Below are 72089 nucleotides of genomic sequence, written 5' to 3'. Positions count from 1 at the left end.
GGGACTTTGGCAATTCTGAAACTTTGTCTTCAAAATGTTTTCCCCAAAAGGGAGATTTAGCGTAACTGACCCTTTTCTGCAAACAGTTTTAGTTTTGATGCATCCAGATTTTCAGAAGAAAAAACATTTTGTTTGAGAATTCCCAGCCAGCTCTAATTGTAACACGCAATTCCCCTTAATAGGGGAGAAAAGAAAAAAAAAAATCAGTAATTTACCCGGCTGCCACAAGAGGTCAGACCACATGCAATCAGCACAAATACAGGAAAAAAAGTTCTATTAGATCCTCTTGTAGGATCATATATTCAAATATACCAAGCAAGAGGATCCTAAATGTGATATATGTCAAGTTTCAAATCATAAGTATGCTCTTGGAATTTTCTGCATCATGTTAAGGACAGAACAAATATAACAAGTGCCAATATTATATCAAATCTAAACAAATGCTTGTCAAACAAAGGCTCTGTGGAACTGGGTGCAGGGATTCTGTCAAGTCTGGTCACAGTTTACAGAACACCTGCAAATTTATGAAACTGTTTCTGAAGTTTTGGTCCTTAATACAGGAATAAGCATTTCTGAAATTTCTAATCTCTGATGAATTTTAAGTTGAAGTTTGAAAACATATGGAGCAGACAACAATTTGTAAGTAACCATAATACAATATTTTCCTGAAAGACATTTGGTCAGAGTGATATTGTATCATTTCTCCCTCCAAACTGGAGAGAATACTCTACTAAATAAGCAGAAGCTATTAAGTCTTCCCCTGGTCAGTTGCCATTTTAGAGTCCACTTCTCCATGTGGCCTTTTGGTCTGTACAAATATTGTAGCGCGCTCAGGGCTAGATAAGTTTCAGATTGTACACTCCATTCAGTAGAGAGGCTTTCTGGGTACAAAAACGCTGCACCGAGACCAGTGGTCCAACTAGCCCAGTATCCTGTCTTCTGACAGTGGCCGATGCCAGATGCTTCAAAGGGAATGAACAGAACAGAGCAATCATCAAGTCATCCATCCCCTGTCATCCAGTTCCAGCATCTGGCAGTCAAAGGCCTAAGGACACACAGACCATAGTGTTGCATCTCTGACCATCTTGGCTAATAGCCATTGACAGGTCTATCCTCCATGAACTTATCTAATTCTTTTTTGAACCCTGTTATAGTTTTGGCCTTCACAACAACCCCTGGCAAGAAGTTCCACAGGTTGACTGTGCACTGCATTAAGCAGTACTTGAGAAAGCCCAAGAGTTAACACTGAAAGAAGAGTTTCATGAAAACGGTGGCTCAGAATTTCCAAACATAGGACTATTATATTGCAAATGGCCATTCATAACAGACTCCAGGAATTCTGGGAGCTACTGAACCATTTTCTACTCAGAAACTCTAGAAATGGTATCTTTTCCAGTACAATCCTGCCCTAGCTTCACCAATGAAAATGCTCACATACACAGTTTTATAGTAGACGAAGAGCATTTGTGTAGTGGCACATAGATCATAATTAACCCATCATTTATAAGGAGCAATACTGAAATGAAAAATCAAGTGTATTTCTGTTGGAAGGAATAGGAATTGGCAGGGATAATTTTCCTCTTGGGAATTTATACGTGGGGCGTTAGCAGGTTTCCTTGCAAAATCTTTTAAATTGGGAAGCAATCTAAATTGAGATTTCAAGTAATGTCAAGCTATGTACATTCCTGCTTGCCTAAAATGCCAGAGGTGAAATCCTGGTCCCACTGAAGTCAACAGGAGTTTTGTCATTAACTTCACTGAGGCCAAGATTTTGCCCAGAGCTATCATCTATAGCTCTTTCAACAGGAACACATTCATCCTCTTCTCATCTAGAATCAAAATTGTATGCAATGTTACTTGGATTATTTTATCCTACTCTGTGCATTTCAGTTTCTCAGCAAGAAACAGGAATGCAAGTGTACATATGCATTTATACACACATGTACTTTTATGAGAAAAAGTGTATTGGACTACAGTACAAAGGTCTATTAGTGAGTTCAGATATGTTCTTTCAGTTTAGACTCCTATGCACTTGTTCAAATGCGCCTACTAGACAATAACATTAGGATAGTTTGATCCATTATTTGACAGTCCCCTGTTAGAAGAAGCTTTTGATTCCAGTAAATAAAGCCATACCAGCTCTGATATGTGGTCTACTTATGACAGTCCAGTATTCTCTCCCCAAGAGTGGCAAAACCCAGATGCTTCAGGGGAAGGTGCAAGAAGCTTCACAATAGACAGTTCTGTATTAACCTGTCCATTGGAGAAATTTCTTCCTAGCCCCAGGAAGTTAGCTGTTCCTGACACATAAAGGTATATGTCCTATTAATTTGTTTTTATCCTCTTATGTAATCATAGAGTTCTGTGGAAGTGTCTATCCCTTTTTAAAATCCTGCCTACTCTTTACCTCAATAATATATTAAGACAGCAAATTCCACAGGTTAACTATACATTGTATAAAAACTAGAGCTCCTGTCATTAGGTTTATTTAAGTGAATGTTCCCTTGTTCTTGTGTTATGAGAAAGGGTCAGCTGGGTGTGCTTATTTAATCTCTCAATGCCATTCATTATTTTACATAGCTTATATCCTCTCTGAACCAGGGGTGGGCAAACTTTTTGGCTCGAGGGCCACATCTGGATATGGAAATTGTATGGCAGGCCATGAATGCTCACAAAATTGGGGATTGGGGTGTGGGAGGGGGTGAGGGCTCCAGCTGGGGTGCAGGTTTGTGCAGGAGGTGGCTCTGGGCTGGGGCAGGGGATTGAAGTGCAGGTGGAGGGTGAGGGATCTGGCTGGGTGCACGGTCTGGGGTGGGCTGGGGATTACTGGTTGGGGGTGCAGGAGGGTCCTCCGGGCTGCAATTGAGGGGTTTGGAGGGGGATCAAGGCTGGGGCAGGGGCTCAGGAGGGGGGGCAGGGGTGCAGGCTCTGGGCAGTACTTACCTCAAGCAGCTCCCAGAAGCAGCGGTAGTCCCCCCTCCAGTTCCTATGCAGAGGGGCAGTCAAGTGGCTCTGCACACTGTCCCATCGATAGGCACCACCTCTGCAGCTCCCATTGGCTGCAGTTTGAGGCTAATGGGAGCTGCGGGGGCGGCACTTGGGGCAAGGGCAGTATGCAGAGCCCCCTGGCTGCCCCATGTGTAGGAGCTGGAGGGGGGACATACCGCTCCTTCCAGGAGCCGTGCAGAGCTATGGCACATGCAGAGTGGGGCAAGCCCCATCACCACTCCCCAGCTGGAGCAGGGCAAGCCTCAGACTCTGTTCCTCAGTGGGAGCTCAAGGGCTGGATTAAAATGTCTGAAGCGCTGGATGTGGCCCCCAAGCCATAGTTTGCCCACTCCTGTTCTAAACAGTCCTAATCTTTACATGGTCTCCTCACAAGAAAGCCTGTTTATTCCTCAATCATTTTCACTGCCTGCGTGTGGACTTTTGTAGAAGTGGTATGGAATCATACATTGTCTCCTGACTCCAAACAATATGAGCAACTCAATGTTTTCATGGAATGTCACTGCCTTTTAAAGAAGTGGGTTGGCAAGTGCACTTGGTTGTGCAAGGAGACCGATTCTTAGAAGGTGAAAAAGCTGTCGTGGCCCACAAAAAGAAAGGTATGTTGACCCAACAGAAATTATTTGCTATGTGCAATTCATTTATAAGTAGACATGACAAAATTGAATAGTTGCCTGTGACATGGGAAGATTTTCTTTCTTATAGAAAGGAACACACACAAGCCACTAGTACGCAGTCCAAGGTATTTCTTGAGAGATGCTGGGTAGCATTTTTGCATTTTGTTTTTCCAGGCCCCAATTCAGGAAACCACTTCAGCTTAAGTTCATTCCAATTCAGCAAAGCAGTTAAACTCATATTTAAGTCTTTTCCTGAACTGAGATGCTTTCCTGAACTGGGGCCCTACAAGACAGATCATGTGCATGCACGTTGTTGATTGTTCCCTAATTTGCTGTTATGTATACAATTTCAGTTTTTAAATCAATAAGGCATTTTAATCTTTGAAAACTTATGCATGAGAATACATGACAAAAGCATATTTGGCATTGTTTCTTTCCCCTGTTCCTAGTCACGCTGTCTTGAGTGGTCTTCACTCAGTAATTAGGTTAAGTAGCTCTTGCAAAATGAGCTAAAGATGAGATGCAGAGCTGGAACACTGAGACACCTGAGGTCAGTTAAGGTTATTAGACTCCTACTGCAATGCTATAAGAGGAATTCCCCTCCCCCCACTTCCTCTTTTAGCAAAGCCTCATGGGGAACATCTTCCCTTTAAAGACAGCAGGTTTTGCATTGGGGAGTGGGGGTGAGAAAGCTGCTGTCAGCATAAGCATGCTGTGCTGCTTATTCAAATAAGATATTGATGTTGCCCTGTAGATCCCTGCTCTGCTTTCCCGTATAATATAGAGCTATTGGTTTCCTTTATGTGCTGATAAACATGCTTTATTCTCTTTGTTTAAAAATAAAAAACTTTCTCTGTGTCTGCGTATCTGATTGCACAGTGCTGTGTCTACATGTGCTGAGGACTGGAAGCAGCAGAGCTCCAAATGAGAAATGGCGCTCTCTCTCGCAAGGACTTTTTGGTAAGGAAACTTGAGCAAATAGCTCCATTAGAAATTTAGTTCTCAGGGGAGAATCAGAATGTTGTAATGGTAGAAAGTGATGTTATGAGGCATTCCTGAAATGTTTCCAGTGCAGATGCCTTTGGCATCAGTTGGTAAGTGATTACTTGATGCTATTTCATAACTTAAAATGGCACCCAGGCACAGTTTACATGCTCTGGGGGTGGGGGAGCCTTCAAAAGAAGGAGTTGGAGAATCTGACATACATTGGAATTATATTTTTAGCCATGCACAGTACAGCAGTATTTTCAGAAATCAGAGCAAAAAGGGCAATTTGTTTTGGTTAATTGCATATTGTGTAAATTAAAGCTGGTCAAAGAATTTTTAAAACAAATCTTTGTGAAAAACCTTCATTGAAAACGTTGAATAATCTCTCGCAGATACTTTAGCATAAGAGTCAGAGCACAGCAGTTATGAACAAATGCATCAAGGGGCCCACAGCTATACTTTCTTTCTTATACAATTGTTGCTTGAATTATATGTATTGTATCAGGTACAGTGAATTTATGCCAACAGTTGGGGGAGTACTTTTGAAATATATCATTATTTTTAGTACACTAATTTCAATTATATTGGCATCAGGAAAATATATATGACAAATTCTAGTAGCCATCGTGTGTTTGTCAATCACCTAACTTTCTGGTAATAGGATTATGTGGCAAGGGCATGCATTAAAGTGAACTCCAAGTAGCTAATATACCTGTATTATGATATATACTTATGACTGTCCCTGTAATCTCTTTTGTCCATCTTAGATTTAGGGCTCCACAACATTAGTAATGGCATCTTTCTAGTTTATTCCTAGGGTAGTGTCTATTGTCCACAGGCATTATTAGTTTATAATGCACTGATAGTGTGGGAATTGCCTTAATTTGGGGCTAACATGTGGAAGGGCAGTAGGCTTCCTCAGCTAGCAAACTATTTGTTCTTTCCTAAGGGAGCCATCAAATTGTGCAGATATCTGGCCTATGTAAGAGTGTTAACTTATTACTGCTGCCTTCATTCCTGTTCCCCTGTTGCCCTCCTATTTTTTTTGTCACTCCTCATTTGTCATATCTCTAAACTAAATTGGGACCTTTTTGGGTTAGGGGCCATATCATCTCATCCCTGACACACTGGGGACTTGGGCTCGAATAGGGTCTTTGGGTGCTACCATGATACAAATACAGTCTATTAATGGTCCTTATTATTCTTTCAGGCTCTGGCTTTAGTAATGCCTCAGTCAACATGTTAGAAAGTTCACTGGCACTGGGGTTGTTTTGAGCATGTGGCTGCCATATACTGTTGCTGCCTGCTGGAAGTAGGTGCTCATTGGCTTCCTGGGCTGAAGGGCATAGGTGGACAAGGAGAATTGGATTGTGGGGACGGGGATGAAGGACAGGGAAGGAAGCAGGCTCAGGAACTCCAACTAAGAGACAGATATTTCTAGAGTCCAGAGTCAGCTCTGGGATGGCTAGTGTGGAATGGAATCCTGAATTGCCAGCATGGACATTGCCCAACTGTCTGCAGTTGATTGTCATGAATTGTTAGCCCAGCCTCCAAAAAAAAAAAAGCAGCAGTTTTGATGTCTGCAATACAAGAGAATAGCTGCACAGTGAAGAACTGCCTGTGAGAGTTCTAGGGGATTCCAATACAAGAGGAACAAGTGATATACAATGTGAAGGTCTTTGTCTACTTCCATTCCTAACACACAGAGCTATACACACCACCACTGTGCCTGCTGGGTCCTTGCCATCTTTCATGGATGCCAGTTTCATTGCTACCGGAACACAGCCTTCATGGTCTGCTTTTGTAGGTGTGATTTGTATGCTAATGCCATCAAACCAAAAGCCACTGATGCCATGACAACTTACATAGCCAAGGGAGGAGGCTGAGCCAGTTTCATGCCACCTTTATCAGTTAGCACAGGTTGTTGAAATTGAAGGACATCAGCTAAAATCAGAATGACCCCGCGCTAAAGGGCACAGAGAGATCTAGCTGATTAGGATTAAGTAATTTTCAGATATATCATAGTGGATTAAATACAATGGCATAGGAAAGCCAGGCTAGATGGCAGTATGAACAAAATAGCCTTTCAAAAAACTGAGTTGTACATGTAGCAGGACAGAAGTGATTTGCCTTTTTTACCATACATACTTTGTAGTAGTTTATATGCTAAAAAAAAAATTGCCCTAGCTGGAAATTTCAGTGAAAGCGCTTAGCCAAAAATTGGCTTTATACATTTTTTTTTCTTTCCAATTTTTAAAAAAGTATTGAAACCACAAAAGTGTCCAACCTCAGTAACTTAATCCCCCCTTGTCTCCCTGGTGAAGTGGGGAAAAATATTTTTTAAACACAGAAAGTGACACTCATTTTGAAAGTATTACTTTTCACTAGTTAATTGTAACACTCACTTCAGTATTTCACTTAAAAAAGGTGGTACTTTGTTATAGTTTTTCCAACTGGGAAAAAGCTGAGAGTCCAAGTGAGGATAAGAAGGTTGTTTAAAAAAAAAGGGGGGGGGGGAGGGAACACATTTCCCATTTTCTGCTCTGTGGATTCTCCCCTCTTAATTTCCTTAATAGCTTTCCAAATTTAATGTTTGTAGCAACAGTTTTCTACTGTTAGCACAAGGGTTCCTTCCTTTGTAGGCCTATAGGCTGTAGAAGGGATCTTGAGAGAGAGCAATACCAAGAAAATTACCTAACCATAGGAAGAGATCAGTCTGTTCTTGGTTCTACATTCAACTTGGGAATTATCACAAAGGCCCACAGCATGCAGTAGCAGCTTTGTTTTTGTGGAGTGGGACTGCCTTTCCGGGAAGCCGGAGTATTAACGTGGTTTCCAGCCAGAATGAGTCAGCCTATTGTGAATTTTTTGGCATTCAGTTCCACTCAGATGCTAGTAACCATAGTAAAAGGACCAGATAGTAAGAGTCACTGAGGAGATCCAATCTCAAGTTTTACACTGACCAAGTGCATATTGGGATAGGACTTCAGGAGGTTACTGAGAACTAAGTGTACACTCATGCAATTCTAAAATGTGATTAAAAAACTCAGTAGTGTACTTCAATAGTGAAACTTACTGCTTTGTTTCTAGGAGGTCACAGTAACATGGGACAGCAGTGGGGAAGAGAGTGGCAAAGTTACACTACAGAAATGACTGAGATGAGAACATGCAGTGGGGGATAATAGTTTAAAGTTCAAATAAAGCTATAAGACAACTGTTGGTTCCTAGCTCGCTCCATCTGAAGGAGTTTCACTGAACTCTAGTAGGCTCCTTCTGGGTTGTAGAGCAGGAGGTCAACTGACTTGCCCAATACCCAGAACCATGTGGGAGCCATAGCCAAACATATTCAGGAGCGGCGCCAGGGTTTCTGGCACCCTAGGCAGAATTCGGGGGGTCGACATTTTGTGCGCTCCCTACGGGGTACGTGGGAGCTTCTGGTTCCACTCCCATCGCGCCGCTGAAGAAGGAACCTCAGCCGAAATGTCGTAGGAGACAGCGGCAGTCATTGAGTTGCTCAATTGCCTGCCGCTGTTTTCCGTGACACGTTGGCAGAAGGTCATTCTTCGGCAGTGCGACGGGAGCGGAACCAGAAGCTCCCCGGCTCCCCGTGGGGAGTGCACAAAATGCTGTGCCCTGAATCCTGGTGCCCTAGGTGACCGCCTAGGGTTGCCTAATGGAAGCGCTGGCCCTGAACACATTCAACATTTAGGGGAGTTGGGGAAGTACCATGTGGTGCGGGTTGTTTGGGGATAGGTGGCTTTACGAAAGACCCACAGAGTTGGAAGCATTGTCTGAGGAGTAAGAGGTTTTCTGGAACACAGACATTAAGCTGTTTTGCTGCAGCTCCACATCTGAATTATAAATTGTTTATGCTATTACATCCTTGCTGAAGCTTATCAATAAACCATAGATAGAAAAGTGAGTGGACTCAGTAGGCTCCCCCAGCATCATCAACTAAGGCCAAAGGTAAAAATTTCAGAAGATCATTGACTGTCAGTGAAACTTAGGCAACTACATGCTTAAGTAACTTTTGAACGTGGGACGTAGGCACTTCTGAAAATTTTACCCCAAATTGTTAACTCCTGAGGGGTCAATACAATATGATAAATCTATGGCCAATTTGCAGAGAATAGACAAAAGGAGAGAGAAATTTGCAGTATGTGGCCAAGTATCAGAGCTGGTTCAGTAACAAGAATTAGATTCTTGAACTAATCAGCCTAGGCAGAATTCACTACTATTCAGAATGTTATACTACCTATGTGGAAATATTTAGGTCATTCATTAAAATGTTCATCAATCTAAAACTTTGTAAATTCACACTGAAATTGTATTGTCATTGCTAATTGCCATTCTCATTAAAGCTTCAATCATTCAATTGTCCAGAAGCAAAAGACATATTTGACTTAAGTAACTAACTTCAGATAGTAAATATACCAAGAACAGGCCTTTGGATTAGCTAAACAAGTTTCCCTCATATAAATACTGTTCCTTTCCCCTAATTTAAGTGAAAAAGTGACCTAACCCATTCATGTTATGGATCTCAAAGACATGAGCAGGGATTTCACCCTCATTGGAGTCAATGGGGCCAGGATTTCACCCACAAAATTTTCCACCCCAATCAGATGTATAGTTAAACAAATCTAATATCCTGCCCATGCCTGATGTCTCAATGCAAGACAGCTGGCCAATTATGTAATGGTATCTGAGTGTAGAAATACAAGCTCACCAGCCAGCATGCCCCCTTAGAGCTGGGTATGGCAGAGCAGGGTCTCCTCTGGTGCTCCCCTGCCAACAGGTGCTCCAACCTTGCACTGGTCTATGTCTTCTCCTGATGCAGCCCTCTGGCCAGGTGATGTACATTCCCACCCATTCCAGGGTAACAGAATCCAACACCACAAAAGTCCAGCATGCCAAGTCTTCAGCCAAGTCCAGACTCAGTAGTCCTTCCACCCCTTGTCTCTGGAAGTCTTCATTCCACTTGCATCAGTGGGCCCATCAAGGAACTCAGGGCCCCCTCCTTTACTGGGCTGCAGCCCAGAGGCCCTATAGTGAACAGCTGAAGTTGGTCTACTTTGATGCCCTGCTTCCTCCAGGGACTGCTTCTTACCTCAGCCTGTCTCTAGGTATTTGTTACATTCCCTTCCTGGGCTCACACCTCCACAGATCCAAAAAGGAAAACATAAATCACAGCAAACAAAGCAAGTATACAGAGAGCCATACTAGGCCCACCTTCCCCCAGGAAGGCCTCTAACAGCATCTAGAAAACTCTTGGCCTCTGCTGGGCCTTATTGCAGACAGCCTCAGGATAGGCCCTGGCTCCAACCAGCCCTTTTTTCCAGGAGTAAACTCCTTCTCCCAATCAGCCCCTACTGACCTGGGCTTGCACCTTTAACCCTTTTCTCCAGGCTTGACAGCTTTTGCAGGTGTAGCAGGGCAGTCTTTCACGAACTCCTTAGTGTGGGCTCTGTATACCCATCACAGTGAGAAAGTGGTGAAATAGATAATTACTTAATCTCTTGGGTTAAAATGAGATTGCATCAAGCATACCTTCACCTCTCACATCAGGATTTTGTTTTGTTTTCTAGACCTGTTTTCCAGCTGTGACAATGTTCAAACAATATTTGCAATAATTAAAAAAAAAAAAAAAAAAAAAGATTTTCCTGCGATAAACTGAGTTGGTTACTTTCATTTTGTGTGTGCAGCTTTATCCATTTTATTCCAGTAGAGGGCAGTGGTGCACAATCTATGCACACAGAGTGAGCAGTATCATTACAAGATCAGGCTACAGTTGCAGCATTATTATTATAATCTGATTGGATGTGCATCCATATGCACATAGTCTCACCTCCTCTTCAATAATAGACAATATCGCAGCTTAGTCAATTTAAGAGTTTCTCCATTCTGACACATTCCATTTCTTTTTAAATGTAGAGAGCAGAGACTGTATATCCTGAGGCAGATGCTGTTCCGGGAATGTCACATAATGCACAACTAGCAGAGCTCTCAAAGGCATTTAAAGTTAAAAATGAAGACCATGTTACCAGATGTAAAAGGAAATATTGGATTGGTATATGTAACAGCACCAAAGACTGTTTTACAAGAGCCTGAATTTTCATTATATAGTAAATATTTTAATGAATTAGGAAAACAATTGTATATAAACAGAAACAGTCTAGAACTAATGCTTGGCTAGCGGAAAAGTATGTACATTAAAAAGAATATACTAGCTGTAACGATCTTGTGGTTCATTAAATAACAAACCAGGGAATGAGAAAGGAGCAAAATTTTAATAAAGCAAACCAGAGGGCTTCTGTAGTGAGCTGCTGCGCACATCCATGCAGTGTTCTGAACCTGTGCCTACAGGTCACATCTCCAAACTCCCACCACTGTCCCTTATGAGGGAGCGTCTCCAAATCACAATCTTTTATAAACATATCTCTACACTAGATGCTAAGAGAAATGGGCCGTGATTCTTTACCAAATTAAAAGTTAAGGTCATGTCACAAGTAGGAACATCCAGTGACTAGACAAAGAGGAAAACAGACAAAACAAAGGTATTAATAAGGAGTTAGTCATGACCAAAGAACACCAGTATGTATCACAATCAATACAAAATGACTTGCTCAACTCCATCATTTTCCCTGTACATTTCGTATACCCAAAACTTTTTGACAACCAGGCAGGTGTTAGCCTGGTATGAATCTGCCAGTGTTTGACAACATGGATCACTTTTGATCTTCTCAATCAGATGCTGGAGTTTGTCAGGTTCTAGTCGTGTGTAAGAGCATGACGGAAGGACTTGGAACTTCATTACGCTTCTGCATGCAGACAAAGATGGAGATACGTTACTTATAAAACTTCACACAGATTCCTGAATGTGTCACTTTCACAATGAAACCTTGGGTTACTTTGAAAGCAAGCTAAAAAAAGTATATTAAAACACTGAAACATGGAAGGGTAGTTGCCATATACGCCTTTAGATTAGGATAGTGATATGTATTGGAACATTTTATAATAGTAGTAAATACTGTATCAAATACCTAAGTGGCTCCTTAGAATTTATCCAATATAGGGCAACCACTTTCTAAAATTAGTGAAAGCCATGACAGAGCAGCCCTCAAGTCCACAGAAGTAAAACCATATATACTCCACACTCCTGAATATGATGCTAGGTAGATTCCATTGGCAACGGACTCTGCTGAGGCCTTATCTGTAGTCAAAGGTCACCACATTTCATTAGCTACATTTTTTGGCTGGAACTGTCATTTTCAACAGTTATATCACACACACACAAGAAACTTTAACATTTTTATTCTGTTTTTCATTTCTTTTTTAAAAAACTTCTGAATGTGTTATTCCCCCGTTCTCCTCTTTTTGATGCTTAGGGCTTTGTTTGATTTTTGGCCCTGTCTTCACTAGCACTCCCACACACAGAACTGAACCAATGAGAGCAACACTGGGAAATATCTGCATACACATTGTTTAACAAACAAGAATATAGAATTTAGAAATGAAGGGATCTATTAGATCATCCAGTTCAGCTTCTTGAAAATGCTGAATTGTTCTCCACAGAAAATTAATAACATTTGCATTGTGACATGGACCAAGCCCCATTGTGCCAGGCCCAGGCACTGTAGAAACGCAGAACAAAAAGACAGTCAAGGCTGGCCTTACGGGTGCGCTATGCGGGTGACCACCCATGGCAACGTGGTCGGGAGTGGGGGGGGGGGGAGGGAGGTACTGTGGTCAGGAGGCTGCAGAAGGGCCGGGCCCACTCAGGCAGGAGATGGGGGGAGAGGAGATAAAAGGGGCTATGGGGCGGGAGCCAGGCACTCACATGAATTCCTTCTCCGCCCTCACAGCAGCATGACACCTGCAGCCTCACTGCCAGTCCACCTGCTGCTGCTTTGCCTACTGAGTGGCTGCCCGGGGCCAAAGAAAGTTCACCCAGGGCACCATTTTCCTTAAAGCCAGCCCTGAAGACAGACCATGCCCTAAAGAACTTGCAGTCAAAGTGTAATAGAAAAGACAACAAGTGCATGCAGAAGAGCACAAGAGGAAAATGAGACAATAGTCAGCATGATAAGCAATGGTCTCAGCACACCAGCTGCCTCACCATTATCAAATTTTTGGATAGTCCTGAATATTCTGTTTATTTTAAACAGCCACTGAACTTCTATCATTTATTTTGGAAAATTATTCTGAGGTCTAATTGACCTTTATTTTTTGGAAATATTGGGAAATCTACTGCAAATTTTCCTTTTCTCATTTTCATCTCTGTACGCTAGTTACTCCCAGCTGAACTAATCCAATACAATTGTTTGCTCCTTCTAAGTATTGATAACCTATGATGGCATTTTAGAGAAGTCTAGCTGAATGTTTTCTGTGTTGTTTACAGAGTAGCAAGATCAGATGGTAGTCCTGTACACTAATATACCTGAGTGATTGCTTTCTTTTACTGGTCTTTTTAACATTTGGACAAAGCACTCTTACAAGCTATTTTGTTATGTAATATATGTGACATCATCAGTCATAAAAAACCAAACATTTTATAAGTGTTTCTCCCAAACATTTTGTAGCTGTTCATAAACAACAGGATGGATGTTTATGCTCTGACTTTTGGGTGATTTCATTTTTGACAGCTAGAATAATGTGACTGCAGTAGTTCATATTTGGAAAAGGTAGAAATAAGCCAGCCAACAACATATTTTGAGTAAACCGTAATCCTCATATCAACAGGGTGAGAATGCTGATCTACTAGCGAGATGGCAAGTAAGTCCACCATAAAATGAAAACCCCTTTGTCCTCAGAGTGTGTGTAGAAGCTGCAGCAATGAGCACAGTGATTTTGTCAAGGCTCTTGTGTTTCTCTGCAGCCCCCTTCTACACTAGGCTTCTACTTTTTATACTAACTACCCAGCTCCTCCTCCAGCCGGGCTTCATCTTCATTTGGGCATGGCCCACTATCCAGGTGCAATAATTGCTCTATCTCCAATAAACTCTTTCATTACCTGTGTGTGGCTAGACCCCCTCACAGCAGGGAAATTTATTCACTGTTTCCCTCATCCAGACCATACCACGGTGGGGTCTTGATAACCACAGAGGCCTATAAACACTATAATACAAAAAAATAATATTTCTAAAATGCCACATTTTTTTCTGCATCTTTAGAAGCACAGGTGTAGAACGTGCAATGTATTTGTGATATTCTTTGTACACAGAGAATATTATCTTAGAGGCACTGTAAGTTACTCTAATTATTGTGGTATTATCTGTTCATGAAGTGACCACAGCATCCTCGGTGCTGTATGAGACGAGAAAAATCCCTGCCCTGAAGAGCTTAACAGCTAAATAAAATAACTATAATTAATAATAATAAAAGAGATAAGAAACTCACAAGAAGAATTGTGCGAGCAATGCCCCTCTGCTGTGTGCATTGGCCTAACTGGACAGTCTCTGCGCAAAAGAATAAATGGACACAAATCTGACATCAGGAATCATAACATTCAAAAACCAGTGGGAGAACACTTCAACCTCTCTAACCTCTCAGTGACAGACTTGAAGGTGGCAATTTTGCAACAAAAAAACTTCAAAAACAGACTCCAAAGACAGACTTCTGAACTCGAATTAATATGCAAATTAGATACAATTAACTTAGGTTTAAACAGAGACTGGGAATGGTTGGGTCATTACACCAATTGAATCTATTTCCCTATGTTAAGTTCTCCTCACACCTTCTATGGGTCATCTCAATTATCACTTCAAAAGTTTATTTTCTCCTGCTGATGATAGCTCATCTCAATTGATTGGACTCTTCCTGTTGGTATGCATACTTCCACCTTTTCATATTCTCTGTATATATAAATATCTCCTGTCTGTGTATTCCATTCTATGCATCCAAAGAAGTGGGCTCTAGCCCCACGAAAGCTTATGCTGAAATTAATTTGTTAGTCTCTAAGGTGCCACAAGTACTCTTGTTCTTTTTGTGGATACAGACTAACATGGCTGATACTCTGAAACAAGAAGGATTGACTTTTTAAAATTAATGTTATTAGCTTTCTTCTTGTGGGTATCACAGCAATAGTGTCCTTAGGAGGGACTTGAATGAGGACAGGGGACTCATCCCCTGTAGAGGGGCCATGGAACAGAAAAAGATTGGGAGGAAGAAATGAATGGGGCGTCAAGGGTGGAGTCATTGGAGGAATGGAGGAAGCACAGGGACTACAATAAAGCTCAGATCACAGATGTGGGTTGGGATGGAGTTGGGCATGGCCTCCTTTAGAGTATTAAAATACAGTATTATTATGGAGGAAAGCACTGACAGTATATAGGGCTTGTCTATAAAGGGAAGGAGAGAGGTGAATGCAGCATCCTAGAATGCCATCAAGTGACAGGATCAAAGGAATGAGGCAGGTGAAAGACACAAGAGGTGACATACCAGCATGGACACACCAATGAGGATTGTTACATTTCAACCCAAGAACATAGTAAGGGCATGTCTGGAGCAACAGCAGAACACACCCCTGTGACATACTGGTTAATGGCGTTCAAAACAACTTGTTGTCACACACAGGAACACAAGAAGGATTGTCAGTACAGACAGCGAACAGCATAATGATAGTGTGATTTGAGAGCACATAGGGCACAGATGCTGTAAACATTGTCGCAGCACTGATGTTAACAATAGCACGACATCCACCTAACCACATGCATCCACAAACAAGTGGCACGTTAACAGGATCATAGCTTTAAGGGGTGCGGGGAAGCCCCTCTCCATCAGAGCACCTGGAAATGTGTAGAGTATAAACTTAATGAATTGTGAGCATGATTTAGCCCTGGCGCTTCAGCCACATTCTACATTGACTACAACGCCTCCTCTGCAACTTCACACCGAAATGGGACCCTTCTGAGTACATGATGCTGCAGAAGATCACACAGCACACTGATGTGTCACATCTGTTGTCTTGGATTCCAACAGTAGAAGCATAGTTTCATTCCTGTCTTCCTTATCACTCAGTTGGCATTATAGTAACTGTGTTCTTGGATGCAAATATGGTATTGGGTTGTAGAATGCCAGTCAGTAGCCAGCGTCACCCTTGGAATAAAAAGCGAGTGACAGTTTATATTATTGTCATTATTAATTCAGGAATACAAATAGACTCACAGACTGCTAGGAAAGCTGAGCCCAACCCAACCCACTATGTCCCCCTCAGCTGCAAATGGCCTTGGCATAAGATACAGTAAATCTCATAAAAGGTTCATACGACCTATCATTTGTATGAAACAAACAAGGAAACCTGAAAGGAATCCATGCATGCAATCCTGTGAGATTTAACATGACACTATGCATTATCCATTAAACAGTCACCCAAAATCTGCAAGCCAATGAGTGCACATTTGAATGTGTAAAGTGCTGTATAATATTAACTCTTATTTATTATTATTATTACATTCTGAGATGGCCGCTCCTTCAAGACAGGCAGGTCAAAACTGAATGACTCGAACAAAATCTGGAAATTCCCCAAGCATATGCGTCACCACACATGACCTGTCAAATACCATCTGGCTATTGATAATTAACTGTTTCAGAAAAGGAAACATTTCCCTAGCATTAATGCAGGTGAAACTATGGCGACATGTGCAGTCTATGCAACCCCAAATTTCAGGAAATCCAGAGCTGAAAGAATCCACCACATACATCATTTTTGTCTCAGGGAAAACAATTATCAGCAGCAGCATGCTGAAATGTTACGGCGTCAGTGAATGGACTAAAGCACTCGAATGCTGTGTATTGACAGATGTCATGCACAGGGAAACCATTACACTCTTCAGACAGGGACTGGCACGTATATATTAGGTAGTGGGGAAGCAGATTTCATAGGTCTTGGATGGCACATCTCACCTATCTGAAGTGCTGGCTGCATTCACTATCTCAGAGATCCAGTGTTTTGGGTCTATACATTTTCTTATTTCCATTTCATCCATGTCTTAGGCCTGGTCTACACTTTCAAATGCCTGAACAGCAAATGTAACTTTTCTTGTCTGCTTAGTAAACACTGGCATTTTTATCTGTTTGAATAATCAAAGTGGTGCTTTCCATGCCTTCTTGGTTGCTCATGCTCTATTGAGATGGTTGCAAGGCCAACCAGCCTCTCCTGTGTCATTGTGGAGCATAGATGTGTTTTTATTAACTTCAGCTTAGAGAGGCTGCATTCTCCACTGGCAACTGTTACAGAAATGTCAGAAGTATGCGCAGAGCAACAAAAACATTTGGAAAAAGGGTGGTCATCTTATTTGTGCACATATATTCCAGAACAGCCTCTGGAGTTGATCCTGCTGAAATGTATCTTGAAAGGGCTCTCAATTCATCACCTAAATCACTCGCATCAATATTGCGCATGTCATCATGTGTCAATGCGGTCTCTAGTGCCCTGCATTGCTGGTGTAGGTCTTCTTCAGGTATAGTGAGAAGTTTTGGAATATCATACAACATCCCAAATATACTGCTGTGTTCCTTGAGCTGCATGAAATGTTCTTCAGCTGACTGTATTGCACAATCTAGCACCTGGTTAAAGAATTCAATTTTGATATTGTTGTTTGGGATCTCTTGTGGATTATCCTGTGCCTCGCAATACAAAATGTCTTACTTCAAGTGACTTCATATCCTCCATGCACAATCTCTCTGTGTACTTTTGTTGCACAGTAACGATGATCTCATTTGAATTGTTTTTCCATGGTAGTGATGTGTGTTACATTTCTTTGGGTGGTGACTCTCTTAGATGGCTTCTGGAGTACAGCATCAAACTCAGCATCAGCTTCCACATTTAAGGAAAAGTTTCCACTTGTTTGGAATACAGCTGATCTGAAGTGCCACACAGTGCTAGGTTTTGGGTAGCAAGCATTCTCACAATGACAATGAGCCTTTCAGAACATTTTTGCCAGTAAAGAGGGGACTCTGGTGCAATCTTCTCTTGATGCTGATCATCCTATGGTGGCTTTTTAGCCTTAGTCTCATCTCAAGCTCTTTCCACCTATGGAATGCTCTCTGGTGATTTGCTGCCTTCTCATGGCATGTCAGATTTCTAGCCAGATTTTTCCAGTCCTTTGTTCCTGTAGAACCCAGTGTGTCTGGAACATTAGACTGGAAGAGTTTGAACAAAAACAGTATGCAGCATTCTGGGTTTTTGAGTACATAAGCCCTGGCCTCTCAACTTTGCCACCACTGGGGATTTCACGCCAGTAATGTGTTGGATGGAAACTTTTATTTTAATTGTCTTTGGGGAACATAAAGTTTTTCACTTGCTGTGGCACACACAGTACAAGGAAGTCATTCAGGCTACTGCTCAAGTGAGTCCACAGTCTTGGATCATCTAGACTTAAGGAATTAAACTCATCAGCAGCTGTTTCGTGCGCCTCTACCACACTCTTCTCTGATCTACATTTTTTTTCAGGAATGTGCATGGTTACATCTATTTGAGATGGAGATATGGATGCTGCAGTAGCTGCCAGGTCACCTGCACTCTGACTAACTGGAAGATCAGGCATCTCCTCGCCACTCACATCCTCACAGGGGCCGGAAGGCTCACCGTGAACATTTGTGTCTATGTACCTCAGGAGAGCTCCTTCCTACTCAGACAGAAAAGCTTCCTTTGCTTTCTTTCTTTTTCTGAATGCTGCCCCAGAGGGGCGTTTTCTTCTTTCATTCATGTCTGCTGTTCTGTGCCATCTATAGTTGCTCTCAACACTCAACAGAAGGGGATAAATAAGCAGGCTGGTAGCAGGGCCTGAATGAGGGAAGATATCAGCGTCTTAAGGGCAGGGCTGGTGCAACCTATTAGGTGACCTAGGCGGTCGCATAGGACACTAGCATTTGGGGGCCTGCATTTCAGGTCCTTCAGCGGCGACTGCGGTGGCCGGATCTTTGGCCGCTCCAGTCATCGTCGGAATTTAGGCGGAGGGACCTGGGACAGGGGGGTGTGGGGAGGGCCGCCTGCAGCAAGTAAGGAGAGATGCAGCATGCAGGGGAACCGCTCCCCACCCCAGCTCACCTCTGCTCCACCTCCTCCCCTGAGCACGCCGCCCCGCTCTGCTTCTCTCCCTTCCAGGCTTGTGGTGCCAAACAGCTGATTGGTGCTGCAAGCCTGGGGGGCAAGAGAAGTGGAGTGGTGACGGCATGCTTGGGGAGGACGTGGAGCAGAGGGGAGCTGGGGTGGGGAACTGCCGCACGGCTCCCTGGGCCGGGAGGAGCTGCCGCGGGGAGGGACCCTCAGGGCGGGGTGGGGAAGCTGCCTCAGGGATGGGGCACCTTAGGGCGGAGGGCTGCCACAGGGCTAGGGGGTGGACGCAAGGTGGATGTTTCGCCTAGGGCGTGAAACATCCTTGCACCTATCCTGCTTAAGTGCCTAACTGGCTTCTACTACTTCAATTGACAGCCTGTCCTCCTCAAGTGGGTTCAGGGAAGCAGCAGCAGTGCCAGCTCCAAGCACCAGTAGAGTAAGCTTGTGCCAGGGGCGGCACATGTTAAGGGGCAGCATTCAGTCCATTCTTGGGGCGGCACAGTCCGAGCGTCTCTTTTAAAAAAAATTCATTTATTTATTTATTTTTGCTTCAGCAGTCTGAGCGGCTTTTTTTTTTTTTTTTGCTTGAGGCAGCAAAAATGGTAGAGCCGGCCCTGAGCAGCAGGAAATAGGAAGCTCCCTGAGAAGCTGGTGTTAATCAGCTCAGGCTCCTGGGGGTTCCAGAGAGGTACCTAAGAGGCTCCTCCTCCTCTCTCTTCCTGCAGCTCCTGCTGCTTTCTGTTATTCTCTCTCACCTTTTCTCCTGCCTGCCTGTTATGTCTCTTGTGCCCTCCTTCCTCCAGCACAGCACTCCACCATGTCTGTGCATCTAGAGCAGAGAGAATACATATGTAACACCATATGTAACACTGGTGACAAATACGAATACCAGGTACTTTAAACAAATAGTCTGCAAACAGGTAAAATCAGAAGTTATTTATCCATGCCAGTTAGTGAATATTAAATACTTTGGCAGAAGTCAGGAATGGGTTAGGATTAGGGCAATGCTAACCAAACCAATCACTCAGTGGCAAAAAAGGGAGAGACAGTGGGAAAAACAAAGATTCAAAATGTTGAAAATTTCAGCTTTCAAAACCAAAACAAAAATTTGAATTTGAATCAAACAAAATGAATTTTCCATTCAATTTCATTTTGAAATCCCCCCAATCAAAAAGTTTAAAAACAAACCAAAAAAAAATCCAATGAAAAGTTTTTGTTTAAAATATTTCACAAGGAAAAGTGAGATTTTTGAACAGTTCTAGACTGAACTAATTAGAAAGGGGCTATATTTATAAAATATATTTGAAAAGGGTCACGTGACCAACTCTAGGTACACAATAAACCTGAGTTACTCCTCAGTCTAGAAACACGTATTAAGGAATTGAGGAATAACTAGTAGAGAAATGGGGTCCCTTTTGCGGAGGCTTTGTAGGCAACAATATTAAAATGATTTAAAGAGAGTTTTTTTAAATTCAAACAGTAAGAAGATCTAAGTTAACCTTTTTATCAATGACTGGGAAGAAAAAAACCCATAAAATCACTGACAAAGTTTGCAGATGACACAAAAATGGGGGGAGCGGTAAATCATGAAGATGACAGCTCACTAATATGGTGGGATCTGGTTTGCTTGCTAAGGGGTGTGTGTATGCAAACAATATGCTTTTGAACATGGCTAAATGTAAATGTATATATCTAAGAACAAAGAACAGAGGCCATATTTACAGGATGAAAGGTCTCCAATCTGGGAAGAAGAGACTGAAAAAAGATTTTGTGGTCATGGTGGATAATCAGCTGAACATGAGCTGTCAGTGTTATGCTCTGGCCAAGAGAGCTAATGCAGTCCTTAAATTCATAAAAAGGGGGATCTGGAGTGGGAGTAGAAAGGTTATTTTACCTTTGTAGGTGGTGCGGATATGACTGCTGTTGGAACACTGTGTCCAGGTCTGATGCCCATATTCCAAGAAGGATAAATGGCAGAGGGTTCAGAGAAGAGCCTCAAGAATGATTAAAGGATTAGAAAACCTGCTGTATAGTGATGGACTCAGCGAGCTCAATCCATTTAGTTTAACAAAGAGAAGGCTGAAGGGTGACCTGATTACAGCTATAAGTACCTCCATGGGGAACAAATATTTAATCATTGGCTCTTCAATCTAGCAGAGAAAGGTGTAACGTGATCCAATGGCTGGAAGCTGACTCTAATCAAATTCTGACTGGAAATAAGGTGGGCATTTATAACAAGGAAGGTAATTAACCATTGGAACAATTTACCAAGAGTCATGGTGGAATCTCCATCACTGACAATTTTTCAATCAAGATTGGATGTTTTTCTACAAGTTCTGCCCTAAGCATGAACTATGGCCTGTGTTACATAGCTAGTCAGACTCGATGATCACAATGGTCCCTTCTGGCCTTGGAGTCCAAGGATCAATAAATGAGGTCTTTGCTACCCTGTTGATCCTGCACACAGTAACCTTACCAAAGAATGGATTTGCTGCTCTCCGAAATCAATGAGTCTACTTATGTGCTTAGATGTAAGCATGTGCTTATGTGGTTTAAAGGATGAAGGTATTATGGCTTGATCCTATTCCCATCGAAACCTATGGCAAAATTAAGGCTCTAAATAAGGATCAAACTCTTAGTCAGCATATAGGTCAAGACATTTTTCCAGGAGCAACTTTGTTTTTAAAGAGTAGACCTAGAAAACCTGGCAAGGAGAAGAGAACAAGGGAGGGATAAAGGTGAGGCAGAGAGGGAATAGAGAGCAAATTACGTAAAAAGAAGAGGGGGACACAAAGTGAAAGTGTTCACTTTCAACAACTGCCTGTCCATCTTTCCATTTCTGGCTGTAACCTCACTGCCCTTCCACTCCCTTTTCTGGTCCTGAGGCAGAAACTAGGCCTCCCTTTTCTGGCCCTGAGGCAGAGGTTTTGAGGCAGCGGTGGGCAACCTGCGGCCCGCGGGCCACACAGCCCATCAGGATAAGCTGATTGCAGGCCGCGAGACATCTTGCTGACGTTGACCATCTGCAGGCGCAGCCCCCCGCAGCTCCCAGTGGCCATGGTTTGCCGTTCCCGGCCAATAGGAGCTGTGGGAAGTGGCAGCCAGCAGGTCCCTGCAGCCCACTGCTTCTTCTGACAGCTACCATTGGCCGGGAATGGTGAACTGCAGCCACTGGGAGGTGCGGGAGGCTGTGCCTGTAGATGGTAAACATCATAAAAATATCTCACAGCCTGCAATCAGCTTATCCTGTTGGGCTGCAGGTTGCCCACCACTGTTTTGAGGTGATTTCCTCCAGTGGTAAATTAAAGAATTTTGGGAGCCTGTATACTATGGAAATTGGGAGGGCCACTCACCCGAGTGGCATTGCAACTGCACATATGGGGTTGCAGTGCTATTCAGGGTCCTCCCCCCCCGGTGTTCGGGAGCAGGAGGGCACCCCTGAGATGGGGCGGTGCTGTGCAAATGCATATTAGTTGATCTCAGTCTGATTTTCTTTTTCTCCGACATTAATTTGATTTGATTGAATATTGTCAAGAGAAGACAAGAAGTGAATGCTAAGCGAAGTATTACAAATCAAGAAACAGAGCTGAGGCAACCTTTGAATGGCTCAATCATGTCAGAAGGTAAAAAGATCAAATGCTGCAGCCTTGCTGAATCACACAGCTCCTTAGTGACAGAATTCTGGTTCATTTTTGGTATCCTATTGTCCCCTGCTGTTAACTTTCAAGCACTAAACAGCATAATAAATACCTAACCCAAAGATCATTGCTACCCCGACTTGTGTTAGGAAAGTCTGTTCAGTAACCCAATGTTATAAATAAACATTTCAGAATCTTTACAATTTTTTTAAGAACACAAAGCCATCGGACAAAAATACCTGACAAATAGCAAAGCACCGTCTTCTATTTTATTCTGTAATATATTCTGTGATCAGAAATCCCACTTGGGATAAGTAGAGTTGAATGCAGTTGCCTTTCCATGGCACAGATGGAAATATAATAAAAGTATCAAAAAAGATGCTCAAGGTATTTAAGCTGTTAGGAAAAAAATAATATTTGCCTCATCCTGAATAACCTATTGAAAACAGAAGACGTGGTCTTGATGAAAAGGTATGGTTCAAGTGGAACAATACTTCTATAGATAATACCTTTTATTGCTGTGTAAAGTACATAGAAGAAGTCAGTGCATTCAAAAGCATCCATCTTGTTGCCAGAGTCCCAAACCTGGAACTGCTATAACTCGGAAGAGTGTTTTGGTTACTGACATATAAATGAGCATTCCAAATGTTGACTTTCGGAATTCCAGCAGTGTATCCATCAGCTTTCAAACTGGAAATATCAACGTAGTGGGGTGGGGGTGCAAGTGGGGGGGAGAATACAGATCAAACAGCAACAGCTGAAGTGACAAAATGAAGATAAAGAGGTAACATTTATTTACCCTCTCTTGAGAAAAAGGGAGGGAGGAGAATTAGATTGTTGGACAGATGGGTGTTGCGTCAAATCGTAATCATGAGGGCGTGTGTGTCAATGTATGTAAATGTGTGTGGAACAAAGCATTTCTGCTTGTTACTAGAATAGTGTACAAATACTTACATATTTAAAAATATGTAACCAAAATTGGTTTGGGATTAGTTAATAAAGGGGGAGTAGGTAGGCCAAAATAAAGAAGTTCCAGTACTTCCCTCTGTTGGAGTTGATTATGTTGTCTGCTTTTTAAGGGCTCATATTTAATGTAACTTGATGTTCCTGATGATCAAAGAACTGTACTTTATGTCAGAAAGCCACTTTGGTGTTGGAAATGTTTACAGATTTAAATTCCTTAATAAGAATTGGCATGTACTGACGGGCTTGAAATTTATTTTTGATAGATGTTTAAATCTGTAACACCTTGTAAGGAGAAGCATTAGGAACATTTCATATTTCAAAGATATTGTGCAGCTGGGGAACTTTTAAAAAAAAACATATCTACTCACATCCTAGCTTGTTCCGAATTGTATAATATAGACTTAGACTGGGAACATTATTATTACTGTTTTTATTACAGTAGCATTAAAGGCCCTGAAATCAGGGCCCCACCGTGCTGGTCGTATATCTACAGAGGTCAAAGTCTGATGTCTGTTACTCAGCATACAGCTTGATAAAGCAAAGCGTATATGCAATTTATTCACTTAGAAGTTACAATGTCTAAGGGTGTGATCCAATTCCTTCTTTCGTCTCAACATCTCCAAGATCTAACCTTCTCTCTCTGCTTAGATTGCCAAAGCTCTCAGAATCTCACATATTGACTACTGCAATCTCCTTCTTTCTGGACTGGGTTACTGAAACTTTGTCCTGCTCAATTCCACTCAAAACTCTTCTGCCAAAAATCATCTTCCTTACTTGATGCTTTAATTATGCCATTCCCCCACTTTTGAATTCCCAAACAGGCTCTCCCTTCTCCATCAAATCAAATATAAACTTCTTGGCCTTATCTTTAAATACGTTTCATCCTACGTATAAGACCATAGTGCTTTATCAGCCTCTGCCTATGTGGCCAACCTTTACTGTCAATAATCCACTTCTCCCACAAGCACCATTGCACTTTCTCCCATGCTGCCTCTTATGCATGGCAAAAACTCCATGAAAAAACTGAATCCTCCTTAGGATGCTCTTTTGCCACGCTGCCCATAAAACACTCCTGGTTGATAACAGCTACTCAGCTACATTGTATGTGTATCCCATGTTAATGCAGGGGGTGCTTTGTCCCCCTGTTGGAACTACTCCACAAGTAGAGATTTATGAGCCTGCTATATCCTTTGAGCTAAAATCCCTGGTTCTTTAGGCTCAAACTCTTGCTCATACTCTTAAATACAGAGGTTCCAGGCTAATTCTCTGCAGATGACACAGTTTGGGATGTCATCAATCTGCATAGCTATGCTGCGTGAAATGATGCTCATGTTATTGTTACCTTGTTCTTCCCTACCCATAACCCCCAACCATTCGTTCTCCTTATTTGTCTGTTGCATCATCACTAGCCTAGATCGTAGGTATTTTAAGGCACGACTGATCTTATCCTGTATTTGTAAAGTGCCTAGAACAATAGGACCTTGATCTCTGAGGGGGGCCTCAAGGTAATATTGCAATGTAAGCAATTAATAATAAATAATTATTCCCACTTAAATCTGTGAATGAACTCTCATTGACTTAAGTCGGAGTTGGACTAGGTCCCTAGAGAGATTGCTACGTTCTGCATCTTCTGAAGCTCAGCGTCTAGCATGAACCTTGATGAAAGCTCAAGAATAGTCTTATTGCGGTGCAGAACCAAAAGGTCCAAAAGTTATGTTTCACTGGCACCAGCAGAACTAAATATTTTAGGTTTCTTTATGCTTATGGTTATGTGGAGTGGTGTAATGGCTCATAGTTAAGGCTGAAATCATATTTCCAGTTTTCAAACAGTCTGGATCAGTAGACAGTTACATTTGGTGGTAAGACAACTGAGCTGGCTGTAGGCTCACCAATTGTATCAGTGCCCAGAGTCTTAGATTTCACATGGACCTGACCGTCTGCTGGGGAGGGTGCTCACTGAGAGACTTAATGGGACACAAAGAGGAAACTATCCGCCTGCTGCAGTTTCAGTTGACTGGCAGCTCCTGCAGGTTTCCCATCTGCTGGGGTTTGGAAAAATGAACAAGCAAACAACCCTCCTCAAAACCTCTGTTTTGAATAAAAACCTGACATACAGACCCTAAAAAGAAGACGTTCCCAGTTTTTAGGGACACATGGTTATCCAAACAAGCTTGTGTGTTATTCATTCACATTGATGCGAAATAGAGTGTGAACATGTAGGACAAGAGTCAGTTGTTAATGTTTTGGGGGTGGGACAGGAGTCAGGATTTTTCTGGGGGTAGGGCTGGAGGAGGAATGTGCTGGGGGAAAAGCTGGTTGCAAACTTTTTCATAGAGCTGATAAAAAGAGCCATGGCCAACTATTATAAAAGTTGTCAAAGATGCGAACTGAAGGTTGAATGGATGGTTGAAGTAATGAAGCAATTGTATGGCAATAAGGAAATAGCCGCATCCAAGAACTGCTCATTATGGAAGGAAGGATGTCTAGTGGCTAGGATCCTGGACTGGAAACTCAGGATTCCTGGAGTCAGATCTTGGCTTGGTAACACAGTGTCAGACCTTGGGCCAGTCACTTAATCTATCCTCTTTCACAGTTTCCTACCAGTGAAATGGGCTAGTACTTCCATAACTTAGAGGAATATTGCAAAGATAAAAACCCATTAATGACCACAAGATGGCCAGATTCTCAGGTGATGAGAGCCATACAAGTAGACAGATATATTGAAATCCGGCTTTCTATCATTTGTGCTTGTTAAGGCATAGAACATTTATAATGGAACTGTACTAGTGTTTTGGGATGTTACACTGGACTCCACCTAAACACATTTTCAACTTAACTCTTTAAAGATTTTTTGCTGTCTAGGAATAATAAAGAAAGTGAACATGGGAAAATAAATATATTTCTTACTGAAATTGTGATGTTGCAGTTGTGCATCCAGACTTAAGTAACTTTGCCTTTGCTTCATCTGCAGAAATTTTAGAGGTTCTCTGGCTATGGATTAGTAACTTATCCCTTTCAAGTTTCAAAGCTGATCTCCAGGAATGAAAGCTGAATGTTTTGAGTATTATCAGCATTTTCTCTGGTTCAGAATCTGTGATGTGAACTTTCAGCAGTTGCTGAAGAACTAGAGAAAATATGTAATTAGGGACTGAGCATCACCAGTCAGCATTGATGACATTGTGTTCCCTCAAGAGGCAGGTGCATTGTGTGCAATGATGTCTGGACACATCTCAGGTCATGCATGTGATCATCCATGCCACCATGTGCTGAGCATCCAATAAAGCCCCAGTAAGATCATCACCATAGCAAATAGCATTGTGTCTTAGAGATAGCATAGCATCTTTACTGGCCTCAGGTAGGCGGCTGCACAGTGTATGCAGACTCAGTACAACAAGGTGTGGACAGGTGTGCTGATAGTGCTCAGCAGGAGACAGAATGGATTGGCTGTAGTGTGCAGAAAAGGAACCTGACAGGAAATGCCTGGAAGGCCTGGCTAACCAAAGAACCACCATTTCAGAAAGAACTATACAAAATATTCCAGGTACACACACAAAAAAATATTGGCGTAGGAAGCTAGAAGCTAAAGGAGTACTAAGAAAGTCAGTTGACAGTATATGTGACACAGTACTAGCACCAAATACAAGTAAAAGAACAAGAAAGGTTGTACCAGTTGGAACATACTTTGACCCATATTGGAAGGGAAACAAACCCAGTTGCACAAATGCGGAGGAGTTTAATGGAAATCAATACAGCATCAACCCCTAAAAAGTACTATTATTTTAGGCAAAAAGAAAAAGCAAAAGCAAACTACAAATGCAGCTGGATGTGAACAAAATATTGACAGGTGTTGGGAAAAATGGGATATTTTTCAAAACCTGCAATGTCAGGATTTAACAACGAAGAAAGACAGAACATGGAAAGAGTATAGATGTGACTGAATCATCTGACAAGGATCATAGAGAACAGGATTGTGTTGCTCCCAAAGCCAAGATAAAATGGCAATAAGAACACAAGAATCTGAGTGATGTTGAAGATAAATTGGATTGCAAAGGCCAACTGCTTTGACAATTCAGTTGTTTTACTACAGAAGTCGTAATTGCCAAACATGCAGAGCAGAGATGTATGTCAACTCAGCATTTAAACATTTTATTGTTAAAAATATCCTCGGTAACATTAGATGCATGTGCTTCTAATTGTGCATGACTAATTGATAATGGTTAGTTTAAACTGGAAAGTGACATTCAATTTTTTTATTTATATTTTCAGCTAGTTCTGGGTGAATAATAAAGTATGCAAATATTATATTAGAAAACAAGATGAAAATCAAACCCACTCAATAGCTGTACTTAAATTACTTTCCCAATTGTACATAGAAACATAGAAAATGTCTTATTGGATTTGACCAAAGAACTATCTAGTCCAATATCCTGTCTCTGATAGTGGCCAGAACCAGATGCTTCAGAAGAAGAGCCATGAAACCCTGCAGTATGTAATGATGGCAGAACCTACTCCTGGGATGTGTCCTCTTAAATCCCAGTAATTAGAAGTTAACTGCAGAGTGCATATTCTGCATGTTTGAGAAATTTACTGCACCTCAGTAATGCACATCAGTAAATAATTTCAGAGATTCTGGCCCAGATTCTCATGTGAACAGATGGAGAGGAAGTAGCTGTAATGGCATGCACATTACTAAAATTGCTTGTTCATCACTGATCAAGCTGAGTTCAGTACCCAATACAGACCAATCACTTCAACCCATTGTTAGCAAAGATGGTCTAGAATTAAACAAGTGTAATTATGAAAATCTCATATCTCAAGAACTCAGCATCATAAAAAAAGACTGTCTACAATATTGCCTATTTAAAGAAGTGCCACTTTAGCCTTCCAAAAACCACATTATTTGCACTAATCAAGGAATTCTCACCATGATGCCAGAGTCAATCTTTCTGGCAAAATGTCCTCATTATCAATAGCAGTTTAAAACCGATTTGGGTACGTGACATAGATCTTAAAGACATCAATAAGTTCCTTTTCCTCCAATGGACTGTGGCACATTTATGTTGGCATAGTTAATTTAGAACTTCCATAGCAATCATTTGGAGATGTGTACACTGAGAAACAGTTGTATGAACTCATCCTTTAGAACCCCATCCATTCTGGATCTATCACATAGTCTACTAAGTCTACTAGCATGTGCCTAGATTTACTCAGGCCTTGTGCACACTAACACTGTAAGTTGATCTCAGTTACACTAGTTAAGTTACGTAAGTACCATAATAAGTCGACGTAACTTGTCTCCTGTTGACATAACTTCTGCCTCTTGTTGAACTGGAGTACTGAAGTCGACAGGCGAGTGCTCTCCCATTGACTTAGTGCATCTTCATCAACCCTCTAAACTGACACCCACTGCATCGATCACAGCGGCGCTGCTTTAGCGCTGTAGTGAAAACTAGCCCTAAATAAAGACTAAAGCAAACCACTAGAGCCTCAGTCCAGGAGTGTTGAGCGTGACTCTTTTACTTCATGAGTCCAGTTGTTAATGCTATTGAGTCTTTGAATGTTGACATGCAGGAATTTGAGTGTGCACATGAGTTTTTTGGAAGGCATCCTTTAGTTTGTGCTTCCAGTAGAGTGCATGTTGCTTTGACTGAGGTGGGACCAACAAACTGCAACTATCCTTTGTATAGTCTGTTCCTCACTCATCTCTGCACTATTTTCTTCCTCTTCCCAGCCTTTTCACAAATTTCACTGTTCCTTTTTAAGCTAAGGCAGTTCACCAGCCCTTGCAGGGGACCACTAGGCTAACTGGAGCCAAGAAGTGGTTGTCGTAGTTGGGCCAGTCCACTGGATTTTCCCTGATTGTGTTATGGATTGCACATAGGCTATCATTGCCTGCTGAAGGCCATGGTACAGGGACCCTATTTTCTTTGCCTTCTGCAACTACTTTCCACCTACTCAGATACTCCAATTTGGCGAGTTTCAGGTGGCTCATGTAATTGCTTTGTGTTGCTTATGTTTGTTGTATAGGTTGTTTAAATTATGCTGTTGTTCTGTGCTGTTCTGAGTAACCTCATGACAACAAAACACATGCTATGATTATTTTGCCTGGTTTATTTGTTGGAACTTATGGGATACTTCTTACTCAATAAAAGCAAGGGTATGGGCAGTAATGGTTGAGGGTAAAATTAAGGTTTTTGCCTCCAATGCCTTGTTTGGTGTTAGGTCTAGTTGGCAGACCAATCCATTGGGGAAAGTCAAGTATGCTTGCAGGGATACAGGCACATTGCCTGATAGCTAGATCTTTCAGGGGCATTGCTGGGGGAAACTAATGGAAATGAGAAACAGACTGTCCTATCGACAGGGGCCTAGATCCTCCAGAAGTTAGTAGTCTAAATACTTTTGAGCATCTGGGCCACAAGACTGAGGCTGAAAAAGAATTCATGAGTTTCATTCTGCCTTACTTTAAGATGATGTTGTACATATCTACTGTGGAGTTCTACTGTATTTTTAATGACATGGTACAGAATCAGATTATGAGAGAGTAGAATTAGGGAGGATTTTTAAGGTTCAGACTTTAATTTTTCTTAACTTGTCAATGGACTCAATTACTATTAAACTAAACAATATGCATAAAGGATTAGGATTTTTTCATTCACATGAAGGTGGTGACAATATGAAATATGACTGAAGGGTTAGACAAACACAGTGGAGTATGAGAATGTGAGAACAGATCCCTAGAGTCAGGAGCCTAAAAACTATTTCTGCTGCATTCAGAACTGCTGTTTTTAAAATGTAGAGAGATGTGAACTAAGCAGCAGAAACACTAACTCAAATGTAGAATGAGAATTGGGCCTTTGGAGAATGGTAAGTGAACCCCCCCTTAAATAAATGGACTCTATAAATCTTAAGACCTCCTCCATTTACAAACTCTTGTTTTCAGTCCTTTCTGTTATTTCTGTACTGAAGTTATCAGGCTTAGTAAATGCTAAACAGTCATGGAATCTCTAGGCAGCTTATTCCTTTAACTCTCTGTTTAACTGATACATACTCCAGCTAAGTTTAAAGAGAGGAGAAAAAACAAAAATCACTGTTCACCTCCCCCAATACTTTCCATCTCCCCTTACAAAAATATCCTACTTGATCCACCACTCCTTTTATACTGAACTTGTCTTTCATTAGATTCACCTGGGAATTCCCTTCTTCCTGGGACCCAATGTGGTTTCTGTATGCAGGAGGCTAGTTGACAGCAGGTTGAACCCATTTCCCAACCATTAAGGTAGTGCAGCTGGTTAGATCAAGCCCTCACTTAAACCCTCTTTTGTGATAAATCAATCTTTTAAAAAAATTCTTCAGATGTAAAATCCAGTTGAAAGGGAAGAATCCATGGCCAGGGAGACACCTGTCACAGTAGGAAGTGAATATTCCAACATGATACTCAAAAAGGGGCACTTTGTGATAACAGTCTGCATTACTAAAATGACCCCACTTTGGAATCAATCACTTGGGGGCCAGCAAGAGGAACTGAAAGGATCTTATTTAGCTAAGAACCAGAAGCAATGGGCTATTCCACGTTATCCATGATAATTAACATCATGGAAAGGGAAAGAGGAATGTGAGCTTTAAAAGTACTTAGGGTCAAATTTTCAAGTGCCTAAAGATGTAGCTAGGTGCCACCTACCTGCATCTTTAGGTACCTAAACACCTTTAAAATTTAGCCCTTGGTATAGCATGGAGGAGGAAAAATGGCACACTGAAATATTATACCAATAGAAAAAGCCATTGAGGCTCAGCAATGGATAGGATGGCTCTTAAATAGCTGAGAGTTTGGTTCAAATAAGCATCTAAAAGTCTGGATGTTTAGTGACTACACATCCCTCCGCCTCTGTGCACAAAGGAAGGACCTTGCATGTGCCCAGGAGTAAGTATGCAAACCAAGAAGCAGAATCAGGGAGACAGGTTTTGCCTGGTTTAGTCTCATGGCTTGTGACTAGTTAAGTAAAATAGAGTTACCCAGGAAAAATGTCCCAACACACTCACCTTTTTATATGAGTCTGCCCCAGTGGCATATCTAACTGGCGTGCTGTTTATATCCATGGACATTTACTCTGATATTCAACAACAAGAAAAGAAGGAGGAGGAGGCAACTGATTTGTTAGCTTCCTTGCTCCACCAGGCTGCCAACTACATCAAAGGGTTGTTCAAGAAGCTTGGGATAGCCAGCGAGCAGAAGCATTTGGCCATGCCCCTTTCCCAAGGCCATGACCCTTATCCTGGCAAGCTGTTACTGTGACCCAATGCCACTGGAGGATTTCCCTAAGCAAGGAGGCCCCTCCAGTGACTAGTTAGGTTTCAGACTGATTTTTGTTGTCAGAATGAGGCAAAGCGGTTGCAATGGCTAAGAGAATATGCCCATATTGTCCGCTACTTTAAAGTTATGAAGCATAAATTGTTTTCTTGGCCATTTTAATTTAAGAAATTGTATACACTGTGAACACTGAAGAATTATCCTTGAAACTAGATGGGCTGACAATACTGACAAGGCAAAATTTTCAAGCACCTGGGAAAACGGAGGATGAAGTTAGATCTAGGATCATAAATGACTGGTTCAAATGGAGAGACATAAGTGGGGTGTATGTGACAGGAAGAGACCAGTAAGATTAAAAGGGAACATCTATAAACCGATGGTCAGTCCAGTTTTAATATATGGTGGTGATTGTTGGGCAACAAAGAATAAACATGAGCAATCACAGAAATGTCAGTGTTGAGGTGGATGAATGGTGTAAGCAAGAAAGACCACATGAATAATGTGTATGTTGAGACATGCTCAAAGTAACACCCAAAAACTAAACAAAGGAGGGAGCGCAGGCTCAGATGGGTTGGTCAAGTGAAGTGCAGTCTTGAAATCTATGTGGATAAGAGAGTCCAGCAGACGAAGATTGAAGGAAAAAGAGAGGCCAACCCAAGAAGATGTAGGGATGTCCTAACTGTGTCAGGAATCAGGGCCTGCAGCGGATCCAGTCTCCGGACAATCTAATGAGCTGGCCTATAGTAGGCTGCCTGATTGGCTATACCCCCTGGCTAGCTGGAAGGGTCAGCAGACTGACTCTTAAGCACAGCAGCAGCAGTTCAGTGATTAATCAAAGCACTTGCCCATGACTGTGATAGCTTCCATGCCTGCTTGTTCCAAGCCCTGACCCTGCAGGTAACCAGGTTCCGACGCTGGGTTCCAACTCCTGGCTCTGGCTCTGATCCTTGTCTCTGGGATCTGGCTTCTGACTGTGGTTCGGACACTGGTTCCTGACTCCACCTGTGACCCTTGACTCTGTCTCCTGATCTCTGACTCTGGCTCTGACCCTGGTCTCCAATTCCTGGCTACTGACTCCTGCTCTGACCATTAGGCCTGACTCCTGTCCCAACCACTAGATATGACCATCCATGTCCCAGTTACTGACAGAAGGAAGAAATGTTAGCATGTCGTCAGGGTAATGGGGTATATAAGCCCCACACAGACGAGGAAGGGGCCAGAGAGGTCCTGGCGGTGACACTAGCCCCACCCCTCCAGCCCTGTCAATCATGCAAGATAGGGAGGAGGCCTTTCAAAGGGAACTATCTTAATTCATAATATAATGCTCCAATGCTGTTTTGTATTGGATAGCCACTAAATGTCTCTCTCTTTCCTCTCCACTATATATGTATAAGCATAAGATCTTTTCACAACAATTATTTTCACTCAAATTCGTCAGTGTTGGCAGCAGAATGTGTCTTTCTAACCAGTACTTCAATAATATATGTAGTCATATTCCAGAGATCTAGCCAAGGTTATGTTTACTGCTTCTCAGGTGAACTTGTTTTGGTCTTCTAATTTCCTACATCTGATGCTGTGGCAAAAATGTCTAATGCAGGCTTTTGATGTATAAACTGGGGAGGAGTGAGCAGCAGTAGGGAGGTGAATGTCTATATACAGCATCGGTGAGGCTAATACTAGAATACTGCGTCCAGTTCTGGTGTCCATATTTAAAAAAACATGTTGAAAAATCATGCAGAGAAGAGCCCCCAAAATGATTCAGGGGTTGGAGAAAATGCCTTTACAGTGACAGACTGAAGGAGCCCAATCTGTTTATCTGATCAAAAAGGTGACAACAAAGTGGTGTATTACAGTGCGTAAGTACATTTACAGGAAGAAAATATGGGGTATTTACGGCTTTTTAATCTAGCGTAGAAATGCATGAGAAGAACCAATGGCTGGAAGTTAAAAACAAACAGACAAATTCAATTTAGAAATAAAGCACACATTTTTAACAGAGAGAGGGATTAACCCCTGGAACAAATTACCAAGGGAAGTGGTGGATTCTCCATCTTTTGAAATCTTCAACTGAAGACCAGATGCCATGGTGGAAGATGTGCTGCAGTCAAACACAAGTCTTTGGACTCAACACAGAACTAACTGGATGAACTTCTGTGGCCTTTGTTATACAGGAGATCAGATTAATGGTCCCTTCTGGTTTTAAGTTGTATGAATCTATTAAAATCTCTCTCTCTCTGCATCAGTCACAATCTATTTCTGTTTGACAACATTTAAATAATAAGACAATAGCTCACAGTGATAGGGAACTTGTGGACACATCATAGAGGGGGAAGCTTTTAAATGTACTGGAGTATATAAAATCATTTACTTGTCTCATGTGCCTCATAATTTTTCGTGTCACATTTGTTTTTAATTGAAGCTATTGGTATTTACATAAGGGCTTTTCGCTTTCCCATCCCATCCTTTCCTTCCGTAATGCTGAGCTGGTGACATCTCATTCCTTTCCATAGCAGCCAGTCAATGTGTCTCAAACAAGATAATGATGATGACTTTGCTGCAGGATCATTTGGAAGGAGCAGCTGGGCTACGACAGATGCAGTCATTCAAACACAAAGATCTGAAAGTAATATCAAAGGGAGGACAAGAAATGACAAGCTGTGGAAACAATGTTTTTGTGCAAAAGAGCTCCAAAGTCAACTGTTCCTTCCTACTTGAAATGAAAGTGTTTTGTAAAATATAATGTAGTGTGGTGGCCACTTGCTAAGTGCCCCCTCATAGCTTGCTTTGCAGGCACCCTGCTGCTGGTAGCCCTCTCTTGCAGGCCCCTGAAGTGCTCCAAACAGCCCACAATCACAAAATAATCCAAACAATCCTCAATGAGGCCCCAACACAACATCTATAATCATAACTCAACAGTTCATACTTAGCTCCAGTGCCTCGGCCACACCCAGACCTCTTTCTCTGTCAGTCTGCTCCACCAGTCGCTGCCAGTTTCCATCCCTTTCTGGCTATGGCTTGCTTCTCCTATCAGTGTCTCCCTTGTTCTGAGACAAAAGGCAGTCTATAATTGGCCCTCCGACAGACAGCTCCTTCCAATTGGCTGGAATAGAGCAGAGCCCTGCCCAAACCTACAGGGCTCCTTATCCCAGGTCTTTAAAAAGAATAGTGTCCTGGGTTTTCCCCACCCTCATCTAACTCCAAACTCCACAGAATGGCTTCCTCTCTTCTGCTACCAGGCCATTTTCAGGACCTTCGGGTATGTCTACCCAGCCAACAAAGACCTACAACTGTGAGTCACGGACCCTGGGTCAACTGACTCAGGCTCATGCTGATGGGCTAAAAATAGCAGCTTAGAGGTTCGGGTTAGGGACGGAACCTGGGGTCTGAAATGCAGTGAGGAGGGAGGGCCTCAGAGCCCAGGCTCCAGCCCAAGCCCGAATGTCTGCACTGCTATTTGTAGCCCTGCAGCCCGAGCCTAAGTCAGGCTCTGAGACTGGATGCTGCACATTTTTGTTTTGCTGTGTAGATGAACTCTTAGTTTATTCCCACTGCCCTCAAATGGTGTCTTCTGGCCCCTTTTGCTCTTAAAGAGTCAGTGTACCCTGCTACAAATAACAAATACAGCCAAGTAGGAATGACTTATTCAACTTAATACTTTGAACACAAATATAATTACTCACTTAGGTTCGTATTCTGCTACCCTTATTCATATTGAGTAGTATCAAAGTCTGCAAGTAGTTCCACTGAAATCCATAGTATTATGCGCAGAGTAAACTGGTACTTTCAATGCAAGTAAGGCTAACAGAATCTGACCCTTCATGCAGTTATCTTGTGCCCATCACTGCAATATCTGGCTTTGTTCATTACTAGGAGTCAGATTTTCAAAGTTAGGCAAGGACAAATGAAGGGGTATATTTGCATGTACCTATTTTATTTTATTTTTGTTATTATCATCATCATAGTACCTAGTTGCCCCAGTCATGGACCAGGGTGTGAGGGGCTGTGCAAACACAGAACCAAATGACTGTCCCTGCTGTGCATGAAATCAGGGCCGCCCAGAGGATTCAGGGGGCCTGGGACAAAGCAATTTTGGGGGCCCCTTCCATAAAAAAAAGGTGCAATATTCTAGTAACATGTATTTGGAAATGTAAAAACTAACCAAATACATTCAAAAATTAAAATTTTAATAATTTGAAAACATACATAATACTTTAATGCTATGTATACATTTGCAATTACATAATGCTTCTTATTAAATCGTTTTCTTACAAATTGTTCAGAACATTACACAGTTGTGCAGAGATATAGGAAGAAGGAGACATACATCAGGGTCCAAATGGGGCTCTGAGTGATCACTACTTCCCACCACCCAACACAGATGTAATGAGGTTAAGTGGTGTCTGTATAAAGAAATTAAGACTACTGATTATTCCTCAAGATAGGCTTTTAATGACTTACGGCTATAAATGCATTACAGACAGAATAAGAAAAGAAAAATTAAAGACCAGCATTGAATAAGGATTAATATAAATGACAAATTATATTGCAAACAAGCACAAGTACCGGTAATGTTATGCATTAGCTACTTATTATTATAAAAGCATGTCCTTAACATTGGCAGTTTTTACTGATGACAGGCATGAGTACATGCAAAGCTATTATTGCTTATTAACTATTAACCTTACAAGTTCTATTCCTGCCCTTAATAACCTTAAGTATAAACAAAGATGCTATAAATTGTCAATTTTCTACTACTTCTAAACAAACACTATATTAAACTTTTTACTACTATTTTTATACTGCCAGCCATTAATAATAATCAGAGATCATCTATCCTGAGCACCACCATTGCCTAATACTATAGTTCAGATAACACTTGAGCAGCTCGAGCAACCCAGACTTAACCACAAGTTTCAAAGTGTCTTAATAAGCTGTACCCATGGGCATGACCTATTTACTACATGGGATTCAGCATAAATGTTGCCTTGTGTAGTGTTTTTTGACCACAAGTTGTTAACTTAATTTTGCAAAGCTTGCTTTTTAATAATTTTACAAACACTCACTCTATAAAGCTTCTGGAAGTTGTTAGGCCTTGTATTTTTTATTGCCCCCTCAGTCGCCCCTAGCCGCCCAACCCTGGGATACCTGCCCCCGCCCCACGCCGCTCCGCCTTGCAGATAACAGACCTCCTCCTTCCGCCACCCTGTCGAAACAGCTGTGGGCCAAAGAGGAAGTTGGGGGGGGCGAAACAGACACATAGGCAAAAGAAATTTCCATTCATGCATCGCGAAAGAAGTGGCTGTAGCCTCATTGAAGCTTATGTTGAAATAAATTTGTTAGTCTCTAAGTGCCTCGAAGCATGTACTCCTGCTCTTTTTGTCATTAAGGATAACACCGGCTGCTATCTGAAAACTTGGACAAATGGTGACCAGATCAGAGCAGTAAAATAGGACCCACCCCCTCCTCCACTCGCCCACATCAACACCTCTTCACGCCCTTAGTCCTCCACTGACTTGCTGCGTTCCCCTCTAGTCAGTCCCCCACACAACTCCTTGCCTATCACTTTCTCCACTCCCCTGCGAACCTCTATGCCGCCCCTAGAACCCTGACTTGACTCACCTGCTTGCCTCTTGGTCGACCTGCCACCATTGCCAACCCAGCTCGCCTCGACTTGCCGCTGCACCCCCCCCCCCCGAGTACTTCTACCTCATTCAAGACCAGGCGAGTTCACATTTATAGCAGCATAGGCAATCATCAGTGCAGTTGAGGAAATCTCTGCCATTATGCATCTGTTTGCGTTACGGACTTGTATGGAACCGTATATGATTAGTGGGCCCGAAGGTATATAATTGAGAGTGATGGAAGGAAATTGTTCATTGCTTAGGAAGGATAGTGGACTCTCCTCCATCTTGTGTAATCAACTTGCCTAGTTAGAGATATGAGTGTAGAATGAGCGAAGTTGTGGAGGCAGGCCACCTCGACAGCTCGCAACCCTTGGAGAGGACTGCTAGCCGACCAAGGAGCTTTCGCCTGAGGCTGAGTGGGACGGCTAGGTCTGGGTGCGCTGGGTGCAGTCTCTGGGCTGGGGCACGGCAGTGGGGTGCAGCAAGGGGGAGGGCTGCGGGCTCTGGGAAGGAGTGCGAGAGGTGGGTGCAGGCTCTTTGGACCAGGTTTGCGGGCTTGGAGGGCGGTACTGGGGGGCGGGACTTGCATTGTGGCATTGTGGCTTCCTTCTCTTCCCCTAATGCCCCTCACCATAGCTCAGTGGGGATGGAGCTGTCCCTTCCTGCAGTTGTTAGATGTGGTGGCTGGAGGGAAACCCAGCAATCTCTTGGTTTTACTTCTTTCGCTGCATGGCGCATTAACCCTCTTACAAACTCTCCTGATCGTGCTCACTCCCCCTTTCTGTGACTGGGCTGTTTGAGCTTGTCGGTGGAGCCAGATGAAACACAAACCTCAGTGAGAACGAGGGAGGACGATAGACTAGACTGAACCCACTCACCCAGCCGGTTCCTCCGAGCGCAGGACTGAAGGCAATAGTGGCCCCACCCCAGCGCAACTCTGCTTTCCACTCCTGGCCTCTCTCCAGCACTAAGCTAGTGATTCTGTTGGCTGCATCGGTGGGGATTTCAAGGGAGACCCCCTGTCACGAGGTCCCGGTGGATGCTCTGAACTGCTACCCACTAACCAGTCAGGACTATTGGGAGCCTCCTCTCACTTGGAGCAGATTGTTCAGGGCAAAGAAAGCTCACACTCTACCTCTGGTGTCTCTCTGGAAGCATTCAGCATACCCTCTGCCCCTCCCGGTTGCTCCCCACAGCAAGCCACCCAGGCAGGGCCGTGGGGAAGCCCGGGGTTCTGCACCCCCACTTTGCAGTGCAGATGTGACTCTTAGCAAGGCCAGTAACAAAGGGTTTATTCGATGACAGAAGCAGGGATCTAACACGGAGAACTTGATAGAAAGTACAGGAACGAGCACCTCCTCGGAAAACCGGTAGGTCCCATTCTGATGAGGGCAGGCTGCAGACGAACCCTAGGTCTTGACAACTATCACTCCACGTCCCAGCCAAGCCTCCAGCACTAACCAACCCCCCTCCAGACCCGCCTTCTATGCTTGGCCTCGCTCCTTTCCGGCAGCGAGGTCACCTGACTCCCTTTGTCTTCCAACACCCTTACAGTGGCACCTGTTGCAGGGAGCGGCCCAGAGCCATACAGTATTAGGAACAGATGTCAGGCATTGTAGGTGCGCTGGCCCCTTTGCTCTTGCAGCAAGTTATTCACACACCCCATTATCCCACCCCTACGTCTAAAACTGGCCCAGGGGACACTTGAGCACCAACACAGTATTCGAGCAAACATTAAGGGACCAGTCCCAGTTCATCACACCCTCCAACCCTGCCGTAATTCACCCGCTTGTTTGCGACCAGCTCCCCCCCCACAGACCGGGTCTAATTTATTGTTAGTCCATGCGGCAATATGAAGGAGCCCTACTTATTATGGATTATTTTCAGCCCCTACAGCGGTGTCTTGCAGCAGGGTGCCAGGGAAAAACAGAGTTGATGGAAGAACCTGTTTGGATGAGCCAGTCCCTTTCCTTTCGAAATAATTGGAAAGGGAAATGTAGATCACGCCGTTTGCCTCAGTTTCCCCCTTCTGCGGAGATAGGGGTAGATAAAAGTTCAGCCTGCGTGCCATATTGCAAACCGGGGGCTTTTTTCCTGGTTACATTACTGAACAAACTTAGTCAAAAAAGACCCAGCAGCACAAACTCACCGTCCAAACAGCAGCACCCTGAAAACCACAACACCACCCCAATATTACAAACCTAGGGGGAATCACAGGGTCAAACACTACGGTTGGAAGTCCCAGCAGCTGTTCAGGTGAGTGAGGTCACTGCAGAGATTATTCCTGTCTCACACCGGACCAGAAGCTCCCTCGGTACTGTCTCCTCCAGGTGAGTGCTGGGGGGACGGGCAGGGAGGGGACAGGACAGGAGGAAGGCAAGGCTGCAAGCACGTGTGTGCCCCTCCCCCTTCCTCGTCCCCTTCCCCTCCTGACCTGCAGGGGCTGGCTCTGCCTCAGCCGGTCAGCGTCTCCTCCAGGTGAGTGCTGGGGGGAAGGGACGGGAGAAAGGCTGAAAGCACCTACGCCTTCTCCCCCCCTCCCCCTGTCCCTCCTGACCTGCACTCAGCCGCTGGCTGCCTGGCTCTGCCTCAGCTGGTCATGAGCAGTCAGCGTCTCTGGTTGCCTAGCAGCAACAGCTGCTGCTTCCCGGAGACGCAAAGCTGCTTCTGGAGATCCCCGGTCAGCGCGGGGCCCCGTCAGGCTGCTGCTATACTGGGGCCGCTCCTCCTGACAACAGTCTCATGCGGCTGGGGGCCCCTGCGGGGCCCGGGGCAAATTGCCCCCCGGGCGGCCCTGCATGAAATTAGGTATTTGCATGTGCTCTCAATCAATTAGGTATAAAACTAGCTACTTGTGTGCCCAAATACCGGATTTGTGGGCGTATCTGGTATCTGAGAATACAGCAAGCAAATTGTACGTGCTGAACTTTGAAAAATCTGGCCTTAGTTCTACCACTGACAGAAGCTGACAATCTTAAAGGGTACATTGATTTTAATTTTTTACTTATGGATCCTTATCTATCCCTTGGACACCAAAAATGCATTGACACAAATGATTCCTGTGCTTGTTGTTCTTCCCTGTCCATCTCAGGCAGCATGTGAAAGAAACACTGTGTGTTCTCCTGCATAAAGTTAGCAGCAAACATTAGAAAACTGAATTTAATGTTCAGATGGGCCAGGCATAAGGATGATTTTCATATCACACCAAACACTTAAGTGAAAGGAAGGTCTGAGAAGGTAGATAGCCACTTTTCAGTTATAAGTGACAAATGTGCCATTTCTGATAGCCTTGTCAGTAAATAGCAAGGGTGGAAATGCCAAGCTGTTTAGTGAAGCAGGATCAACATTTCTAATACAGCATGTGATTCCCTAATAGCTTCCACATATTTCAGAACAATCAGTTCTTGATTGTTCCTGTGAAGGCAGTTACCAAACATTAATTTCACTAATTGCAATATTTTAACGTTGATGCTTGTAAATATCAACTGGCAAACTGGGCCTGGGCTTAAAAGGAAAATCAGTTACCATGATTTTGTCATGTTGTTTGTGGAGGAGCCATTTACAAAGTATACAAGCTATACATCAAAGGGATCTGACCCTTCTGATATTATTCAGGCAACTTACCATGGAAAAGATGAAACAATGTTTATGCACTTTATTACTCAAGGTGACAAGCTAACGTTTGGGTGATGGTGTGGATCTTCCAGAGAAAATTTATTGCATTTGGAAAACCAAGTAAAATGTCCAAAGATACAGGTTTACAGAGCTCTAAGAGTCATATTTCTCATTTAAAATTTTATACGGAGCCGGAACTGAAGTAAACATATCCAGTGTGTTTTGCAAACGATATAGTGTTTTAAGAGGATGAGAAATAAATTGTGCACACAGCATCATATTTTTGTATTTAACTTTCCTTTTTAATGATTTAACTCATCAAATACAGGAATATAAAGATCTTGCATAGCTTACATGCTTGGTGATCACATACCAAAGAGCTGAATTGTAATGTATTGTATTTGCAATCATTTTAATGAAGTTATCCCCAAAAGTATTAAATAGTAAACTTTAAACACACCAGGGCATACATTTTCAAAAGTGACTAGTGATTTTGGATGCCTCAGTTTATAGGTGCCCAGCTTGAGACAACTTCAAAGGCCTAATTTTCAGTGGGTGTTTGCTTGAGACTGCTACACATCTGCCCCCCCTTTCAGCGTCTCAGATTGAACACCCCAAAATTGAGGCACCCAAATTCACTAGTCACTTTTCAAACGTGGCCCCAGGTTATGCTTGATTACTTAGAGTCTAATCTCTTTGAGGCTGCGGTCATTTTTGTTGTTGTTTATGTGTATGCAAGTGCTTAGAACAATGGGCCCTTGATTTTGTCACTATACACTACCACAATACAAATGATAACAGTATAGCTATGCAGCAGTAGACAGAAATAAACAAGTGTGTTCTGGCTCTTTTGTGCTTTGGATCAGACTCTAAACTAGCGGTGGGCAAATCACAGAGTGTTCATAACTTGAGTTTGCTTTAAATATGCATCCAAAAGTTTGGATGCTTACATCCAAAGATTGTCTAAATCTCTTGCGCTGGAAATCTTGCAAGGCTAAGGTTCCTTGCAAAATATATGACCCTTCCAATTCTGATGCCAACGTGAAAGAAACGGAACATTCCAAAATGACAGTGCAGTTTATTCAGAAAAAAAAAAGATAAATGATTGTGGAGGATGGTTTCTTCTGTTTTCTAAAGTTTGCCCATTCCTAGTTTAAAGATATTTAATATGAATGACTGTCCACCATCTTAATGAGGTGGAGGGGAGGGGAGCTCATGTTTATAGTACAGTATTGGCTTTTAATGATGTTTATGTTTAAAAGAGCTGTGATGCACCACATGTTACATTTTGAGAAAAGAATACTTTGCACTTATATAGTGCCTTTCCTATGTTGATCTCAAAGCACCTTACCCATATTAAGCTTTCCAACATCGCTTTTTCACTGGTTTTATAGAAGAGGAAATTGAGAACAGCGAGTCAGTGACAGAGATGAGAACAGAACCTCTCATGTTCAGTCTAATCCTCTAACCTCTGGATTATACTCCACATTTCCGGAGATTGATTACTAGTAGACCAATTACTTTGCTCATGTTTCTTGGTGCCTAAGGGCTTTGGGCCTCAGGCTGTGTCAATTGAAATCAATGACAAAATTCCCACTGACTTCAGTGGTACATGATCACTCTTATATTGCAGAGAATGGGAAAATATGCATGTGAGAATCTTTCAGGATCTTGACCATGCAGTTTGGTGACCCAACTTCTGGCTAATATGGGCTGTACGTGGCTCTGCCTGGAGTCTGTCACAGTTACTAGAAGTGTTCACAGTTATATTTCTTTAGAAGGGGTCCCTCCTTCTCATTTACTGAACACACTGCCTCCACAGTGCTCCCAACTTTCTGCCAACTCCAGGAACTCAGGACCCAGCTGAGGACCCAAACTCTTCCCCTCATGTGGCAGGATAATCTGGTGCAACTTCATGGCCTACATAGCCCAACCAAATCATGTTTAGTTAATCTGGAAAAAAGGGAGGGGTTTCCTCTAATATACTTCATCTACACAGGCTTTGGAAAACAAATTCATGACTAAAATAAGCATTGCTGTGTGTCACCTTTATTTATGGGAAGCTGCAATTATTTCATATTCATTTCTGGAAATTGAGTCACTTAGAGTGACTGGCTCTGCTCAACTTTCTCCTGCAGAAAATGTCAGCAGGATCTAATTATCTGAAATAAATGAACTTTTACTGATGTCCCCATTCTTATCAGAACAATAGTTCGGTGAAATGTTATTATTACAGCTATGGTTATGAATTTGCCAGTTTCTTTCTCTTTTTAGAAGAGAAATTCCTTCCTACATACCATAAACTGGAACAAATCAGACCAGAGGACTGGTTCTAGGGATGGGCAAGCAGGGCAGTCACCCTGAGTGCTAACTTCTGGGGGATCGGACAATCAGACCATGAGGCTAGAAACATGGGTGTGTATCCAGGGTCCCAGGTGGATTTGCACAGCCTCTGCTAAAGTCCATGTTAGCACAACTACACTGCTATTTTTAGCCACGCTAACATGGGAGTGTCTACCCTTGCTGTAATCACATCTCCGATCGCAGTGTAGGCATATGCTCAGTTGTGTGCTCCAAAAAACCACCCAAATGGCCATTTTAGGTACCTAGGGAGCTTCATTCTGCAGACTCACATAAACAGACTATTTGTGCAAGTGAGAATATGCAGAATCTGACCCTTACATGCATCCAAAATACACATCCAAGTTTGAAAATTGGACACCCTATATATTAAGCTAGGGGTTCTCAAACTTCATTGCACCACAACCCCCTTTGGACAACAAAAATTGCTACATGACCCGGAGGGGGGAACCAAAGTCTGAGCCCACCCAAGCTCTGCTGCCCTGGGCGGGGGTGGGGGTGGGGCATGGCCAAAGCCACAGCCAGAGCCCCACCACTCTTGCTGGAGGAGGGCGGGGCAAGGCTGAATCTCAAGGGCTTCAGCCCCAGGGTGGGGTGGGGGGCTGTAACCTTCAGCATTGGGCAGTGGGGCTCGGATTTTGGCCCTGGGCCCCAGCAAGGCTAACGCCAGCCCTTGGAGACCCCATCAAAATGAGGTCGCGACCCACAGTTTGAGAACCATTGTATTGTGCTGTAACAAGTTACTGTTTGAATTTTTTTTTCAAGCACTCGATTCAATCTGAGAATTATGGCTTGCTCTTCTTTATCTAAACTTCCTCTGGATGAAAACTGTAGGCTTCAAAAACTCTAACAAATCCTCTGGTACTTCAAGAATGAAGCACCAAAGCTCAAGTATTTATATATTGTATCAAGTGGTTTAATACCGCAGATGGGAAAGAAGGATAAGGGTGAAATTCCACATCATCACTCCCTGCAACAATTTGCCATGGCCTCCCTGAATTTGAACTAATCTTCAGAAAGGTTGCAGGGGTTGAAAATGTTGTTTTTACCTCCTACTCTTCTATATGCCGTATTAAACCACTCAACATAATACACAGTCCTTGAGCTTTGATGTTTTTGAGAAGTGTCATTGGATATATTGGAGGCTTTGACGATTTGAAGGATATTAGTCTGCTCTCACTGAGCATTCTCAGAGCTTGTAATGCAATTTTGATGGGAAGGAGAGGATATGCTGGTAACTGAAAAATTAAAAATGGTTACATGCAGTACTTTATGCATTGAAAGTAACTTTATTTTTCTCTCTCTAGCTCTACCAATATATAATAGCATCATATTTCATCCCTCTCCCATACCTGTCTGGAAGAGATTAGAAAGTTGTTTGTTTGAGCTAGTAACTACTCCTTTTAGTCTAACAGAAAATGTGCTAAATGCCCAATATAGTTTTCACAAATGCAGAAGATCCCATACAAAGATCCAGTCAGGTAATTCTTCCTATAATATACAGATAACCAGAAAGAGATGACTTTAGCCCACCACAGTATTTTTAGGCAACATTTTGATATAGAACCAAATAGGTACTAAAATGTCTGTGTCCATTCATGCTGGCCCTGATCCAGAAAAATCACTCCTAGGTTTAATTTTAAGCATAAGTAGTCTGACTGAAGTCTCTCTTACTATCATCCTAAGCTTTCCTGGCTGGCAATGTTCTCCTATTTTCCAGGCTTCTGATTTAGAAAGCAGAAGCTGTCACTAGGCAGTGACAAAAGCTCTTGGGGAAGAAAGTCGGTGCTCAGTTACAAGTGAGAGTTGTTTTCCCATTTGATTTTAGCTAGGGTACTATGGACAGGAGCGCCTCTGCTAATACCAGAAGACTGTTACTCAGTTTCAGGACTGTGGTGAGGAGAGACAGTGATAGAAGGTTTTGTGGTTTAAAGCACTTGACTGGGACTTGGCAGATGTGAATTCAGTTCCCAGCTCTGGCACCCCTGAGCTGTGTTGAAATAATTGTCAGGGCTTAACAGTTCTTGTTGCTAATGCCACTATAAAGCCCATAGATTAACTCTCCAGAGCAGGCCCCTAATAAACTCCACTCAGCCAAGGAGGCTATCAAATGGTTTAATACTTGCTGGGAGTGACAAAAATACTCCCTGGTACTCAATCCCATCATCAGGTCATCAGGCAAATTACTTAATCAATCTGTGCCTCCGTTCCCCATCTGTAAAAAGGGAATAATAATTCCTTCCTTCCTCCTACCCTTTGTTTGGCTCATCTGTTTAGATTTTAAGCTCTTCAGGGAAGGGACTTTCTCTAGTTATGTGTCTGTATAGTTGCTAGTACAATGAGTCCCTTATGTTGGCTGTGGCTTCTCCATGCTACCGTAATATGAATAACAACAGGAAGCAGGTCCTGAATTGTGGATTTCTCTAGTTTGCAGAGTTGGCAACTCTTTGTGATTTCCTCCCTCCTCCTGTCAACGTCTTGTGTTATCTGAGAAACTCAGCTTTCTATTTTAAAAAATGTAAGTTTCTTGTGCTCTGGATTGCAGAGAAGCTTGAAAATGTGACCTTTGAATGCTCAAAAACCAGAAGGGGAAAAATCCAAACTTACTATATTTTAAATTGTTGTGATTTTTAAGCCAGTGTCATTATTTGGGGGGGGGGGGCTAACCCATGATTTTGGGGCACCGGGTTGGCAAAACTAGGCCTAGTTGTCACTCTTTTTTATGCCAAAGCATTCTGGGAAAGTGTACGAATCTGAGGTCCTTAAAATACAAACTCTTCTCCTTCTCAAAGCATCTGAAAGGAAGACAGCACAGAGGAAGGAGGAGGCTATTTTGATGAGAACGAACATGAGAAGAAATTTTTTTGTTCTCCTTAATCCCACAACTTCTGGGATGGGCAGGGACAGTGGTGCCATAGCACAATTCATCTAAATCGCATCAGCTCAATGCTGCAGATCTTGGTTCCCTTTTTCAGACTGTACTCTTGGCTTCCTGAGCTGAAGACAAGGTAAAAATCATAGCCCTCCTGTTCCCAGCTCTGCTGAACTCGCAGCTCAGCCCTTTCAGTCCTGTTTCAGGTCTGGAATGCACCACTGATTCCAGGAGCCAAGGGAGAGGTGAATTCATAGCCCTAGACTGGTTCATAAAGCTGTAGCTGGGCTCACAGCTCTAGGACACTCCCAACTCTTTCTTACTGAAATGGAAAACACTCTTTTCAGAGATTTTCTGGTCTTTGAAGGTATTTCAGAGAAGTAGAGGGACAATCCCTTCTTCCTAATGGTACGATAGCCATATCTCTCAAAGTTTGCAGATTTCCAAGCTGCATTCCTTTCAGCATCCAGTAGATGGTGATACTATTTTAAAAATGCTCTTCATATTTAGCCAGCCTCAGAAGACATGCCTTTATCTAATTAGCTGTACTATATTTTCCCATGCATAGTTAAAAGAAACTTTCAACAATTCTTTTTGACTCTTGGGCATTTTAAAGATCTGGCTGATTATGTGTTTTATCCTGTTCTTTTCAAGGTGGTAAATGTTGCTAAAAATAGTCTTTCAAATGTATCAATGATTAATTTTAATGTGTTATTCCCCTAATTTTAATTACATCTTTATTTCAACAAGGAGCAAGTCAGAAACTAATCAAGGATCATTACTATTCTGAACCATAGGTGGTTCTTGTTGTCCATAAACAACAATCGAGGAACTAATTAGAGCTGGTTAAAAATAGAAACTAATTAGCTGAAAATGTTTTCTCCCACCAAAATTTCTGAATTTTTCCAACCAGCTGGTCAAAAAATGGAAAAGAAACAAAAGACAGAAAAAACCTGGCAGTTTTCCTTTTCACTATCTAATGAACTAATGAAGCGTGCGGAATTTTCTGACCAGCTCTAGAACTAATGATTACACTAGAATGAGACACATTACAAAATGTAGTAAGGAAAGCATAACTTCATCATTCATATTGCAGTAGCACTTTGAGCTCCCAGCCGTGGATCAGGGCCCTATTGTGCTAGGCCAGGGGTTCTCAAACTGGGAGTCAGGACCCCTCAGGGGGTCGCAAGGTTATTACATGGGATGTCGCAAGCTGTCAGCTTCCACCCTAACCCCCCCCCCCTTTGCCTCCAACATTTATAATGGTGTTCAATATTTTAAAAAGTGTTTTTAATTTATTAGGGGGGTCGTACTCAGAGACTTGCTGTGTGAAAGGGGTCCCCAGTACAAAAGTTTGAAAACCACTGTGCTAGGCACTGTACACACACATATAACAAAAAGATATTCCATGTCCTGAAGTGCCTACAATCTAAGTAGCTTCTAAGTTATGATTCTGAGGAACTAAACTATTTCCAACATTAAAGGTACAAGTTCAAAAGTTCTATCAGACAGAAAATGTTGCCTATACACAGGGCTGGCTCCAGGCATCAACATTCCAAGCAGGTGCCTAGGGCAGCAATCTGCAAGGGGAGGCAATCCCTGTGTTTTTGGCCCCAAGCAGCACGCCGAATTGCCGCCATGGACAGCGGGGGCAGTCCGTCTGCTGTTAGGGCGGCACGCACATTTCTGTGGCGGTGGCAATTTGGCCGCAGCTTCTATGTTTAGCTGTCTGCGGTGGCGCAGCTTCTGTCTTCCGGCTGAAGACAGAAGCTGCCACCGAATTGCCGCCTACCGCGGAAAGCGCGTACCTCCCTAACGGGACATGGACCTCCCTCGCCGTCAGCGGCAGCAATTCAGCACGCTGCTTGGGGCGGCAAAAACAGTAGAGCTGGCCCTGCCTATACATCTCAGGCAGCTGGATAACAATGAGAGGGGCAACCATCTTCTGTCCCTAGGGCATTCCAGACCTCTTCCTCTGTCATTGATTAGCATATCAGCTCAGGTGACTCACTCCACATGATTTAACGTCAGGGCAAGGGTCTGTGATGACTCACTGTTCGGTGATTTCTCAGTACCAAAAGGTAGTCCTGTCAATGGACTCTAAAGATGAATGGTATAACAACAGTGTCACCTATATTGAAGGTTTACACATTCCTAAGATATGAAATTAGCTAATGGAGGACTCTGAGTCTTGGGGAATGTTTTTGATTGAACTTAGATCCAGAATGCCCCAATGGTGTTTCCTGAAAAGAATAAACATGAGATACAAGAGTTTGTCTAGGAGACATAAAAAAGAAAGTTAATGGAGTGCTTAGGTCCTATCTAGATTCAGGAAATCACACACATGTAATTACACTGGTGAAAATTTAGACAGGGCTTTACAATGAAAAGCCAACTGAAGGGAACTGATTCGGGGAAAAGTGTTGTCAGGTAACCTCCCCAGCCCCTGTCATAAATAGATAGGTAAGGTAAGGGTTAAGTTTCTTTTACCTGGAAAGGGTAACCAAACACCTGACCAGAGGACCAATCAGAGAACTGGATTGTTTAAAGTCAGGGGCAGGAATTTGTATACTCGGGGTCTTTTTTGTCGTCTCGGCTGTGAGTAAACAAGGTTTCCTCCTAACTCCTTCTTATTTCAAATATTATACCAAAAGTCTGTGAGTACAAAGGGACCCCCAAAGCAATTCGGCTATGAGGAGCTTTGGGTTGTACGAATAGATGTGGATGGCTGTGTCTTTTGTTGTTTTCTCGGCTGTGAGTTAACAAGCTTCCTCCTAACTGCATCTTATCTCCAAGTGTCTCCTACACATCTGTGAGTACAAAGGAACCCCAAGCAATTCGGCTATGAGGAGCTTTGGGTTGTATTTACATGTATGTGGATTGGTTGGACTGGTTTAATCGGGCTATCTTTTAAATCAGACTGTTTCTTCATATTTTCTTATAAGCAAGAGCCTGTATTGAGTTTCTTAATGCAAGATTATTGTTTTATATTTTCTTTCTTTTTTTATATAAACTTTTCTTTTAAAACGTGTGGAAGTTTCTTTTCCTAGGGAGGCAAAGGGAAGGGAAAAGCCAGGCTGTGGGCTATTTTCCTATTGCTTTCAGGGAAAGAGCAGGCTACGGGGAAAGAGAAAAAGAATCACCTCTGTATCAGGTACCTGTCTCCCTCACGGGAAGGCAGGCACGGGGAAAGGCAAAGTCAAGCTGTTGGCATTTTGCATCTCAATTGTCCTGAGGGTAGAGAACGCTTATCTCTTGGGAAGCAGAGAAACCGGTTTCTTGATACTCGCAGGCTAGACCAAGAGGCAAGCCTGGAAAGGAGGAGGGAAGGGATTTTCTCCCCTGCTTTTAGCATCCAAGGCATTTGGAATCTGGGTGTCCCACCAAGGGAGGGTTGGGAACACCAGAGAGAGGAAAGGGGGGATCAGGCCCCATCAATTCCTAATCTGGTGGCAGCGAGAATATCCAAGCTGGTAGTGAGCTTGGGGGAGTTTCAGGTAAGCCCCCAGATTTTGGACGCTAAAGTCCAGGGCTATTACCACAGCCCCTCCCCTTGAGAACAAGCTTGAGAGGAGTCCTGGCCTGTGCAGAGTCTCAGCAAGGATGGTCCTCAGCAAGAGACCTGTGGACTATGGGGTTGAAGCTGGTTTGTTTCATAGGGTTCCCCAGACCTATTTGGAGAAAACTCTGACAGCTGTTTCCTCCCCAGAGTGCTCCTCTGCCTCGAATTCCCATCTCATGGGTTTTAGATGGGAAAGAGGTAAATAGGCCCCCTGTATTATTTGACCTTCTTTAGCATGAAGATCTTATGGTAAGGCACAACCCTGCATCGGCATGAGGATGGACTAGAACAGTGGTTCTCAATCTTTCCAGACTACTGTACCCCTTTCAGCATCTGATTTGTCTTTTGTATCCCAAAGTTTCAACTCCCTTAAAAACCACTTGCATACAAAATCAGACATAAACATACAAAAGTGGCACAGCGCACTAGTACTGAAAAATTGCTTATTTTCTCATTTTGTCTGTATAAAGTTTTAGTTTTTACTGCCTTTGTTAGTGCTTTTTATGTAGCCTTTTGTAAAACTAAGCAAATATGTAGATGACTTGCTGTATCCCCTGGGAAAGCTCTGCGTATCCCCAGGGGTATGTGTACTCCTGGTTGGGAACTATTGGACTAGAAGATGGTCTAATAGGTCTTCTCTAGTTCTAATTTGTGTGGATATGCAAGGGAAAATTTGGTATGTATATTGTACAATGAAAGAAGATTTGTGTACTTAAATTCTCACCAGGGCAACACGGCTGTCTCCAGGGAAAGTGAATGAATATATCAAAATAAATATATGTCTATTGTGACAAAGTTCCTCCTCTACCTTCGTGGGTACTGCGGTTATTGGCAAATTTGCTTACCTCAGTGATCTTCCCCACAGTCTGGATCATCTCCTCCTGTGTCTGATCAGGAGTTGGGAGGTTTGGGGGGAATCTGGGCCCGCCCTCTACTCTGGGTTCCAGCCCAGGGCCCTGTGGATTGCAGCTGTTTATAGTGCCTCTTGTAACAGCTGCATGACAGCTACAACTCCCTGGGCTACTTCCCCATGGCCTCCTCCAAACACCTTCTTTATCCTCACCACAGGACCTTCCTCCTGGTGTCTGATAATGTTTGATTGTCTGATAATTCCTCAATCCTCCAGTAGCACACTCTCTCAGTCTCAGCTCCTTGCGCCTCTTGCTCCCAGCTCCTCACATGCACTTCCCCTCCTCTGGCTCTCCCCTCCATGACTGGAGTGAGCTCCTTTTTAAACCCAGGTGCCCTGATTAGCCTGCCTTGATTGGCTGCAGGTGATCTAATCAGCCTGTCTGTCTTAATTGGTTCTAGCAGGTTCCTGATTACTCTAGTGCAGCCCCTGCTCTGGTCACTCAGGGAACAGAAAAATACTCATCCAGTGACCAGTATATTTGTCCTCTACCAGACTCCTGTACCTCACTGGTCTGGGTCTGTCACACTATACAGTGGTGAAAGAGAATTCATTGCGCTACTGGACACTGAAACTGCATGGCCCTGTGGGTAATAAATTGCTACTGTTCAGACTCATGAGAGCACTAAGGAAGGGCTGATGCACAGTACGCTAATGACCATTATAAGTGATTGCAGTGAAAAAGACTTAAGTACATTTCAAAATGTACTGTAAATTAGACAAAACTACAGTTGTGCTTCTACTCTAAGACAGCCTCAGGCTTTATTCAGTCTGACAGATTTTGCTCTCCTGCCTAGTTCTTAGAATTTAGATGCTATCCATGTGAACTGAATGTTTTTAATATTCAATATTTGTTCAGCAAAATGGGGGTGGGAGGAAGCCAGAGTTGTGTCGTTTTGGTAGCAGAGCTAGGATATCACACAGCTCTGGAAAGAAGGGCTGAAGTGCAATTCAAAAGCTACCCCATCCACCTCCAAAGCTCAGAAAGACACCTGTCACCCATGGAACTAAAACTATTGCCTCTTAACACACCTGTTGTGCAGCTAATGTCAAGTGTGGAGTCAGGTATCCTACAAATCCTGTGTTTTCCTGATGGGGGAGTGCCTCAGCTGAGCATGGGAGAGGTTTTAGGGTATGTCTACGCAGCAGAGAAAAACCCATCGCTAGCCCTTGAGAGCTGACTCGGGCTGGGGCTGCAGGGGTGTTTCCCTGCTGAGTCGACTTCCAAGCTCAGGCTGGAGTCCAGGGATTAGGATGCTTTGGGTGACCCGCAGCAACTCTTGTCTTGCGCTTTCTTGGCTGGACTCCTTTGTGGTCGAGTTTGCCTCCTGGTAATTTATTTTGCCCTGCAGAGGCCGTTTTTATTGATAAAAGGGGAGAAGAGAGTTGCATATTTTTCTAGCACTTGCTGATTCATACTATACACCCATAAAAACTCATCAGCATGTCACACGTACATTGTGATCAAGTGACTCGGACAAATAACTTGCAGTGAACAGACTGCCAGCAATGTTTGGGCAGCCAACAGTCCAACACATCCTTTGTGTGAGCGTCATATTGGCAGTTGATGGCAGATGCATATCCCCATCACCCAGATGTGTTCAAACCTCAGTTTGTACTGTGTATGGTAAAGGAGAAAAAGAACATGACTAATGAAGTAGCTGTGGAATAAATAAAACATACCAAATACATTCCTCAGCTTGAGTCAATGTCCTTGCTGGAAGATGAAATGGTGAATGGGGATAGGATAATTATATTATAATGGTGTCTCTGCCTTTCTTTGATTCTCTAAATACTGTCTAATGGGGGAAAGTAGTTATAACCTATCCCAGTAGGGCTACTCCTGGTAAGATATGCAAGGAACAATCAATATCAAATTTGACACAGATTTACACTTATAGAACTTACCTGGTGAATGTGTTCCCCTCCCTCACCCCCCAATATTTGTTTGCAAAAGGCCCAGTGCTTACTCAGATAAAACTTCTTGATCTATTCCTTAAATCCCTTACTTAGGCAAAATATTTGACACCAAGAGAGACTTTTGCCTGAGTGAGAACTGCACAGTGAGGCTCACAAAGAATGACAGAATGGTAACTCTAGAAAACAAGGCTGTTGTTCTTATTAGGGGTACCAGCGTCTTGAAAGACCACCAAGTCACCCTTCAAGTTCCAACTACTAGCCGTGTTCAGGTCATCTCCAATGGTCAAAGAAGAAAAGCAGAGCTGATTGGGAGCTTCTCTTTTAAGATCTCCTTTAATTTATGGTGCTGCTGTTTTATTGTTGAGAAACAGTGTGTAAAGTCAAGGGCAGCTCATTATCTCTCAAACTGTTCTATTTTCTTTTCTTTCTCTCTTGTGCGTGTGAATAATAAGGCCATTCACATTACAGGCCAGGTGATTAATCAAAATTGATTGGCATTTATTAGTAGATCACTCTCCTTATTAATACAGGAGCGGGTACAAACTATGCCATGAGTTCATTTTACTGCCTTCAGAACTTCTTAGTCACTTAAAATTTATGGGCCCAATTCTGGTATCATTTATATTAGGCCTACATCCATGAAGTTACTGGATTTACTTTGGATATACAGGATGTCAGTGTAAATGAAAGCAGAATCTTACCCAGTATTTCTAGGTAAGGTTTCTATTAACAGTTACTTTACTCTTTGTATATCACGTCTGCTGTTGAAATTATACCAGCTTACACATGGAAGACAAACATTTTAAACTGGGTATTATGCACCCAAATCATATTTAGACAGCTAGCTAAAAATGATCTGTCCCTTCTATTTAAGTACTGAACTATGTACATAGGCCAAATGCTATGCATCTAACATTTTTACTGAGAAATATCTCTTCTTGCTTTACTGATTTCCAGCTTACCATGCACAAAGGCAAAAGAAAGATTGTGACACTGACCGTTAAAAAAAATTGGTTTAGCTCTTAGCCCTTTCCCTCATATATTCTGAGCACTGCCTAAATTCCTTGGCAAATGGTTATTCATTCTTTTGTAGTCCTATTCAGAGGTTCTCAAGCTTTTTCTTTCCGAGACCCACTCCAACATTCTATAAAAACTTCAGGGCCCACCTGCGCCACCACTGGTTTTCTGAATATAAAAGCCAGGGCTGGCATTAGGGGGTAGTAAGCAGGGCAATGCCTGGGGCCCACACCACAGGGGACCCCCAAGAAGCTACATTGCTCAGGCTTCTGCTTTAGCCCTGCTTCAGGCAGGGTTCAGGGCCTTGGGCTTCAGCCCCACGCGATGGGGCTTTGGCCTTCTGCCTTGGGCTCCAGCGAATCTAATGCTGGCCCTGCTTCGTGGACCCCTCCAAAACCTTCTTGTGGTTCCCCAGGGGGCCCAGGACCCCTGGTTGAAAACTACTGGTCCTAATTATTGGAATATATTGCTCAGAATGTCTACCATTTCAACTTCTATCAGTCTCAGAAGGGCTAAGATACATTTGCACTATGTTTTGACACTTCTTTTGAAACTTGTTGGATCACGAACATGCCTGGTGACTATGTTGGAAGAGTACAGTATGTATTAGGGAAAACACAAGCAACACAGTGAAAGGAAGGATCCCTATCGTAAAAAAATTGTTGTCAGTTCTCTGTATCATGAAGACTTAAGAGCAGATACTGTTTTAACTTATTCTATTGGCCATTTTGGAAAAAAACTAATTAGCTTCCTATATACAGCTGTTTGTTAGAGGTTTACAGGAATCAACAGATGCCTTAAAGAACATAGAATTACAAAAAAAAATCATCTATTTCAAAGTGTCTGATATTAGATAACAATATATATTTTAGTTATATATTGTCTACATTTTTGTTAAAAAAATTCTCTTGTTTCAAGAAATATCTGTTCTTACCAATGCACTGACTCATTAAGACCTTTATGAGCATTACTTATACAAAAATTTACAATATTTCATAATTCTTGTTTCAATAAAACAACAATAAAAAAAAACAAACTTATTCCTATAACTTGAAAATAATAAACCAAACCTGCTTGGCTTACTGATGGCCCCAATTCAATAAGGTACTTAAACTTTAATACTTAATATTATGCACATCACCTTGCTAAATTGGAGACAACTTGATTAATCACAATGAGTTGAATATAAATATGGTAAAAGTCAAGTAAGCATAATCTGGATGGATCCTTTGGTTTTACCTGTTTTCGGAAACAAAGTACGAAGACTTGATCCATCAACTGGAATCAACGGAGGTTAAATCAGGCCTTGGATGAATAAAAGTGTCCTCAGTAACATTGGGCAAACATTAGAAGGCCTTTGATCTGGAAATCTTGTGTAAGTTTTCAGTCCTTTCTATGTCTGTGCTAGAAGAAGGAAATCACTCAGCTATGATTATGACCTATTATTAGAGATTATTATTTGAGATACAAGTGATTATTAGAACCAGGGTTCACAGAAAAATGCAAATTCATCAAAACCAAAACTGTTCACAAAATAGGATCAGTTTTGAGAAACCTCCAGACTCAAAAAAGTTTTGGAAAAAAAGTTCTGAAATATTTCTAAATTGGAAAGTCGGAGTTTTCTGAGTTGAAATAACCTATTTGGAAATTTTAGTAAAAGTAAAACTAATAAAGTTTTAATAAAAGAGAAAAGAAGAATGAAATCTGATATAAAGCATTTTGATTGACCCAAACCAAAATGTTTTGGGTTTTTTGATTTATGGACATTTTTGAGATTTTAACTTTTCGTTCTAATTCAGGATGGGAACAATTTTTGAAATCTTGAAGTTTTCCACAGGACCAAAAAACCATTTCCTTACCAGTCATACGTATTATTTTATAGCACACAAAGGCATGCTAGGTCCTTAACAGAAGGTATAATGAGATATTTGAAAGTACAAAGTCAGGCCTCTGTCCTGCAAGTGGAGCCATACTGATACACGTTTTTGGTCACGTGGAGTCAAAGGAGTTCGCCAAAGGTGTAAGGTCCATCTGTATCAATCTGATTGCAGGATTAGGAATGAAATTAAACACAACTAGTGAAGGTGCCTGTAATGGTCCTCACTTGGGGTCTGGCTGGGGATCATGGCCTAGTGATCATGGCCACAACCCAGACCGCCAAGGGGGTTGTGGGGAGGGGAGCCTGGGCCCTCCCACTCCACAGACCTCTGACCCCCGGTCCTTTGGGCTACCAGTAACCTGGCAACCAAGGCTTCTTAAGGCTGTCATCTCTTGGCCTCTTCCTCTTGTCTCCCCCACTGGGGTCACCTCAGTCCAAGGCCTTCCTCTGGTGGGGAAATCCAAACCAAAAAGAAGTAAGAGGGAGTTACAAATTTCCACGGTCACAGGATAGTTCCCTCTCTGGTTGTCTCTGGGGTGGTTCCTCCCTTTCCTCAAGGAGGGCCCCTTTGGGCAGCTGTGTCAGAGCCATTAGGCTTCCCTCTGCTCTGCTCTGTGCTGCTGTAGCTGTAGGCTGCAGGTCTGCTCACCTCCAGTTCTGCCATCCAAATGAGCTAATTCCCTGTCTTTTAATTCATCCAGTAGATGGAGCATTTACTGCAGGTGTGACAGGGTTGGGCTGGCTAAACCCAAAATAATCCCTTAACTCCATGTTGCCCCTTGTGGGGTTTGTACACTCCATCACAGTACCAAACATTACAGAGGTGAAGGGGGTCAGAAGGATGAAATTACTGTTATACAATGTTGTGGTGACTCAGTTTTGGCATGTGCACATATATAATGGTTCACTAAAATGATGATACATGCATAGACTTATTTTATATGCAGACACAGAAGCCTACAAATGAGCGCACGCACACACATGCACAGAAATAAGAAATAACTAGAATTTGACTCACTCACTGTAGGCATCACTGAAGACTGAAAAAGAGTGCGAAATAAAACACTGGCATGCAAATACAAGATATAAAAGTAAGACAGTTAAGAACTATGTAGCATATCCCGGAAACTGTCACTTATTACAAGTTGACAGCATTACAAAGGAAAACATTTGCCCACATACGAAATATGCATTCAAATGTGTGTTTCTTTAAACACACATCAATATGTTGCCACCTGTTCCAGCCATGCTTGATAATGAATACTATGCAAAGATAATACACCTGTCTGACCTCGTACATGTTCTTCAGGGGGAAAAAAGGTTAAAAATTGGGCTATGTAAATCAAAGTTGGATGAATACGCATTACAGTAAATCCAGTGCTGTTAATTACTTTGTTACCTGAATTGGAAACCCATCAAAAAATGAGAAAAAAATAAAACTCCTTGAGCATTAAGATTCAAAAATATAATTTGTCTCAGGAAGCATCGGTTTCCTGCAGATAACAGCAAGTCTCCACCTAAGCCAAAGAGCTAGCAGATAATTAGTGCTAGTATTGGCTTTGTACACAGGGCTTTTAAAGAAAATTAAAGCTAACCGCATCATGACTAAAGATGAGAGATACTCAAGGGCTCAATCCAAGGCCCGTTGAAGTCAGTGGGAGTCCTTCCATTGACTTCAATGGGCTATGGATCAAGCCCTAAGACAGCAGCAAAAGGTCATTAACCACCATAGGAAGGAAGTTCAAACTGGAAGAGCTCTAGCAAGTACACAGCTAGTCTCTATGGAAGACTAATCTGTCACTGTAATAATAAAAAAATAAAAATCCCCCTATTTAAGGCCATACCTCAGAGAAGCACTGAAGCGTGTGTTTAACTTTAAGCACATGCCTAACCTATGTGCTAAGTGCTTTGTTGAATCAGGGCCTGAGTACAAATGAAGTTTATCCATTGATCAACAGCTGTGCTTCCTTGCACTAGCTTCCAAAAGGCAGAGAGATAGCCAAGACTTCATTGCTACGTTTACATGGAGCATGTTTCAGGGTTATGAGGTGCCCTTAACCTTCAGCTGGAATTTTCTGCTTTTAAGATTTTCCTGCCTAAATATTTATGAAACTGATGCTGTAGGTGTCTCTGCTAGAATTACTGTGGAATGCTGAAAATCAGCAGCTATGTGAGGCTGGTGTCTGTGTCTCACACACTACTTTCTGCCTGTGGTGCTTTCATATGGCATTGACTCTGGAAACAATCACTGCCAAGTCAGTTAGTTCCAAAATATGACAGAGAAACCTTTGGACCATTATCCCACCATGATATTTCATTAGCAGTCACATTAAAAAGTGATTGATCATTTCAAGTGCTCTTTGTGTTTCGGAGTTTTCCAGTCTATCAAACACACTTACGGCTCCTATATTCAGTAACACTGTCAGGGCAAAGAGAAACCTCTTAGGGTTTGACAATAGCACCAGAAGCTTAATGGCTGACTTGTCTCTTATTATTGCTGTTATGCCAAGTGAGTATTTACAGCTGTGCTGTCTTTGAAATGGTTAACCTTTACCATCTCTTCCTAATCAACCTGCAATTACAGTTAGCCTTTGTCCAGGGCTTTCCAGGCACATGCTGGAAGGATGAATAGAATGCTTTTATCTTCCACATAACTCAGACATATGGGAAAATGCAAATACAAATTAATCAACTCTGGACACACAGAATCAATTTTATAACCGGCCTAATACTTCTCTTGAAGGCTTCCCTCATTAACAATCTGTCACTGTACAACACACCACCAATGCAAACAATACAAACCTTTGGAACATAGAATAGTTGCCTTCTGTGTTGTGTTATACTACTGAACGGAGTAGAAACTGGGCCTTAAATTAAAATTAGCTACTGATCCAAACTTTTTCAAAGACCAAGGATATCTGGACCCAGGGTTTTGGTTCAGGCCCACTTTTGTTCATCAAAAAAAGGGTTAACCTTGTCATGGTGGCCAAAGTCCATGATAATTCCTGAATTCCTCTTGCAGTTTACTTGAATATTATATTTTTCTTTGCTTCCTTGTATGAAATGGATGGATTCAGTAATATTACTGTTGCAACTGACTTCAGAGGTGGCTCTGTTTCAGTAGCTTGTAAGGCATATTGAGATCTCTTGAGACAAAAGGCACTATATAAACCTAAGAAAGGCTAATTACATGTAACTACTATTATTACACAATTAATACATTGAGCCCTGATTTCCCCAAAGCTAGCAAGGCATTAAAACCATGTAAGGATCCTCTTGTGAATAGTTCATCAAAAATATGGCAGTTTTTCAAATATTCCTGAAATTCCTGCTGCAAGGTCGTTTTCAACTGCATATTCTCCTTTCCTTATCCTGGGCCTGCCTTTGCAAGGTGCAGAATGCTCTCAGTTCCCTGGTCTGCCCACCCCACCCACCACTCATGCACAAACATAGCTCAGAAGCAAGACCTGGAATATATGTAGGAAAACAATATAAAGCAGAATATATTCACTGTTATTCAAAGCTTTATGGGCCTGATCGTATTCCCACTGAAGTCAATGACAAAGCTCTTGGTGAGCTGAGTGGTTCAAAACTGGTCCCTAAGTACCACAATGACATTACCTCAACAAATACACACAGTGTTTATGGCAAGGATAAACTGAACAATGAGAGCTTTGGGGAGGCAAAAATCCATCAGAATTATTGGCCATATGATGAATTATTCATACAAATTATGATTTAAACACAATTCCTATTATTTATTCTTGCTGATCTAAATTTAATGTGTAATAATATGCACCCTCATATATTCTTACATGCTATGTTTATGGGTTATATTAGTTCCAATTCTTTATTGTGAGTTGTATGTCATGAAATAAAAAACTTTAAACTATGTTGGCCTGCTTTTGTATCAACAAAATATAGACACCCCTCTTTTCACACTTGTACTACATACATAACGGCCCTGAGTACTATGTATTACTGTGAGACATACCCCATTGATAAGAACAGACACTGGTCATAAGGGGTATGTCTCACAGTAATACATAGTGCTCAGGGCCGTTATGTATGTAGCCTTAACCACAAGATTGTCCTTCTTCTTCCTTTGGTCCTGTGCACTATTCTTCCAGCTTCTGCAGCAAATATCTTACAGACAACAGCTGCCTTCCCTACTAGATGTGATGATTAACAGATTTTTCAGTTTGCTGGCAATTCTGAACAATCAGAGGGAAAATCAGTTTGGGTCAAACCAAAATTTTTCAGCAAATTAAAAAGCTAAAAAAATTGCCTGAGGGGTTAAATTAAACATTTTAAATTTTATTTTGGATTGAATAACACATTTTGTTTGAGCTGAAGAAAAATGTTTGTTTCAATTTTGAGAGTTTTAATGTTTTAAATTCAAAAAAATAAAATTAAAGGAAACTCTGAAAGGCATAATAATTTCAAACTGAGAAATCAAAATGTTTAGATTTTGTCTGCATTTTGGGGGAGGGAGGGTTGACCAAAGCAATTCAGTGAAATCAACATGAATTTGCAAAAGATTTTGGCATCCCCAGATCTGCATTTTTTTGCCAACAAAAGTTTTGGTTGAAAAATTTTGCCCAGCTCTACTCACTGCACAATGCTGATTAATTCCCTTAGCCTTATCCATGCACTGAATGAAGCAGGGGTCATGTTAAAAAACTGTAGATGATTATGTAATTAAAGACTATCATAATACTTATACACAAAGGAGCCAAAGTTGCACAGGCAACTTTAGTTGAGACATTTTCTAACTTTTAAATGCTTGGTTCAACTACAAGTGGAATTACATTCTTTTAACATGATCTTTTTGGTATGTAATATATTTAGATATTAAGGGCCTGATTTTAGCATTTGAGCAGCTCCTTACTCTGTAAGTATCCTCTTTGAGTAGAGTTGACAGAAGCTGGCCTTCAATAGGAAACTAAGTGACATTGTTCTGCAACTTACCAAACCTAGGTGCAAGGAGAGTCAAAAAGATTGCCACTAGAAGGAGCGATGCACATTTAAATACTTTCTATCTGTAACAGTATTTAACAATAGAAGTTCAAACATAATCTGTACCTGAACACCAAAAAGACCTTGATATAGATGATCTGTGTTTAAACTCAACAGTCAGAGAATTTTAGGCACTCAGACATTTATGGGACTGAGATGATATTTCAGATGGACTGAATACAAGAAAATGTTTTAAAGTAAAACCTTAGATACTCTGAGACCCATGTCCACCAGGAGAGATGGTCCTGAATGAATCTGATCAGAATTTATGACTCCTGATACACCTGCAGGAAGTCAAGAAGCAATTGAAGTCCGTCACTGAAGAGATGAGCCAATGCAGAAGTGATAAGCTCTGATACCACAATCCAATCTACCCCATTAAGAGGCACATTCTCCACTTTTAATGAGTGCTGTGAGAAAGAAAGAGAATAAAAGCTCCTAGAAACTAGAGCAATTTAGGAGCAAAAGGAAGGGAACAACAGGAGGGGAGGAAAGGAAGAGCAAAAACAAAAAATCCCCACGTCAAAAAGAAGAGCAAAGGACATCCACTACAGAAGAGAAACTCCTAGCATCAAAAGAAATGTTCAGCAACAGAAAAAAATCTCACAGCTCAAGCACAGCACTGCAGGAACATGCTACCATCAAAGGCAAGCTTCAGGTAATGAATTAGGGTACGTCTACAAGGCAATAAAAGTTGTGTTTTAACTTGGGGTAGCAAATCCACGTTAGCTAACTCAGGTTAAAATAGCACAGAAGACATAGCACCTAGTCTTTTAACTCATGTTAGTCACTTGAGTTTAACTTCAGATTTCCCTATAGACTTTAAATTGGGATGCCTACCTGAGTTAAGAACACAACATTTTTGTCTGGTTTTTTTTCTTTTTTTGCCGTGTAGACAAACCCACAGCAACGTCACTGGGTCAGACTAGTTTTATTATTGAAACTGATTTGAATTGGATATTGACATGTTATTCTTTGAATTACCTATGGTAATTAGACAAGATCCACTTATTAATTTTGGGAATAATTAACTTCTAATAAGTTCAGCTAATGAGAGAACACTGTCCCCGAGAGGAAGTGATTTTTATTCTTACATAAAGGCTAATCTCTGTTGTAAACTCTCTTTAGGTTGTTTACAACAAAAAAAATAGGAAATAAACACAGTTTTATTGACTGGTTTTGTTTCTTATTGTCCGTGTAAAATAAATTATGCATTAATATAGCTGAATTCTCTTTCTTTGTGTAAATCGTAATGTTCCTAAGGCCTGATAAGAATCTTAATGTAATAAAGAGAGATGGCACATCAACAAACTACTGTAATCAGAATCAATTATTAATAAATTGGTGCACACAGTCTTTGTTTTTCTAAGCTATGGTCCTGTCTCTGCAGAGACTTACACTATGTTCAGTATGTCTAACCAGGTGCTTACAGTTAAGCACATGCATATGTCTTTGCAGGACCCAGGCTCATAATTGTAGTAATTTTTGGATAAAACGTCATGGTGCTCCAGACCCTGAATCCTACATAAAACACCCTCACATGCTCACAACTTTTTCAAAGCTATAATGTTACAAAGTCTAAAATCAAGAAGGTCCAATGAGTCTCTGGATTCCAAGAGATGACTCTCAGTGCCAGAACATATATCATTCAACGCTGGCCTGTACATGTGATGAAGCACCCTGAAAAAGATGCATGAAACAAAATGCTGAGGAAGAAGCCTAGACTGAGGATTATTTTCTCGATATAAAATGTATGAAGTAGCATCTGTAGTTTGAGATTCATGATTCAAGATTTCTGAGGTCACTAATTTAGAATATTTTAAAAGGACATTGTCAACCTGACATCTGGTAACTTTCAAAATCTGAGTTAAAAATAGTTTCAGATTCTCTACTAGTGCTTTAATCCCCCCACTATTTGGAATGGTTTTATAATCATGTTTTCCAATACCAGTGTTTTTCTCTTCCCTTTTGCTACATGTAAGACCCATACAAATGACTAGAGTGAAATTCACTGTTGTGCAGTGGGCCTATGCATCACCGAAACCCCATATGAGCCTTTCAGAAAAGGTTCATTTGGAGTTCTAATGATAAAGACAGCCTTGGCTGTGATTCTGTTTTATGACGTGCCCCTTTTATGCCACTCCAGGTGTAAATGGCTGCACACAACATCCTTATTCTCTGGCTAGCTTAGAGACAGTATAACAGCTGTGTGTGAGCCCCTGGTCAGGCTTTCCATGTAGGGGATCTGTTAGAGGTAGGCTAGGTGTAGGAGAAGTTGTGACCAAAGTCCACTGTGCTCCAGTTATATTCAGGCAGTGTAACAGCTCCAAGGGGGTTGTTAGAACCTTGTGTACTTTAGAAACCCCCTGGGCCAGCCTGATCTCTCTCTCCTCCTTTCCTGTACCTTACCCTGGAATGATGAACAGAAACTCTTGCATGGGCCCTCTACACAGGGCCATTCACCTTGACTGTACAGAGGGAAACAGTGTAACTGATTGCACGTGAAGTAGCATCAACCGCACACATTAAGGAAACAGGGAGAAGGGAAGAAACAAGGGGAAAACTTCCCCCATTTCTTTCAGTTTCAGTAATCCTGGGTGTCATTTGTGATAACGCTGGAGAAACCACTTTCAGGCAGAAATGTGATATTTATTTAACAGTGAGATGGCAGCAAGGTTTTAGGATCGAGCTAATTTTGGGTCAATAATGGACAATGCACAGTCACCAGTTAGAGTGAAGAGGCAAGTGACCCTCAGCAAGAAGAATAGTTCAAAAAGGGAATAATTAATAATACATTTTAACTTTTCATGCATCCTTACCCACAGAATCCTCTCTTTGATTTACTGAGACTCTCAGCTGGGAGCCAAGCCAAGACGAAAAAGAAACCGCGGCCTCACTCTCTAGACAGGCACTCACTTGAAAAGGACTCTTGTTCTGACAATACCAATTGTTGTAGCTCTCTCTCTTTTGTGTTTTTTGCACAGACCTACCATATTCCAACTCACACCATGTTAACACTGTCATTTCAAAAGGTGCCTTACTTCTTGAGAATTGGAGGACTGAAATAGAAGATAAAGTTTGTTTTTCTCAAATTGTTTCTAATGATTTCTATTCTAGATATTTTAGTAATTTATATGACCTCCAGTATCTGATTTTTAATGTATTTATCCTCTGTACAGTCTCTGCGAGATAGGGATGTTCTATTAGGAGTGAGAGATTTGCCCAAGGTCACATAGGAAGTCTGCAGGAAATATAGAGAATTAAACTCAGGTCTCCATAGTCCACCCTAACTATTGCACCATCCTTCCTCTCTGACACACTGGGGCAAATTCTGAGCACTGATTGTGACCCTGTCTGGTGTGAGTCTCCGCTGAGAATGCCAAATTCAGGGCAGACTGCAGGAAACAGAGTAGATACCCTCCACTCTCTCCAAACTGGTGGCTATTCTAACACTAGAGTTCACCAAGCCAGTAAGAAAAGGGAGCTCTTATATCACCACACTGATAAACAAGAAGCTAAAAACACAGTCCCTTCAGGCAATTCAGCCTCCCGCACCACCCAGACATCTGGTCTTTATGATGAGAGGTTACTGAAAATCAGATTAATCATACATAAGGTTCTTTTAATCCCAAAGAATCAGCCACTCCTCCCTCCCACCCCCGGTCACTATATATATTTTAGATCTTACCAAATACTATGCTTGTAGCCAACCCTTTAGTAACTAAAAAAAACCCTAAAGGTTCATTTAATAAAAAAGAAAAGAGTTATTAAATGATTAAAGGAATTGTATACGTTACAAGTGATTTCAGTCTACAGATCTGGTCCATAGCAGTGATGGAAGTCTGCTGGCTTGTAAAAAGTTTCTCTGGTTTACCAAATGGTTTGGGGGTCATCAGTCCCTTGTTTAAAGCTTCCTTTTGTTAGAAAATCACAGTCCAAAGGTGAGGAGCAGGACTGAAGACAAAGCAGTGATGTCAGAGCTTCCTTTTATACTTTCAGCCCAAGTGCATGGAAAGTTACTGGAAAAAGATGGAGTCTTAGATCACATGTCCTTACATGCCTTGTTGAATCATGGGGCAAGCCTTGCCTCAGTGCCCTCTGAAACTTCTCCAGGAGGAGCTCACTGGGGAAGCTGATTGGCCTTAGTTCTGATTGGACTTGATGCATATCTGTCTTGAGGCATCACCCAAGAAAACAACAGGTTTGAGATAGCAACACACAACCAATATTCATAACTTATATACAAAGATGATACATGGATTTAGATCCCATGGATTTTTCTCATTAAAATCCATGGGAATTGCAAGTGGGTGGAAAGGGAAACAATACACAACTAGGGCTACCTTGTGCCCTCACAGCGTTCAGAAATCCATACATGGAAGCTCTGGATTATTCTCCTACCTCTAAATTAGTCCTAGCTGTGCCTAATTTAAAAATGCAATGTAAAGTCCAGCCCTGCAAGATGTTAAGTGCATCCTGGGAGGTGTGGAGTGGCCTTAACTATTGTTGATTTTATTGTCAGCTGAGGATACTTAGAACCTCTCAGGGGGCATGCAACAGCCCTTAAATAGTTAATATAGTTAGGACATTATTAGTGATTACCCCTTCATCATCCAGGTATTCACAAACTAAATGTTTTATACATTGCCCTAGTAGCTTCCCAGGAATTGAAGTCAGGCTGACTGGTCTATAGTTTCCCAGCTTCTCCTTATTTTCCTTTTTAAAGATGGGCATTAGCTCTTCTCCAGTCTTCCAGGACCTTGCCTGTCATCCATGAGTTTGTAAATAATATTGCCAGTGGCTCTGAGATTTCTTTGGCTAATTCCTTCAGTACCCTGGGGTGAAGAGCATCTGGTCCCATTGATTTGAATTCATTCAAATTGATCAGAAGATCTCTTACATGTTCTTTACTTATTCTGATCTGTGTCCCTTCCCCTTTATTGTTTATGCATTGTAACTTTGCTAGTCATCCAGTCACATGTTATTTTTTTGTGAGAAGACTGAAGCAAAATAGGCACTGAGCAGTTTTGCCTTCCTATCACCTTCCGTTATCAGCTCACCTTCTCCACTGAGCAGCAGATCCACACTGTCCTTGATCGTTCATTTTTGTCTGACATATTTCAAGAACTCCTTCTTGTTTCTAACATTTCTTGCCAGCAGTAACTCATCCTTTGCTTTGGCTTTTCTGATTATGTCCCTACATTCTCGAGCTATTCCCATGTATACTTCCTTGGTGACATGCCCCTCCCTCCATTTTCTGTATATATCCCTTTTGGTATTTAGATAGCCAAAAAACTCCTTGTGCAGCCACAGTGGACTCCTGTCACTCTTCTTATCTTTCTTCTGAGTTGAAATAGCTTGATGATGAATCTCTAGTATTGCATCTTTTAGGAACTGCCAGCCCCCTTTGACTCCTTTTCTTCCTAATTGGTCTTTCCATGGGAGCTTGCCTTGTATTTCTCTGAGTCAGCTGAAATCACCCTTTCTGAAGTCCAGTGTTTGTGTTTTGCTGTTCTCATGTCCTCCTTTCCATAGGATCTTAAATTATATCAGATCACGATCAATTCCTCCCAAGTTCCTGACCACCTTCACAACGAATACATCCATGTTGGTCAAAACCAGATCCAAAATGGATGATTCCCCCTATTGTTTCCTGAACTTTCTGAATCAGAAAGTTGCCCCCTACACATGCTAAGAATTTGCAGGACATATTATGTTTTGCTGTAATACTCTTCCAACAGATATCAGGGAGGTTAAAATCCCTCATTAATACTAGTTTATGTGTGTTAGCTAATCTTGTTACCTGCCTGTGGAATGACTCATGCACTTCCTCTTCCTGATTTTGTAGTCTATTGCAGCCCCTCACCATAACATCGCTACTGGTCATTTCTTTTGTTATTCTTACCCAGAGACTCTCAGTAGGTCTGTTGCTCACTTCTCCTTGGACCTCGGAGCAATGTACATAATGTACAGTGCAATGCCACCTCCTTTTCCCCCATACCTATCCTTTCGGAACAAACAATATCTCTCAGTTCTGTTACTTCATTCATGGGAGTTATCCCACTAAGTCTCTGTAATGCCAATTAAGTCATAATTTTCTTCACACACCATGACTTCCAGTTCGTCCTGCTTGTTCCCCATATCCCTTGCATTTGTATGTAGACACTGAAGATATTTTGAAGACTGCCCTGTTGCGTTTCTTCTTACCTTTTTAATGTGGTTGTGATTTCTAGACCCTTCTCCAGAAATTAGTCTCTTTGTCTTCATTACTTGAGCCTCAATGCACATTGGCTGGATTTGTTGTCACCATTCCCCACAGGACCTAGTTTAAAGTTCTCTTTATCAGGTTAGTCTTGGTTTAGGCAAGGTCCTAAGCATGATCTTAAACTCATCCCTACACAGGGAAAGCACTGGCTAACCATTCCCACTTATGTCATTGGAAATTTTTCCATTGATTTCAATGGGACCGAGCTTGGCCCATAGATACAATTTCTTTATATGGTTTAAATGTTCTTCCTGTAACCTGTATTAATTTTTAATTCTTAAGACATTTTGGCTCAATCTGATGATTTATACAGAATTCTCTATAACTACTCAAATATATTCTGTTCTAATGAGAACTTTATTAGAATGCCATTAGAGCCCTGATATTAATGGTGTGCCCTTTGGTTTTCCATATGGTGAAATAACTTTCTAAACTTGTTTGTGACATGTTTCCTATGTGTTACCACTGCTTTGTTGAATGCTCTGAGAAACTACTCTCAATACTTTCTGACTGCGTACATAGCCCAACAGTGCAGGTAGGATAAAAAAACCCTTTTGGGAGCATGGAGGAGACAGATTGAATGGTTTAAAAAATGCATCTACAGTACATATAACGTAATAAAAATGCTAAACTGCAACACAAAAAGAAAATGATGGTTGCACATGAGAGAACCTGAAGTCATTACCCAACGTGATGCCTTTACATAGCTCTTTGCATGAAGGGGCTGTCACAGCATACTTGCAAAATTAAAGGAATTTACTGGACTACACTCTGCTCTCACCTTGGTGCAAATCTCTAATAATTCTATTGCGATCAATGGACTTACTCTGGTGTGACAGAGGATAGGATTTGGACACAAGACGCTTTTGTAGTTACAGCTAAGATACAGTTAATGTCACCTGACTACACTGTTCTTTGAAGACAATAACTGTATCTCTGTGGGTGACAGACAGTTTGTTGCCTTTATAATGCTGGATTTTAAGTCAATGTTTTGTTAGAATAGCTGCTGTGCTAGATCAGCTGTTAGGTCACTTGCAATGGATGATACTGGAGATTATCATTCCTTTTCAAGCAACAATATTTAAACCAATAAGACTGGAAATAACACTGGATAACTACAATTAGTACAAGCAATAATTATCATATATCTTTATTGTATAAGTTAGTGAGGTGAATGTCAGATAATTTAGGGTTTGGGCTACCTTCCCAAACTTTGGATACTTCTCTGAACCTTGAAGGTTTCTCATAGCTCCCGATTACTCCTGGGAACCGCGGAGGGGAGAAGTATGAACAGAAATTAACAAATAGAAATGAATATGAGGCAGTATCAACTAACATAAGGTCTTGGTTAAGCAAGGTACTTAAGCACTTGCCTAAATCTAAGCACTGATATCAATGGGACTATTCATGTGCTTAAAGTTAGGCATTTGCTTAAATTGTCAAATCAGTACCTAAGCCTTCATGACATGAGGCACAGCAACAAAGAACTCAAACAACTATAGTAGGTACTTTAATAGGGCTGGGTAAAAGGTTTGGACAGAAATCTCTGCTGGCCTGAACTGCCCACATTTGAGGTGGTTTAACCTACCCTGAACATTGCAAGATATGAGGGGATGTCCCCGTTTAGATGTTTGCATTATAACTTTGAAGAAACTGGTAAACTCCCCAAATCAGGGGAGACATGCTGTTGCAAGCCTTCCAGCCTCCAATGCTTCCTGCTGCTTCACATAGGTTCCCCAGTTTGCTGATAAACTGGGCTGGACTTGAGAGATTACTAGTAATGATAGGAGTAGCCTACTGAAAAACTAAAAGCATTGGGGGTGGAGGACCAGGAGTCACTGAGTCCAAATAGGGAACTGGCCACAGAGCTATTTGTACTCTCTGGGGATCAAGGTTGGGGAACAGAAGAGAAAGAAAAGATTGAAGAGAAAGATGAGATACAAAGAAAAGATATCAAATGGTTTGAATAAGCTTCAAATATAGACCTGTATTTTGTGGGGATCCTCCAAACCTCTAAGCCAGGGATGGACCCGAACCAAGCCCACATGAGTTTGACTAGGACAATGTGCCAAATCAGAAGAGGAATCTGAATCTGAATTTCATGGATCCAAACCTGGGGAGGGCTGAAATCTAGATCCATATTTTGATCATGGATCTATCTGTGTTCTGAGCTTTCTGAAGTTCACCCTTCACTGCTGCAGTTGTGAATTCTCAGGGATGAGAGAAATTCACAGCTCTTCTTTCAACAGAATAATCTTTAAGCCATTCACGTTTCAATGGGGTATTGCATGCTGGATCCTGGTAGCTCTCAATCCAGCCCAAGCAGTCATTGTCCTCTCCATATTTCATTCAGGTTGGACAAGTATTTCAGTCACATCCTATCTCCCCTTTCAATTCCTAACATACTTGCACTTGTTTCTCTTTGTGTGATACTGGTACATTCCATTAGATGTCACTATTACACATCCTATTGTATGGTCAGGTCAGGAACACTAAAGCATAATTTACATAATTTCTGTGCAAACTGAAAGCAACATATTAAGGGGAAGAAGATATCAGTCTGAAATTAAATCACAGAGCTTTTACCTGGCATCTCTATTGTCATATGAAAATACCAAATGTTGGAAAATTGTTTTTTTTAGTCGGGCATGAAAACTCACCTTTCTAATTACACTTTATCATATTAATTTTTTTGTATCCTCTTTTCACCTATTTTTGTTCATAAATCTTTATTTAATGCAGAAACTTTTATTCATTTCATATTTGTCCCAGTTGAAAGAAGAAAACTGTCTTATAGAGAGTTGGAAGTGTACAGACAATGCCCACAAACTAGACTACAAGTAGGTTTTTGGCCTTTGCAGAGAAGGACTGAACTATTGAAATTGTTATTCACATAATGAAAAAAAGATTTGAAAATAATCTCAGGTCTGAGATGGGACTTTACAAGGACTTCATGGGGTAGGTACACCCTGTCACAAGGTATTTGATTATGGTGGTTATCCAAATGGGAATTTGATGGCTCAAATTAGTAGGGGCACTGCCAGAAGATTGAGGAAAGTGATTATTCCCCTCTATTCGGCACTGGTGAGGCCAAACCTGGAGTACTGCATCCAGTTTTGGTCCCCCCACTACAGAAAGGATGTGGACAAATTGGAGAGAATCCAGCAGAGGGCAACAAAAATGATAGGGGCACATGACTTATGTGGAGAGGTGGAGAAACTGGGATTATTTAGTCTGCAGAAGAGAAGAATGAGGGAGGATTTGATAGCAGCCTTCAACTACCTGAACAGGGATTCCAAACAGGATGGAGCTTGGCTGTTCTCAGTGGTGGCAGATGACAGAACAAGGAACAATGGTCTCAAATTGCAGTGGGGGAGGTCTAGGTTGGATATAAGGAAACACTGTTTCACTAGGAAGGTGGTGAAGCACTGGAATGGGTTACGTAGGGTGGTGGTGGAATCTCCATCCTTAGAGGTTTTTAAGGCCCGGCTTGACAAAGCCCTGGCTGGGATAATTAAGTTGGTGTTGGTCCTGCTGTGAGCAGGGGGTTGGACTAGATGACCTCCTGAGGTCTCTTCCAACCCTAATGTGCTGTGTGATTCCATGATTCTACGAAATGGCCTGGGTCTACGTAGCAGCCCTACAGCTCAGGGCAGAATGGCCCAGTGGCCAGAGTCAGTAAAGCTGTCCTGCTCAGGCTAGTGCCCAAGTCTGTATAGCAGCCCTGCAGCTCAGGACAGTATGGCTCAATGGCCAGAGTCAATAGGGTTGTCTTTCTGCAGTAAAGTTCACCCCTCTGCATGTTGGCTGCCCTCGGTGGCGGGGCAGCTGAGGGAGGGAAACCTGGAACCAGCCTTCTCTACTGGGTCCTGACCCAGGGCCCTAGGGAACTGGTACTTGTATAATCAGTCTCAGTCACCCATTACTACAGTCTGGTTCCCTGGATCACTTCCTAACATTCCTTCCAATGCTTGTAGTCTCATGGCTTCTACTGTCTCTCCCCCATCAGCATCAGTGGTTGGCTGGGGGTCTGCTAGAGTCTCAGCCTGTCTGGTTTCTATGTCCTGGAGCTCCAGTAGCTTCCCAGCAGGAGCCTACAACACACATCTGCTCTCGCTGGTGGCCAGCCCAGAGTGAGCTGAGCTACTTCGTTTTATACTCTGGTTCCAGTTGGCGCATGCCCAGCCGGGATGAGGGGGCGTGGCTTCCTCAACCCACACCATGTGGTTAACCCCTGCCAAACTGGTGTGGGGTAGGTACACCCTGTCACAAAGGCCAAGAAAGTTTACAGCAGAGGATACCTTCACCATCTAAGCACTATAAGGCTCTCCTGCCCTACCTGTGTGACAAGTTATTAGAGGTTTAATCCATAAGTAAGAATTTGATGCTTATATTGATGTTTGCTTCCATCACCTACATTTGTTTAAAATAGTTTGTTACATAAATGTCATTTTTCTTTATTGCTTGTGGGTTGGTAAATTTACATTACCATTGATATGTGTAAATACATCATTAGAATGTGAGAATAGACAATCTACTATAACAATACTGATTTTACAGTTATGTCAAATAATATCATTAGTCAGACGTGAAAATACATCACAAGAAAATGTACATACAAATAATATTTACAATGGACTAGATTGCAACCTTAAGCCCCGGTCTTGCAGAGGCTTACTCATGAATGCAACTTTGTGCACTGTTTGTAGTTTGAATGTAGACAATGGGACTATTTGCACTGCATGATCTTAGGCATGTGCACAAGATTTTGCAGGATTAGGGCCTTAATATAACAAATGGTGGAAATGTAGCTATGTAGAAATGTAGTTACCCCAAGAACAGACCAAGTAACAAACAGTGACTCAGAGCCACAATTCATTTTCTGGTTGCCACCCTCTTAAGCCAGGAGATTCATAACCAGCTACTAAAACAGATTATTTCCCTGCTCATACCCAGACATCTCCGTGCAATGGGGGACCAGTCAAGACTATCGATTCTCCCTTCCCTGCAAGCCCATTGCCACCTGCCTTGCAAGGCGGGGGGAGCTGCTGCCCCGTGTGTCTGTTTTCCCTTCCACACTGGGATTGGCTGTTGTGTTGAGCAAGTAACATTCTTGATCTAGGAGAATGTGGCATGTAGTCACAATAGATGAGATTGCACCTATTTACTACTAAGAGTAATGCTAAAAGAACTACTGCTAATATTCCCGAAAGAAATGCTTTGAAGTACAAATAGTCAGTGCACATTTTTAAAAAATTACTATCTTGATTTTTTTTTTTCTTTAAATGGCAAAATCAGTCAGCCTCCTTTAATGGAATTGCCAACTGTACTTCTTATTACACCCAGTAGGGCCCTCAATGTGCTAGGCACAAAAAGTTCTGTGATTTGTGAAAGCTTTTCTTTTAAGTCCCTTGGCAGGGCTGTCACTTTTCTTAAACAGGAGGGGTTTTCCTTTAAAGATGCCTGCTGC

The sequence above is a fragment of the Chelonoidis abingdonii genome, chromosome 1, assembly GCF_003597395.2.
Source record: "Chelonoidis abingdonii isolate Lonesome George chromosome 1, CheloAbing_2.0, whole genome shotgun sequence".
Taxonomy (NCBI): Eukaryota; Metazoa; Chordata; order Testudines; family Testudinidae; genus Chelonoidis; species Chelonoidis abingdonii.
This window is presented reverse-complemented; position numbering follows the sequence as displayed.